Source organism: Lathyrus oleraceus, chromosome 7 (genome assembly GCF_024323335.1).
Source record: "Lathyrus oleraceus cultivar Zhongwan6 chromosome 7, CAAS_Psat_ZW6_1.0, whole genome shotgun sequence".
NCBI lineage: Eukaryota > Viridiplantae > Streptophyta > Magnoliopsida > Fabales > Fabaceae > Lathyrus > Lathyrus oleraceus.
Window position 1 is genome coordinate 460100991 of NC_066585.1, and position 72089 is coordinate 460173079.

The window sequence follows — 72089 nt, forward strand, 5'->3', positions numbered from 1 at the left end:
CTTGCATGAAATGAAGGCTCAAATCACAATAACTTGGTCTCAAAATGTTGGCATTGGCCAAGTCCTCTTTGCATAGGGAATGTTGTCTAGTTCTAAGTCCAAAAGTTCATATTAAGCTCAACAGTCCACCCAACATTTTTAGGGTTTTTGTTATTTATTAAGTATTTTAATGTCCTAAAACCATAAACACAAACAAAATACACAAACAAATATATACAATCACAATATATGGCTAAAATGAGCAAAAATGAAAATGACATAAACATAAACAAGTTAAATGATATGTAAATGACAATAAATGGTAAATGACTTGAAATTAAATTGCATAAAATAAATGACTTGAAAATAAAGCAATATTAATAAGAATTAATCAAATGTTAGTCAAAGTTAATTATATGTTAGTGATATTTTGTTTTTCAATTGATTAAGTCATTCTTTGGAGAACACTCAATCATCTATTCACAAGCATGGATCCTTGAACCAAGACATCTTCCAAAGGAAGGAAAAAAGGTCAAGTTTCCACACAATACCATGAAATATGGGAGACTTACAATCTCACTTACTAGAATGTTATGCCTTTTAGGGTCAAATTTAGCTCTATGTTAAGCAATCGTAATTGGACTTATGTAGAAGTCACAATTATCTGAGGTCAGGCAATAAAAATTTAGGTGCTAATGCATGTTAGAGATTTGGTATGATAAACCAAACTCCTAAAATATACCACACACTAAAAGATAAGATCAAAATGGACGGACCTATCTCATCCATACTTGTATTGGTTCATCTAACACAAGGTTATTGATGAACCAATTAGCCTTATGATCTTGAGATTTCATTGGTCAATGAGAGGGATGGGAAAGAATAGGACGAAGATGAAGAGGGAGGGGAGATGAGAGAAACACAAATTGGTCATGGGAGGAATTTTATCAAATAAAAATCATTCATTCATTTTGGGAGATGAAATGTACATTTCATCAATCCCCTAAATCCAATTATTTTAATCCAACAAAAGTCAAATCAACCTTGACCAAGACCCAAACAAATAGTCAAACATCAAAAGACCATAAAAATGGCTCAACATAATTTTTACACAATTAATCAATTAAAAATGCATTTAAATTCAATTTATTTTGGTCAAAACCTAAAATCTCTTCAAAACACCAAATAAATAGCCAATAGATTTATCCTAGGTCAAACAAGGTCAAAGGACCTTAGAAAAAATATTTCATGATTTTTGAAAAGTCATAAGTATTTTTAAACAATTAAATATATGCATAAAAACAATTAATTCATGAAAAATATCAAAGTTAATCCAAAAAATAATTTTAATTCATAAAATGAAAGAGGAAAATATTTAAAGATTTTTGGTGAAAGTTCCATTTTTTTGGATCAAAATGAATTTAATATAAATTAAACAAAATAAGCTAATAAAAAAATTAAATAAGAAATTAAATAAAATGAGAAAAAACAAGGGCCATCAGATCCCCCTCGTTAATTGAGGTGGAAGATCTGATAGCCACACGCGTGTCATCCATGGTGCACCCTAGTCAACGCGTTGCAACAATGGTAATTAAAACCAATAGCCATGATTAAAACATTTCAAAGAAAAATAACAAAAACCACCAACCACCATGAAAATAAAAAACAAGGACATGGATTCAAAGAAAAAATGCTCAGGAGCTCGAATCTGGCCTCAATTTTCTCCAATTCCAAGTATATAAAAAGATACATGGATTTGAATTTTGAGGATCATGAACTGAGTTGCTTCGATTTGACCTCAAAGTAACTCAATATTGTTGCCTATGTTGGTAGAACTTCAGCCAACCAAAAATCATAAAGAATGGTGAAGAATTGAGAGAGAATCAAAGAGATGAAGTTTCTGAAAAATCACCTTCGAGTTGCTTCAAATTCACTTGATCTTGATCTGAATTTCCTTACTTTCTCTTCCTCTTGCTTGCAGTGACCAATTGAAATGAAAAGGGCAATGAATTCTCGGAGTTTGAATTTCCAAAACAGAAGATGAAACTCAACTAGATTTCTAATGAAAGAATTATGTGAAATTGAGGGTTTGGATTGTTCTGGAAAAGCTTGCGCAAGGTGTTGATGAAGTTCTGAGCTCATTGCACTTGTATTTATAGGGTTATCACATGTTTTTTGCACACTTCCATTTCAAATCCAAATTTATAAACTTCCTTCATGAGCTAGCATGGGCGTGTACAAATCCCAAAGAATCATTTAAAAAGGTCCAAAATCATGCATAGGTCATGCTGAAAGCAATGCATTAAACCATGCAATGTTGAAATGAGTTTGATCATGAAATCCTTCCAAATGGTACCATGCATTGCACCCATATGCAAGTCCTTCAATATTGATCCAAATGAGATGATTTTGGACTTTTTTGAAAGGTGACATCAAGGGGAACAACTACTATGTTGAGCACTTTTCCATTTTAAGCTTGGATCATGATGAATTTTGAGGTAGAAGTTTGGGAAATCAAACACATATGAAAATTTTCTAAGTACCAACTCAAATGTTCACTTCTTCCACCTTGAATAACTTTTGCTATGGACTTCAAATGGAAACTGTTCCATCATAAACATTGTAGATATTCAAAATTATTCAATTTGGTCACCAATTTGACCTCATTTTGATTTGGCATGAAGGAGTTATGCATTTTAGAAGTTGAGGAAAATCACTTGTTCAATGGTAATTGCCCAAAATGACCTATAATGTTTCCTCTTGGAACATGCATTTGAAAGTTGAATTTGAACTTCTTACAAACATAAAAGTTGAAGAGTACATCTTTAATTTGATAATGAAATTTTAATGGATATCATATCATGAAAATTGAGCAAGTTATGGTTCTTGTAAGTTGACCTCCTAACTAGGGTTCAGACAAAATGACCTATAATCCTTCACCACAAAAAAATAACTTTCCAAGCAAAACTAGCTCTAGGATTAAACATGAAAGTTGTTTGGAATGTCATAAGGAGTAACATTTCTCTTGTAATCATTTTCATATGACAAATATTGTAGGAGATAGGGTCTAAGGAACCCTAATTTTGACGAGTATACTTTCTCTAGTCAACCACCATGAACCATTTTGCTAGCTTGATATTCTCTTGACTTTTGGGACTCATGAAGGATCATATATGTGTAAGATGATGTAATATGAAGTATCATCTTGAAATATTTGATCAATTGATGAAGAAACTTGTTGAGGAAGTCACACAAGATACCCATATGAATTAGGGCTTCCAAGGCAAACAAGCTTCAAACTCTTGATGATTTCTTTATCAAACTGATATGTGAAGATCATGGAGACCCATATATGATGTCTAAAGTCAATGTGAACCATCTCTTGATTAGTATCCTTGCATTGAGGGTCTCAAACCCTAGACATGAGCTTGATGGAGCATAGGTGAGCAGACACACTACCTATAAAAAAGTTAAACTATACATTGACATATTTTTGGTATTTTGGTTAGTAAATAATGAAAAACAAAGTATGATATAATCAAATGTGCTTGGTGATCTCTCTTAATGAAAACCCAATGAATGAGGGGTAATAAGGATGCCAAGGTTTGATCCCAATGCTAATGCATATGATGATATATCATGAGGGATCTTAGGGTCAAAATTCGGGTCTTACAAGTTTGAAGCTTGTATATCAAGGAAGCCCTAATTCATCAGGGTATCTTGTGTGCCTTCCTCAACAAGTTTCTTCAAACATTTGGTCAAATATATCAAAGGATACTCCATTATACTTCATAATAAGCATATATGGTCCTCCATGATCCCCTAAGATTAAAGTAACTTAAAGTTTGCAAGTTGGTTCAAGGAGGTTGACTAGAAAAGTTAACAGGTCAAATCTAGGGTTCCTTAGACCTTATCTCCTATAATTTTTATCATGTGAAAATGATTCCAAGAGAAACATTACTCTTTATTACATTCCAAACAACTTTCATGTTGGCATCAAGAGCTAATTTGACTTGGAAATACATTTTTCTGGTGAAAGATTATAGGTCATTTTGTTTGTGCCCTAGATAGAAGGTCAACTTCCAAGAACCATAACTTCCTCAATTTTATGATATGAATATATTCCAAGTTTTATGATTAATTTCAATATGTGTTCTTAAATTTTGATTCTTTGAGAAAGGTCAAATTACACTTGCAAGGGCATGTGCCATTAGGAAACATTATAGGTCCATTTGGGTCCTTATCATTGAACAAGCAATTTTCCTCAACTTCTAAAATCCATAACTCCATCATGCTAGATCCAATTTGTGTTAAATTTGTTACCAAATGAAATATATTTGAAATATCTACAACTTTAGAGAAGGAACCAAAGTCATGTGAAGCTCATAGCAAAAGTTATTCAAAGTGGAAAAATGGGTCATTTGACTTTTAACTTAGAAAATTTTCAAGTATGTTTGATTCCTCCAACTTCAAGGCCAGAATTAATCATGTTCCAAGCTTCAAATGGAAAAATTTCCAACATAAAAGTTGTTCCCCGTGATGGTAGCTTTCCAAAGAGTCTAAGATCATTCCATTTGGATCAAAATTGAAGGGGTTGCATATAGTTTCTTTGCATGGCACAATTTGGAAAATTTTGAACTCAAATGTTAAACTACTTTGCATGGCTCCATGTTATGATCTCGACATATTTTGTGCACAAATTTGGAGTGGATTACATGATCATTTGGGCTTAAATACATGCACACGCACCCATGCACATCAATTACTATTTTTGGATTCAAATTTCAAATAGTGTGGAAATGAATTCATGAGCTTATAAATACATGTGCATTGCCTCAAATTCGAGGAGGACCCTTGCCCAACAATCCCATAGCCACCATTGAAATAATACCATGAGGATTTCATTGAAATCGAGCTTCCAGTTTGTCATACCCCGATTTTGGTCCTGAATTTTTGATGTTTGTTTGACATGCTTGGCCTAGTTTTGCTTTGGTTTCATATGAGGATTGGTTTTGATTCAAAGTCATGGTGTTGTGATTGTGGATACATCTATGTTCTGGATCATCTGAACAACCAAGGTTTCTTGTGTTTCAAGCCACTTTCTAGTCATGTTTTTTTTGGTTCATGGATACTATGCCAAAACCCCAACCTTATGGTCTTATTTCATGGTTTTGTTCATACACATTATCAATCAAGTTATTCAAGTCATGACTAAACCAATTGTGAAAACCACCGTCAAACCATTTTGTTAATCCATTTCAATTTATTTCAATTTTAAACCATTACATTTGATTCCATACAAAATTACACAAAAATTGACACTTTGACCAATTGTTGACTTTGGTCAACAGTTGACTTTTTGGTCAACTTTGACCAAAGTCAACTTGAATTCTTTTCTATCCTAAACCACCAATTGTCCAATCCTAGTCCTAATCCCATTTTACAACTCCATCTTGATCTTGTTTTGGCCATTTGCACAGGATCTTCAATGCCATCATGCCATGAACTAGGAGCCATAAACTACACACGTGAAGCATAAGCTAGTGCAACCAGCTTCATGCAATGTACCTGCTGCCAAACCAATTGAATGTCATAACCAAGTTGCAAAAAAAAAAAACATAAACCTGTGTCAAATTTAAACCAAACAAGGAGACAGTGCCATAAAATCAACCTGCATTGAGCCAGATGCAAACCACTTACAACACACCAACCACGTAGCTAATCTTGCATCATGGCCCTACTCAAACATTGCAGCTAACACCCTACAAAAATCTTGCCAAGTCTGCAGTGCCTGCAGCAGACCATAACCACATGACAAGGCCATACCGTTTCCAAGCCATTTGTGTTCAAAACCTACAAAGCCAATCATTCACATGTTCAAGAAAAAAAACAGTACACAATGTAATAGGTCACTCCTCAATCATACATCATGAACTACACATGGTCAAAATGGCTACACAATGCACTTCAAGGCCAAGGCTCCATGCTTTAACCAAGACAAAGGCTGCAATGAACCTGAAAGGATCAACAATACAAACTCCATCATTGAACGGTGACGAACACTCAACAAACCACCACAAATCCTGCTATACCAACCTGAATTCTTAACCTGCACCATTTTCCAAGGGTTGGAACACCAGCACATGACCTGTAAATCCATTCCTAACACAAAGCCCTGCATAATAATTCAGATCTACAGTTAACCAGCCGTTAATTCACTTAACATAAATTTATGGAAAGTTGTTTTAACATAACTCAACTAACAATTTAGCAAATTCAATCCAGCAAGACAGGGTCAGTTCAAGCTGAGAAGAAACTTCTTCTGAAGTTTATTTCCATGAGGAAGCACGACAATATCAATGCTTGTTGGTCTTCTCGCATCAGTTGGAAACAGTAAGGTTATAATTCTTGACGAGCCTGCAAGTGGAAGGGATCCATATTCAATGCAATTGACTTGGCAGTTAATAAAAAAAATCAAGAAGGACAGAATAATTTTGCTTACAACACATTCCATGGACGAAGCAGATGAACTAGGTGACCGGATAGCTATCATGGCCGATGGTTCTCTGAAATGCTGTGGAAGCTTCCTTTTCTTGAAGCATCATTATGGAGTTGGTTACGCTTTAACTCTCGGCAACCCAAGCTCATATAAATTTCCCAATTCAGAAAAGGCATATGCTGATGCAGTGAAAGCAGCAGGGCCAACTTTGGGACTTGCTCTACTTTCAACGAGTGAATATTTGATGGCTAGCTTTAATGAGTCCTACCAATCTAGGTTTGGGGCAATTGCGATGAATGGCCAAAACACTGATGGAAGCTTAGGCTACACTATATTACACAACTTTTCTTGTCAGCATGCTGCTCCCACCTTTATCAATTTGATGAATTCGGCAATTCTTAGGCTTGCTACTCATGACATGAATGCCACAATTCAGACACGCAACCACCCTCTACCAAAGCCCGAAGCAACACGGAAACCTGCATTTTCACAACAGAAGCAAAAATCAACGGCAGGTCGTGACATCTAAACCAATGCATCATCATAGCTACTAACATACCTGCTGTTAACAGCACCCATTCTGCAGCAAACTATCCTGCACTTCCATTCATCCACACACCAGTCAGTAGCGGCAAGGGTGCAGGGGTATTGGCATCACATCCAAATAACAGCATCAGGTCCCTAACATTTATGGTCTCAATCATGTTACCTACCTCATCGAGCAGAATAAAGCTCAGCTTGTCGTGATTGCCCATGACGTTGATCCAATTGAATTGGTTGTCTGGCTTCCAGCTTTGTGCAGGAAGATGGAATTTCCTTACTGTATTGTTAAGGGCAAGGCTCGCCTTGGAACTGTTGTCCATAAGAAAACTGCAGCTGTTTTGTGCTTGACAACGGTTAAAAATGAAGATAAAACGGAGTTTAGCAGGGTCCTTGAAGCAATCAAGGCTAACTTCAGTGACAAGTATGAAGAGTACAGGAAGAAGTGGGGTGGTGGAATCATAGGTTCCAAATCCCAAGTCAAAACCGGGATATAGCAGAAGCAGTACGCAAAGTCTCCATAGTACAGCACCTGAACCATTGGATTAAGGTTCAAGAGACCTGAGCTATCGCTGCATCACCAAAAAAAAAAACTGTTAGACAACATTTATTATTGCAACAAAGAGACAGTCTAAAACAAACCATTGGAGAGATGAATGTTGAGATGAAGCACTTGGAATATGAGATCAACAAACGGGAACACACTATTGCAGAGCATGAACAGGAGATAAGAAGTCTGATTTGTTAGGATCTCTTCTCTGATTCCAGGAGCAAAACCTTCCTGGTTTCTTGGTCTCTCTTTCTGGAGAGTTAGCGAATGAAGAAAAACCAGTTGATAGTCGCAAGTTGGCAGGTTTGATACTTAAAAATGCATTGGATGCCAAGGATGAAAACAGAAAGCGGGAATTGGTTCAGAGATGGTTGTCATTGGAGACCGCAGCAAAGGCCCAGGTTAAGGCATGCTTGCTGCAGACACTCTCTTCTCTTGTACTGGATGCACGGTCAACGGCAACTCAAGTTGTTGCTAAAATTGCGGGAATTGAGCTTCCTCATAAACAGTGGCCTGAGCTGATAGGATCACTTTTATCAAATATTCATCAAGTTCCAGCTCATGCCAAGCAAGCAACTTTGGAGACTCTCGGGTATTTGTGTGAGGAAGTCTCTCACGAGGTTGTTGAACAAGATCAAGTAAATAAAATTCTTACTGCTGTAGTTCAAGGTGTGAATTCATCTGAAAAGAACAATGATGTCAGACTTGCTGCTACTAGGGCATTATATAATGCTCTTGGAACTAAGCTTGAATTTGAAAGCATGCGTGTTGGCCAAGCTGTTCCATCAAATTTTGTTCTTGCAATTGAGAAAGCTGCCAACTCATGTGCATTAATTGGACATCCAGTTGAAAATCTCCGAGTTGTCTTGACAGATGGTGCTGCTCATGTTGTTGATTCCAGTAAATTTGCCTTTAAAATGGCTTTTGTCTATGCTTTTAGACAGTGTTACACAGCTTCCAGACCGGTTATATTAGAACCTGTTATCAAACCAGGACAGGTGTTATTCCAAAGACTGACCCAATGCTAATTGACTGACCACAACCTAGTAACATACCTGGGGGAATACTGCTGTGTAAAACCAGACCAAAGTTGAACTTAGGCGAGTGGAAATGCATGGATAAGGTTTGCTGCAGAATTGAGCAACATTAAACCTACAACAAAACCATCTGCCACAATTTCATTCATCATTCTTCAACCACTAACTTTAGCCATAACAATTCAAAGAAAACCAAAGCACAAGCACACTTACCATTTCAGCAGATTACTTTTGATCTGATAACCTCATCTCCTAATTCCAATTTATCATGTCACCTACTGCAGCCAGTCTATGCATTAAAACCATCACTCTTCAAAATATCCATTATCCCAAGTCAAACCAAGCTCACCATTTTTTACTGCGGTAAAAAGGCACACATTAATCAGTCAATTTGCAAAACCTACAGTGCAAAACCATTAACCAACAGTCAGAGGGCAAAGTCCAAAAACATCCCAAATTGGTATGAGGTCAAAGCAGAGAGGAAAGTTTGTGAAGGATACCTTTTCTTGAAGCTAACATGGATAGGGCAATTCAATTTCTGTGCATCCAAAGTGCTTTGCAGAGTTGCTTTTGAACACAAGGGCACCAATTTGTAACCCTAATTCACAGAATATAAATAGGGAGAATGAATCAGTAACCAAAAAAAACCTAGAGGCAGAAAAGAGACCAAAGAAAAACCCTAGAGAACAACAAAGAACTGAGAGGCAAAAATCAAAAGAGAAAAAACCCTAATTTCTAAAGGTTGGAGGAGCGGCCACTGTTCACGGAAAAGCTAGAGGCGGAAATCTGAGGAAGGAAAAAGACCTAGAACCGTTTACCTGGAGGCCGGCGTCTATACGTTCTTCACCGCCACCACCACCACGACACTTTGTAAGTATTTCTCTTTCTTTCTTTTTTATCTTTCTCATGTGCTTGCTGTCGAAAATATTGTGAGAGTTGAGAGTGATTGAGAGGGGTTTGTTGAGAGCGAGAGAGGGATTCGTGTGAGAGATGGAAAGATGCCATTGTTGCTGAAGGTTTGAGCTCGTGTGAGAGAGACGAGCTTCTGTTTCCATTTTCCTTTTTTTTCTTTTTATTTATTTCTTTTATTATTTGATCTTATTTCATTTTTAATAAAAAATCAGAAAAGTGTTTATGCTTTTATTTTCTTTTATTATTATTATTTACTTTTTATTTATTTAGTTTATTTTTGTTTTTTTTAACAGAGATAAAAAACCCACAAAAATATTTATTTTTGTTCTTTTTAATAAAAAAATCAGAAAAGTGTTTATGCTTTTATTTTCTTTTATTATTATTATTTATTTTTATTTTATTTAGTTTATTTTTGTTTTTTAACAGAGATAAAAAACCCACAAAAATATTTATTTTGTTCTTTTTAATAAAAAATCAGAAAATGTAAAAATGTTTATTTTGTTTTTTTTTTTTATTTTGTTTTAAATCTGTTAGTCTGGTTCATATAGTTAACATAGTATCTTAGTAATAGATAGTGATGAGTGGCCTAGTGGAGAAGGGCAGTGTTCATATTCTTGAGTGGGGTGGGTTCAATACTCATGTGGGGCTGTTTTTGGCATTTTATTTCTTTTTGTTTTTTTATTTGATTGTATCTTCCTTTAGCATTTTTTATGTTGATTAATATCTTTTTATGTTTATTATAATTTCATTTGTTAATAATGCATAGTTATTGTATTTGAATTTAGTTCAAAAAACCATTTTTTTAAACTATAAAAACCATACTTTCTCGATTTAATATCGAGCCCTTTTTTTTTTTTTTTTTCACACCCTCGTAAGTCGATTGCTTTTTAAGCATCGCCGTCGACCTCACGTAGCTTACTCTTGGGCTTTCTTACAATGAGCCGGTTCCTTTGCACTTACACTCATACATTGTTTAATGCTTTATTATTTCATTATTTGATTCGATTATATATTTGTTTATACCTTACTTGTTTGATTAACTGAGGCCTACTTGTATGGTGTATGAGGCATATATTTATATTGTTTTGATTGCCATGACAACCCCCATTCATAACAAATGTACCCCTCTCCCATGAAATGTATAATATTTATTCTTTCATTCTTTATTCATCTGTTAATACAAGAATTAAAATGAACATCCGATAACCATTTCAAAACAAGACCAAAACCTCGATCCAACGTCGAGTAATCTTTTCTCAAAACCTAACAGAACCAGCACGTATTCCTCCACCCTTTTGTAAGTCGATTGCTTTATGCATCGCCATCAACCTTGTAAGTCGATTGCTTCATGCATCGCCATCTACCCTTATCCCTAACACTTCTCCTTGCTCCATTCGTCGATTCTTGTTCCGATTAGGTAGCACCCATTAGATAGAACCCTTTGCATGATAACATAGGTAGAATTCCCATATTCTTCGCATGCTAACATTAGGTAGATATTCCCATTTGTAAATCCTAACACTTAAGTACACGTTGCATGACAACTTTAGGGCAGAGCTTCCCCACTTCTAGACTTTCCCGAGCGTCTCCGATCCTGTGGCATGTAGTCCGTTCTATTGCAAAGAGGTAACTGCCTAAGACTCGATTCAGCGAGCTGCGACACCTACTGCTAGGACGTGAACACATCGCCCACTCTCCTTTGACACAACTGGTGTCCTCCTTTGTAAGTCCATGTTCAGATGGCAACCCCTATGTAGGGGAACTACATCGCCCTGATCCTTGTTCCAGACGAGGTATGTAGGCAGGTGGTCGTGCGAGACCACTCCGGGCACCTTTCTTTTTCTTTTTGTGTGTGTTTTGGTTCGGATGCTGATGTAAGTCCAGTGATTGGCAGTCGGGCTCCACGTTTGCCCCTTTGTGTGTGTTTGGTTCGGATGCTGATGTAAGTCCAGTGATTGGCATTCAGGCTCCACGTTTGCCTGTGTTTGTTTGTGTGCGTGTGGCCGAACTACGGCAACTCTGATTCTCATGTTCAGATGAGATACGTAGGCACAAGATGCGATGTCTTGCCGAGTTTGACTAACAACTAACAACTAATCCTTGTTTGCTTTCGCCTTTGTTGCGATCCTTTCTCTCGCCCTCGTTGCGATCGAGACATTCCCTTTCTCTTGCCCTAGTTGCAATCGAGACCCTTTTGCTCCCGTAGTTAGCCGAACTACGTTTTGCTCTGATTCTCATTCCCGATGAGATACGTAGGCATAAGACGCGACGTCTTAGCGAGCACACATCTCCTTAACCCTTAGGTAGCCGAGCTACGAAGACTCTGATTCTCATATTCAGATGAGATACGTATGCAGTGGATGCAACATCCGTGCGAGTCATTTCTTTGACCCCTTTCTTTTAGTAAATAGTACATTAGATAAACATACACCCTTTAGACAAGAAACAACAAGAGTGGATCCCGTAGAGTACTACGGATGCGTAGGGGTGCTAATACCTTCCCTTCGCATAATCGACTCCCGAACCCAAGATTTGGTTGCGAGACCTTGTCTTTTCCTTTCCTTTCTCCAGGTTTACTTCGAGCGTTTCCTTTCCCTCCTTTGGGATAAATAACGCACGGTGGCGACTCTTCTGTCATTTCTTTCTCGCCGGTTGTTTTTTCGCACCCACCGTATTTTTCGGGTTGCGACAGCTGGCGACTCTGCTGGGGACAATAGTTTCCCTAAGCGAGTCCCTCCTAGCTTTTGTAGGTTTCTTGTTTGTTGGGTGTTTATTCTTTTGTACAGTTATTTATTTTCCGTATTTACCTGCTTTACCTTATTGCATTCATGTACATATGCTTGCTGTATCTGTGAGTTATTTGTTTGTTGGGTTGGGACTGTTCTATGAGAGATAAGCCCACTACCCAGGCTTGAGTGTACACATAGGTGCTAGAGTGGATAGTCATGAGGCTTGCGTGGTATGTTGCTACGTTAAGTCGTTCATGAGACCCACATTCCAGACGAGGTTTCTTTTGGATATATTCTGTCCTATGGGTGTTCCATAACGACAGATATTCCTTTAGAAATCATCGACTCTGGTGACCATTTCCCGAGAACTCAGTCGAGGCCTCTCCTCCGAGACGTGATTATGTTAGCTCTGGTGGGCGCATTCTCGCTGATCAATCCGAGGACCCCGAGACTGGGAACTTGCTTTAGGATGTCCTGTTGAGGGGAGTCAGTAGAGGTCTTTTATCCCGTAATAATGCCAAACCTTCAGTGGTAAACGTATTATTCTCGACTGAAGGGCTAAAATTGACAAACTTCTGTTCTTAGAACCTACCAGTGAGGGGCGGGCTAAATTCAGGAAACCTTAACCTCCAACCAACCCGGTTTTCTGGAGCAGAGTTTTGATATTATATTCCTCAGTGGGTTTCTCTTCAGACAGTGCAACCCGACAGATGTTCGAGCGGATACAGCAGTTCTGATCACCATGTCACTGCATTGCATCACATCATTTTGCATTCATATCAATTAACACATGTTTATCCATTTCTAGGGGGTTTACATCTTCTTCTTGATTCCGGTCGGGGTTTTCTGGTTCTCCTGAGATGGATATTGGCAGAAAGAGACACGTCGCTTACAAGTTTCCAGTGGTTTGTTTGGAGCCTATTCAACAACTGATGAAGTCAATGGATCACGATTCTCTAGAAGGATTCCGGAAAGATTACGGTTTGATTCTAAGCTTCGTCACGGTTCTCTCCAAAGATCAACACGATGCTCTCTTTACACTGCTGCAGTTCTATGACCCTCCATTGAGGTGTTTCACATTCCCGGATTATATTTTGGTCCCTACTTTGGAGGAGATTTCCAGTTTTCTCAGAGTTCCTATTAAGTCACAGTTGTTATTCTACAGTTCTGAGCTTCTACCCGATCTCAGCATGGTTGCTTCGGCCACATATTTGGGGAAATCAGTCTTGAAGGCTAATATGTGTCAGAAGGGAGGAGTCAGCGGTTTTCATTTGAGTTTCTTACTGGGAGAGGCAAAGAAGAAGCTTGAAGATGGTGACCAGAGGGGTTTCAATGCTGTGTTGGCTCTTTGTGTGTATGGGATTGTCCTGTTCCCTAATGTTGCAAAATTTGTGGACATAGACGCAATACGCCTTTTTGTGTTGGGTAATCCAGTGCCGACCTTGTTGGGAGATTTCTTTCATTCGGTGCACCACAGGAATGAGAATAGAAAAGGAGGATTGTTGAATTGTTGTGCGCCTTTGTTTTATAAGTGGTTCAGTTCTCACCTACCCAAATCAGGAGCGTTCGTTGATGTCGAGGACTCGTTGAGTTGGTCGAAGAGATTGATGGGGTTGAGGGCTGAAGATATTGCTTGGTGGTCTGACAGGAGTTTGCTGCGGGCAGATATTATTCACAGTTGTGGGAATTTCCCAAATGTACCGTTGGTAGGAAGAAGAGGAGGAATCAACTATAATCCTTCTCTAGCAGTCAGACAGTTTGGATATGCTTTAAGAACTCCGCCTTTGGAAAAGGATGTGGAAGAATCACTGTTTTTCCATTCTTCGCCTGATTTGACTGTATCCCGTAAGGCAGCTGAGGCCTGGCTCAAGGTGATCAAGAGAGGAAGAGTTGTGCTTGGAAAAGGAGATTGTAGGACTTATCCTCTGTATGAAGAGTGGCTTCAAGGAAGAGTTGAAGAGTTTGGTCTGCCGTTTCCTATAGAAGAACCTTTGTATCCACCGACTCCTGCGCAGTCAACAATGGTGAGTCGAGAGGAGTATGACAAATTGAAGAAAGCCATGGAGGAGCTTCAAATTGAAAACTCGGAGTTGAGTGGGAAATTGCAAGACTATATGCGTCAATTCCATGAGGCAGAATATCAGAAAGGGGAAGCCGTCAGATTGCAAGGGAAGCAGAAGGGAAATTAGCTGTGGAGGTGGACTTCTTCAGGAAGACAGACAAGGCCTTGGGATCATCCAGTTCTGAGTTGAAGCGAGTCAAGCAACAATTAATGGATGCTCATGGTAAATTAGCTGGGTGGCAAGAGCGATGGGATGCATTTTCAACTTCTCGGAAGGCAAAGGAGGAGGAGATGGTGACCGAACTGACTGGCCAGATGGAGAAATTGAAGACTTTGTTGAAAGAGAAGAACCATGAGCTTCTGTGTGCCCGTTCTACCAATGGTTACATCACCGATCAACTCAATGAGGCTCGAGGACAGATTGAAGAACTTAAGGTGTTGGCAGGTTTGAAGAAGTCCAGACTTGAAGAGGTATTCGGAGAAGATGATGGGAATTACTACAGAGAACACATCAACAAGTTGGATGGGGTTATTCACCAAAGAAATCTGCTTATCCGGCGTTTGATAGAATTCCCAGATCATCCTGACACGATAGCATTACTGGCTGAAGTGAGGAGCAGTCCTTATGGTTTGTACACAGGAGGCTGAGTCCTGATTCTTGTTCCTCCCTTTACTTATTGCTTTGTTGTTGTGTAGTGATGATCCACAGGCTTGTTGTGGAGATCCTCTTTTGATGTACTATTGGCTAAGACCATTCTCTTTGAATTTATCTGTATGAACACCTTCTCCCTATTGCATCTTGATCTCCGAAGTTTATGGCTCGATTTTCTCGTGAGACTGGAATCAAGGGGGTAGAATACCTTTTTGAAGTGATAAACATGTCATTGCATTAACATTTCATTCTTGCATATTCTTGCATAACAGGTGTCGCCGCGGTGTTCTCATATTATTTGGTGTTCCATCAGCAGGATAGCCGATTCAGGAGTTCACCGGTACGGTACCCGCAGAAACCAGCAAAGAGCAATGGAGAATCTACAAGCAGAGCTCGCAGAGATGAGGGTCCGCATGAACCAGTTCATGGACGTGGTCCAGGGAGTAGCGCAGGGACAGCAAGAGATTAGACAAATGATACAAAGGAATCCTGCAACTACCCAACCAGAGGTTGTGACTGATCCTCCAGTTGGAGAGGTTAATGGACCGGGGCTATCCCAATTCCACATAACAATCCTGATCAACAACCCATCCACGATGATCAAGATGATCAGTTCTTGCTGCCGGAAGACTTTGGCATGGGCCATGGCATGGATCCCATGTTCAGGAGATTAGAGGAGAGGCTGAAGGCGGTAGAAGGACAAAACCCTCTGGGGGTAGATGTTTCTGACTTGGGATTGGTCCCAGGCGTGAGGGTCCCACCAAAGTTCAAAGTCCCAATCTTCGACAAGTACAATGGTAGTTCTTGCCCGAAGACCCACGTGCAAGCCTACTTCCGGAAGATGGTTGCGTACTCTGATGACGAGAAGCTACTCATGTATTTCTTCCAGGACAGCCTAGCTGGGGCATCCCTGGAATGGTACATGAGATTGGATAGAGCCCATATCCGTTGCTGGAGGGATTTGGCAGAGGCTTTTGTGAAGCAATACCAGTATAATGCAGACATGGCCCCAGATAGAACTCAACTCCAGAACTTGTCCCTTAAAAGCAATGAGTGCTTCAGGGAATACGCTCAACGCTGGAGGGAGACAGCTTCCCGTGTTCAACCTCCCATGTTGGAAAAGGAGATGGCCAACATGTTCATGAATACGTTGCCTGGACCTTACCTTGAGCGTCTGGTGGGGTGCAATGCCTCTAACTTTGCTGATGTGGTCTCTACGGGAGAGAGGGTAGAGAATTACCTGAAGACCTACAAGAGCTACAATGGAGGTGGATCTTCATCTGGGGTAAAGAAGCCATTTATGGGAGGACAGAAGCAGAAGGAAGGGGGTGTGAATTCTGCGTCTTCATATCAAAACAGGAGGAATAATTTTCAAAACTATCATCAGCAACCGTATGTTGCGGCTGTGACTATTCCGGCTGCAGCACCACTACAACAACAACAACAACCACAGCGTCAACAGAATCAATACCAACAACAGCAACCACAACGTCAGCAAGCTCAGTATCAACAACAACAACAACCAGGTAACAGACCCACCTATCAACAGAGGCAGAGGATGATGGACCGGCGTTTCGACACTCTTCCAATGTCGTGCGCTCAACTGCTTGCCAATCTTCAACAGCTACAACTGGTGCAGCTACGCACTCTGGCCCCTCCTGTTGGTAGACTTCCGGTGGGTTACGATGCCAACGCTAGGTGTAGCTTCCACTCTGGGGCACCTGGCCACAATATTGAGAACTGCAAAGCTTTTAAGCACGTAGTTCAGGACCTGATTGATTCAAAGGCTATCAGCCTTGCACCGGCTCCAAATGTCGTCAATAATCCCATGCCACAGCATGGTGGTGCAAACGTTAATATGCTGGAGGGAGAAGCCGAGTCTGTTAAGGATGTGTTGAGGTTGAAGACCCCGTTGTGGGAAATTAAGGAATGCTTGTTGAAGGCCGATGTTTTCCCCGGTTGTGGGAAAGATTGTTTGGATTGCGCTACGCAGGGGAAGGGTTGCTTGAAACTGCAACAGGGTATCCAGGTTTTGCTTGACAATGGTACCCTCCAAGTTGAAGACTTGTCTGTCAAAGAATTTGCTGAAGGGGTAGTTGAAAAGGTGTTTGAAAACGCTGTTGAAGAATTCACAGATGTTGTTCCTGCTGATTGTGTATTTCCCATTGATGTATTTAATTTTCCAAATGTTGTTGATGATATACCAAACAATGTGCCTGATTTTGATGTAACTGAACTTGATTCCGGTATTCCAGATGTTTTTGTTTCAATGAATGAGGCTCCCGAGTATGACTATGATGTCGCTACTATCACCATCTTTTACCCGACTAATCAGATCAGTGTGCCAGAAGCACAACCAGTGCCACTAGTGCGACCGGCCGCTATGACAATCACAACCCCTGGTCCTTTACCTTTCACAAGTGAAAGGGCCATTCCGTGGCATTATGGGGGGAGTGTATACACACACGATCATGGGGTGGAACGACCTTTGAAGGTAGAAGAGGGTCGAAAGTCTGAACTCGAAGTTGAAGGTCCTGCAGTGGATAATGTTGGTGGAATCGGGCGATTCACCAGGAGTGGCAGACTGTTCTCACCACCCGTTACCCAAGATGATAATGTTGATGCTGCGGCGAAAGCCAAGGGCAAGCAAGTTGTAAATGAGGGTACCTCTGCACCCCAAGCCGGCTCTGAGCCCACTTTTGCGAAGGATGTGGACGAGCTTCTGAGAATCATAAAGAAAAGCGATTACAAGGTAGTCGATCAGTTGATTCAGACTCCGTCTAAGATATCCATTCTCTCACTCCTGTTGTGTTCAGAGGCACACAGGGAGGCACTTCTGAAGGTCCTTAATGCTGCATACGTGCCTCAGGAGATCTCAGTAAACCAGCTAGAAGGGATCATTGCAAATGTTCATGCGAGCAATGGGTTGGGCTTTACTGATTCTGACTTAACACCAGCTGGACGCAACCATAACAAGGCTTTGCATATCTCAATGGAATGCAAGGACACCGTGTTATCTCATGTTCTGGTGGATACAGGTTCCTCTCTCAATGTGCTACCCAAGAGAGCCCTGTCAAGGTTGGAAGTAGAAGGTTTGATCTTGAAACCTTCCGATCTCATGGTGAGAGCCTTCGATGGTTCTAAGAGGTCGGTGTTTGGAGAGGTAGAATTGCCAATTCAGATTGGATCACAAACCTTCAACACCGTATTCTATGTGATGGATATCAGTCCCTCGTACAGTTGCCTTCTGGGTCGTCCTTGGATCCACAATGCTGGGGCAGTCTCTTCAACACTACATCAGAAAATTAATTCCCGGTCAATGGAAGAATTATCACTGTCTGTGGTGAGGAGACATACTGGTAAGTAACCTGTCTACCTTCAAGTATATAGAGGTGGAAGGTGAAATTCAAGAGACTCTCTGTCAGGCCTTTGAGTCAGTTCAGATCAAGGATGCAGCTCCGTTAGAAGAGTTTAAAGCAGGCGCCCTATCTCATCTTTCAAGCAGGCGCGAGCTTTGGTGGATTCAGGTATTGCTCCCGGTTGGGGACGTCTGTTGGAGTTACCGATGAAAGACGACAAGTTCGGGATTGGGTATCAACCAGCGCTGACTTCTACAACTTCAGCACTTCAGACTCGTCAGGGGCCGATTACTTTCTCCAGTGCTGGCGTCATCCAATATGGCCAGATCTCTGCAATCAACGATGAAGATGGGGATAGTGATTGCGACATCGACAACTGGGTGCGTCCGAGGATCCCGGGTGAAGTCATCAACAATTGGTCTTCCGAGGAAATTGTCCAAGTCACTCTTCTAGAGGAGTAATTTTTCTTTGTTTATTCATGCATGTCCAAGTCTTACGTTCCGCCCAGGGCGTAATGACTCATTGTAGGGCTCATCTATGTGACACTTGCATTTTTTATCAAAATAAAGGACGTCTTTTTGCATTCAAATATTTCGTTCCCTGTCTTTCTATTTTTACAGTTTTCAAAATTTCAAAAGATAAAAAATATTTGGCAATGACTTTGTTTAGTTTTCACTCACTGTTCACACTCATAAGCACATACCATCACTCATGCAGATGCACATCACCGGATCCTATTGATAACGGTTCTGCTATGGCTCGCTTCGACTTCGAAAATCCAATCTTCCAAGCTGAAGAAGAGGTTGATGAAGACTGTGAACTCCCTGAAGAACTTGCCAGGCTGCTAAAACAGGAGGAAAGGGTCATTCAACCGCATCAAGAGTCTACTGAAGTGATTAATCTTGGCACCGAGGACGTCAAGAAAGAAATCAAGATAGGGGCTGCTTTGGAAGATGATGTGAAGAAGGGGTTGATTGAACTGTTGCAGGAGTATGTTGACGTCTTCGCTTGGTCTTATCAGGATATGCCAGGGCTTGACACAGACATTGTGGTACACCGCTTGCCTCTCAAAGAAGGTTGTCCTCCGGTCAAGCAGAAGCTCAGAAGAACAAGACCAGAGATGGCTGTCAAGATAAAGGAAGAAGTGCAGAAACAGTTGGATGCAGGGTTCCTAGCGGTTACCAATTATCCGCCATGGGTCGCAAACATCGTTCCAGTACCTAAGAAGGATGGAAAGGTACGGATGTGTGTCGACTACCGGGATCTGAACAGAGCTAGCCCTAAGGATGATTTCCCATTACCTCACATCGACGTTTTGGTGGATAACACAGCTCAGTTCTCGGTATTCTCCTTCATGGATGGCTTTTCTGGCTATAACCAAATCAAGATGGCACCAGAAGACATGGAGAAGACAACTTTCATAACCCCGTGGGGCACCTTCTGCTACAAGGTGATGCCGTTTGGTCTGAAAAACGCTGGGGCAACATATCAACGAGCTATGGTGACTCTATTCCATGATATGATTCATCATGAAATCGAGGTTTATGTGGACGATATGATTGCCAAATCTCAGACAGAAGAAGAACATTTGGTGAATCTGCAGAAATTGTTTGAACGGTTAAGGAAATTCAGGCTGAGGCTTAATCCGAACAAGTGCACTTTCGGGGTGAGATCTGGAAAGCTACTGGGTTTTATTGTTAGTGGAAAAGGGATTGAGGTGGATCCTGACAAAGTGAAAGCAATACAAGAAATGCCTGAGCCAAGAACAGAGAAGCAAGTCCGTGGTTTCTTAGGAGGTTGAACTACATTGCAAGGTTCATCTCTCACCTAACAGCCACGTGTGAGCCAATTTTCAAATTGTTGAGGAAAGATCAGGCTATCAGGTGGAACGACGATTGTCAAAGGGCTTTTGAAAAGATAAAAGAGTATTTGCAGAATCCTCCTATCCTTATGCCTCCAGTCCCAGGGAGACCGCTGATTATGTACTTGACAGTACTTGACAATTCTATGGGTTGTGTTCTCGGTCAACACGACGAGACAGGTAGGAAAGAACATGCCATCTACTACTTGAGTAAGAAGTTCACAGATTGCGAGTCGAGATACTCAATGCTTGAGAAGACATGTTGTGCACTTGCATGGGCTGCTAAGCGATTGAGACAATACATGCTGACTCACACAACCTTACTGATCTCCAAGATGGATCCAGTCAAGTATATATTCGAGAAGCCAGCTCTCACCGGAAGGGTTGCTCGTTGGCAAATGGTACTAACAGAGTATGATATCCAGTATACATCCCAAAAAGCCATCAAGGGGAGTATTCTGTCAGACTATCTTGCTCAACAACCGATTGAAGATTACGAGCCGATGAAGTTTGATTTTCCAGATGAAGATATCATGTTCCTCAAGATGAAAGACTGCGAAGAGCCAGTTGTTGAGGAGGGACCTGATCCAGATGAAAAGTGGACTTTAATGTTCGATGGGGCCGTCAACGCCAGAGGAAGTGGAATTGGTGCTGTCATTACAACTCCGAAAGGTGCCCACATGCCTTTCACCGCTCGTCTGACTTTCGAGTGCACCAATAATGAAGCTGAGTACGAGGCCTGTATCTTGGGTATTGAGCAAGCCATTGATTTGAGAATCAAGACTCTGGACATCTTCGGAGATTCAGCTCTAGTGATCAATCAAGTGAATGGTGATTGGAATACTCTCCAGCCTACTCTGGTCCCCTACAGAGATTACACGAGAAGACTGTTGACTTTCTTCACAACAGTAAAGCTGTATCATATACCTCGTGACGAGAACCAGATGGCAGATGCTCTTGCTACTCTATCCTCCATGATCAAGGTGGTTCGGTGGAACCATGCTCCCAGGATCGATGTAATGCGCCTTGACAGGGCCGCGTATGTGTTTGCTGCTGAACTGGTAGTTGATGATAAGCCCTGGTATCACGACATCAAATGCTTTCTGAAGAATCAAGAGTACCCTGCAGGGGCATCCAACAATGACAAAAAGACTTTGAGAAGATTGGCAGGCAGTTTCTTCTTGAACAAAGACGATGTGATGTATAAGAGGAACTTCGACATGGTTTTGCTCAGATGCGTGGACAGACACGAAGCGGACATGTTAATGCAGGAAGTTCATGAAGGCTCCTTCGGTACTCACGCCGGCGGACATGCAATGGCTAAGAAATTGTTGAGAGCGGGTTATTATTGGATGACCATGGAATCAGATTGTTTCAAATATGCGCGGAAGTGTCATAAATGCCAGATTTATGCTGATAAGGTGCATGTACCGCCGAATCCTCTGAATGTGATGTCTTCGCCGTGGCCGTTTGCTATGTGGGGCATTGACATGATTGGAAAGATTGAGCCGACTGCTTCCAATGGGCATCGCTTCATCCTTGTTGCCATCGACTATTTCACCAAGTGGGTCGAAGCAGCGTCATTCGCGAATGTCACCAGACATGTGGTTGCCCGTTTCATCAAGAAAGAAATCATTTGTCGTTATGGGATTCCTGAAAGAATCATTACTGATAATGGTTCCAATCTCAATAACAAAATGATGAAGGAGTTGTGCCAGAATTTCAACATTCAGCATCACAACTCTTCCCCTTACCGCCCTAAGATGAACGGTGCTGTTGAAGCGGCAAATAAGAACATAAAGAAGATTGTGCAGAAGATGGTCGTTACGTACAGAGATTGGCATGAGATGCTACCCTTCGCCTTGCATGGGTACCGCACTTCAGTACGTACATCGACCGGGGCAACCCCTTACTCCCTTGTGTATGGTATGGAAGCAGTCCTACCTGTTGAAGTGGAGATTCCTTCTCTAAGAGTCCTGTTGGATGTCAAGCTAGACGAAGCTGAATGGATTCGGACAAGGTTCAACGAGTTGAGTCTTATCGAAGAGAAGCGAATGGCAGCCATTTGTCATGGGCAGTTGTATCAGAGTCGGATGAAGAGAGCCTTTGATCAGAAAGTGCGTCCTCGTTGTTTCCAAGTCGGAGATTTAGTGTTGAAAAGGATCCTTCCTCCTCAGACAGATCACAGGGGCAAGTGGACTCCTAACTATGAGGGACCTTATGTTGTCACCAAGGTTTTTGATGGAGGGGCCTTAATGCTTGCAACGATGGATGGTGAAGACTTCACTTCCCCGATAAACTCAGACGCAGTTAAAAAATACTTCGCATAAAATAGACCCGCTGGACAGTAAAAGGAACAGTCCAGGCAAAAATGGGCATCCCGACGAACCAAGAAAATGAAAAAGGTTCGGGCAAAAATTAGGGATTAAAAATAAAAAAAGATAGTACACCCGGTAAGTTGAAAACCTGAAAAGGCAACTTAGGCAAAAATGGGTATCCCGGTGGATTGAAAACCCGAAAGGGCGATCCAGGCAAAAGTTAGGGATTAAGCGAATGACTGCGTTCTGAGTTAGTTCTGAATCTCATCTTGTGTCGATGACTGGAAACTTTCAGAAGGGTAGGAAACAGTCCAATCACCTTTTTCAGAAGGCTGATCATCTGGAGGATCTTGAAGACGAGCAAGTCATAGCAGAATTGGAACCCAATAGAAATCCATTTCACATTGCCATTAGATTAATTTCTGTTTTTTTTATCTTCTAAGCGATTACCTCTTTCCAGGGATTGCTTCCTGATGTAAACGCCTATTCAGAGGCCATTCAATCAATAAAATCATGTTATTCAGTATATCTCTGTGTTCATTTTCATCTTACTGTTTTGTTTGCAAAAATGACGTCCGAATTTTTGATAAACATTGCATCATGACACATAAGGGCTTTACAGGTACATGCTTAATAAACATTTAAAATTGCTGTAAATTTTTAAGTGCTTTGGATCGTCTATTCAGAACCGGTACACTCGGGGCATTTCTTTTAAAGATTCCCAGCAGGTTCTCACTACGGTGCTTCCCAAGCATGTGTTTCAGACTATACACTCCCCAGCGGAGTTAACAGTGCCAGACTGTATATCCCCAACGAAGTTGACAGTACCAGACTGTAGCTTCCCAGCAGAAGCAGCTGTTCCTCAGAGTTCGATGCCAGATCGATGTTTTCAATCCCAGATCGGTGATCTCTTTCCTGGAAGCATAACCTCGGTACCGTATCGGTGTTTGCCTCCCCCTGCTAAGTCATCTCCCGTAGATTATGGTTGCCAGAACCACTATTGATTCCCCAACAACAGGTTTACAGCGCCGTTCTCTCCCCAGTCAGAGCCTCGGTATCTCGCCATTACTAGAACACCGCGCGGCCGGTCATCTCCCCACATAGTTCATTATGCTGTGCATCTCCAACAGTAGTGCCAGGGTCCGGAAGATTATCATCATTTCCCCAACGGGATTCCTTGCTTCAGCTTGGCATTTTCCCCAGCATTTCGCATCCCTGCATGTAGAATCATATTGCATTGCATCCTCCCAAATCGCGTAGCACTTCCGTTTTCACGGAGCATTACGCCATCGTAAAATTCAAACATACGCATGCAAGCATAAAACATTCTCGGCATTCCAAGTGACAAGCCAGAAGTTTGTTTCCAGTGCTCAGACTGAAGTTTGTTCATGACTTATTATCCCCAAGCGGATCGGGTTTGGAGAAAATCATCCCCAGCAAGGTTTGTCCTTCCCCAGCAGGGTGGAAGTTGACAGCAAGGTTTGTCTTTCCCCAGCAGGGTGGAAGTCGACATGGTTATAAGATCCTCAGCACAGTTCCTGGAGTTCCCCGGTGTTGTCTCTGGAGGAGACGTGTGTTTATGCATTCATCATTTAGATAAGCATAGCATATCGCATCATTAGTGCATAGCATTTCCATGATCATGGGGCATTGTGTAAAAAAAAAAAAAAAAAAAAACTCATGCATCAACATTGCAAACATATCCATTAGCCCTAGGCCGTGGTGACCAGCCGAGATTGGGTTGTTGGAAAGAGTTTAGCATCGCACCATTGGATCGGCTTCAGAATTGGGTTCATCAGCATGGTTGAGAAGTTGATGTTTTCCCAGCAAGTGACTCCTTAGTCGAGTGGGTATCCCCAGCAGTGTTACTCCCCAATTGTTAGCAACTTGCCAACTTGGGTCTGTTTCCCTAGCGGATGTGGGTGTGTCTGATCTCTCCATGTAGAGTCTACCCCTTAAGCAGAAAGTGTCTACCATTTCCTTCTGCGCTCCCCACTGAGTTATATCCTCGTGGATGACGGTTGTTTCCGTTCCCTCCCTAACGGGATGGGTTTTCCCTATTGAGTTCTTTCCTCATTAGGATGAGTCCTGTTTCAGTCTGCCTTTTTGGATCGATCCTAAATTGGCTTCCTGTTGGCTGTCTCCCGTGCTTCCCTGGGGCATAAATGAATGGTTGCTCACTAACCGGCACTCATTCATCTCATCCTTAGCGGAATTTTTGGCTTCTACCTACAAACCGGTAGTTGTAAGTCCTATCTTTGTGGTTTTCTACTAGTTGGTAGTTGTAAAATCCCACTTTCATCCCTAGCAGAGTTAACCCTTTGTGCTCATCCTGGTCGATGACTGGTTGCTTTTCTGTGGTTTTCTGCCTACAAACCGGTAGATGTAATCCCCTCTTTGTGGTATTGATAGTCTTATCCCCTTTGGATACTTGCTTTGATCAAGCAGTATTATCCCCATTGGGTCTTCCCCTTTCTTTTGGGTATTTGCTCCAAGTCAGCAACTTTATCCTCTTTTGATTGGTCGTCTTTGGCATGCGTGCCGGCTCACGTATCACTGTTTTGTTATCTTCGCCGATGATGATAGACATGAAGAATTTTCCGGTGTTCAGACCGAGGCGGTATTCAGACCGAAGTGGCATTCAGGCCAATTTTCCGGTATCCAGACCGAAGTGGCATTCAGGCCAATTCCCGGTATCCAGACCGAAGTGGCATTCAGGCCAATTCCCGGTATCCAGACCGAAGTGGCATTCAGGCCAATTTTCCCGGTATCCAGACCGAAGTGGCATTCAGGCCAATTCCCGGTATCCAGACCGAAGTGGTGTTCAGACCAATTCCCGGTATCCAGACCGAAGTGGTGTTCAGACCAGTTCCCGGTATCCAGACCGAAGTGGCATTCAGGCCAATTCCCGGTATCCAGACCGAAGTGGCATTCAGGCCAATTCCCGGTATCCAGACCGAAGTGGCATTCAGGCCAATTTTCCCGGTATCCAGACCGAAGTGGCATTCAGGCCAATTCCCGGTATCCAGACCGAAGTGGTGTTCAGACCAGTTCCCGGTATCCAGACCGAAGTGGCATTCAGGCCAGTTTTCCCGGTATCCAGACCGAAGTGGCATTCAGGCCAATTCCCGGTATCCAGACCGAAGTGGCATTCAGGCCAGTTTTCCCGGTATCCAGACCGAAGTGGCATTCAGGCCAGTTTTCCCGGTATCCAGACCGAAGTGGCATTCAGGCCAGGTCCCGGTATCCAGACCGAAGTGGCATTCAGGCCAGTCTTTTCCGATTTTCAGATCGAAGAAGTTTCCGACGATCAAGTCGAAGTACTTGTGGCATTCAGGCCAGTTTTCCGATTTCCAGATCGAAGTGGTGTTCAGACCAGATTTCCGGTGATCAGACCAACATTGATACTCTCATATTCCTATGCTTAGTGTTCAGACTAATGTGCGGCGTTCAGGCCATGGGTATTCCTGTGTTACCATTCATTTTGGTATTCAGGTCAACTTCCTGTTTCGGTACTCAGACCGATTTTCACCGTGCCAGATGGATTCTTCTTTTGAGATTGCTTCTTTGCCGATTCAGACAGGCATTGTTAATTTTTTCACAGGGATTCAGGATCAAAATCCGGATCTTCTTAGTATTTAACCATCTCCCACTATGATCATATGAAGAATATCCTGCTTCATATTCTCTAGTTGAAGACGTTTAAATAGGGGCAACTGTCATACCCCGATTTTGGTCCTGAATTTTTGATGTTTGTTTGACATGCTTGGCCTAGTTTTGCTTTGGTTTCATATGAGGATTGGTTTTGATTCAAAGTCATGGTGTTGTGATTGTGGATACATCTATGTTCTGGATCATCTGAACAACCAAGGTTTCTTGTGTTTCAAGCCACTTTCTAGTCATGTTTTTTTTGGTTCATGGATACTATGCCAAAACCCCAACCTTATGGTCTTATTTCATGGTTTTGTTCATACACATTATCAATCAAGTTATTCAAGTCATGACTAAACCAATTGTGAAAACCACCGTCAAACCATTTTGTTAATCCATTTCAATTTATTTCAATTTTAAACCATTACATTTGATTCCATACAAAATTACACAAAAATTGACACTTTGACCAATTGTTGACTTTGGTCAACAGTTGACTTTTTGGTCAACTTTGACCAAAGTCAACTTGAATTCTTTTCTATCCTAAACCACCAATTGTCCAATCCTAGTCCTAATCCCATTTTACAACTCCATCTTGATCTTGTTTTGGCCATTTGCACAGGATCTTCAATGCCATCATGCCATGAACTAGGAGCCATAAACTACACACGTGAAGCATAAGCTAGTGCAACCAGCTTCATGCAATGTACCTGCTGCCAAACCAATTGAATGTCATAACCAAGTTGCAAAAAAAAAAAACATAAACCTGTGTCAAATTTAAACCAAACAAGGAGACAGTGCCATAAAATCAACCTGCATTGAGCCAGATGCAAACCACTTACAACACACCAACCACGTAGCTAATCTTGCATCATGGCCCTACTCAAACATTGCAGCTAACACCCTACAAAAATCTTGCCAAGTCTGCAGTGCCTGCAGCAGACCATAACCACATGACAAGGCCATACCGTTTCCAAGCCATTTGTGTTCAAAACCTACAAAGCCAATCATTCACATGTTCAAGAAAAAAAACAGTACACAATGTAATAGGTCACTCCTCAATCATACATCATGAACTACACATGGTCAAAATGGCTACACAATGCACTTCAAGGCCAAGGCTCCATGCTTTAACCAAGACAAAGGCTGCAATGAACCTGAAAGGATCAACAATACAAACTCCATCATTGAACGGTGACGAACACTCAACAAACCACCACAAATCCTGCTATACCAACCTGAATTCTTAACCTGCACCATTTTCCAAGGGTTGGAACACCAGCACATGACCTGTAAATCCATTCCTAACACAAAGCCCTGCATAATAATTCAGATCTACAGTTAACCAGCCGTTAATTCACTTAACATAAATTTATGGAAAGTTGTTTTAACATAACTCAACTAACAATTTAGCAAATTCAATCCAGCAAGACAGGGTCAGTTCAAGCTGAGAAGAAACTTCTTCTGAAGTTTATTTCCATGAGGAAGCACGACAATATCAATGCTTGTTGGTCTTCTCGCATCAGTTGGAAACAGTAAGGTTATAATTCTTGACGAGCCTGCAAGTGGAAGGGATCCATATTCAATGCAATTGACTTGGCAGTTAATAAAAAAAATCAAGAAGGACAGAATAATTTTGCTTACAACACATTCCATGGACGAAGCAGATGAACTAGGTGACCGGATAGCTATCATGGCCGATGGTTCTCTGAAATGCTGTGGAAGCTTCCTTTTCTTGAAGCATCATTATGGAGTTGGTTACGCTTTAACTCTCGGCAACCCAAGCTCATATAAATTTCCCAATTCAGAAAAGGCATATGCTGATGCAGTGAAAGCAGCAGGGCCAACTTTGGGACTTGCTCTACTTTCAACGAGTGAATATTTGATGGCTAGCTTTAATGAGTCCTACCAATCTAGGTTTGGGGCAATTGCGATGAATGGCCAAAACACTGATGGAAGCTTAGGCTACACTATATTACACAACTTTTCTTGTCAGCATGCTGCTCCCACCTTTATCAATTTGATGAATTCGGCAATTCTTAGGCTTGCTACTCATGACATGAATGCCACAATTCAGACACGCAACCACCCTCTACCAAAGCCCGAAGCAACACGGAAACCTGCATTTTCACAACAGAAGCAAAAATCAACGGCAGGTCGTGACATCTAAACCAATGCATCATCATAGCTACTAACATACCTGCTGTTAACAGCACCCATTCTGCAGCAAACTATCCTGCACTTCCATTCATCCACACACCAGTCAGTAGCGGCAAGGGTGCAGGGGTATTGGCATCACATCCAAATAACAGCATCAGGTCCCTAACATTTATGGTCTCAATCATGTTACCTACCTCATCGAGCAGAATAAAGCTCAGCTTGTCGTGATTGCCCATGACGTTGATCCAATTGAATTGGTTGTCTGGCTTCCAGCTTTGTGCAGGAAGATGGAATTTCCTTACTGTATTGTTAAGGGCAAGGCTCGCCTTGGAACTGTTGTCCATAAGAAAACTGCAGCTGTTTTGTGCTTGACAACGGTTAAAAATGAAGATAAAACGGAGTTTAGCAGGGTCCTTGAAGCAATCAAGGCTAACTTCAGTGACAAGTATGAAGAGTACAGGAAGAAGTGGGGTGGTGGAATCATAGGTTCCAAATCCCAAGTCAAAACCGGGATATAGCAGAAGCAGTACGCAAAGTCTCCATAGTACAGCACCTGAACCATTGGATTAAGGTTCAAGAGACCTGAGCTATCGCTGCATCACCAAAAAAAAAAACTGTTAGACAACATTTATTATTGCAACAAAGAGACAGTCTAAAACAAACCATTGGAGAGATGAATGTTGAGATGAAGCACTTGGAATATGAGATCAACAAACGGGAACACACTATTGCAGAGCATGAACAGGAGATAAGAAGTCTGATTTGTTAGGATCTCTTCTCTGATTCCAGGAGCAAAACCTTCCTGGTTTCTTGGTCTCTCTTTCTGGAGAGTTAGCGAATGAAGAAAAACCAGTTGATAGTCGCAAGTTGGCAGGTTTGATACTTAAAAATGCATTGGATGCCAAGGATGAAAACAGAAAGCGGGAATTGGTTCAGAGATGGTTGTCATTGGAGACCGCAGCAAAGGCCCAGGTTAAGGCATGCTTGCTGCAGACACTCTCTTCTCTTGTACTGGATGCACGGTCAACGGCAACTCAAGTTGTTGCTAAAATTGCGGGAATTGAGCTTCCTCATAAACAGTGGCCTGAGCTGATAGGATCACTTTTATCAAATATTCATCAAGTTCCAGCTCATGTCAAGCAAGCAACTTTGGAGACTCTCGGGTATTTGTGTGAGGAAGTCTCTCACGAGGTTGTTGAACAAGATCAAGTAAATAAAATTCTTACTGCTGTAGTTCAAGGTGTGAATTCATCTGAAAAGAACAATGATGTCAGACTTGCTGCTACTAGGGCATTATATAATGCTCTTGGAACTAAGCTTGAATTTGAAAGCATGCGTGTTGGCCAAGCTGTTCCATCAAATTTTGTTCTTGCAATTGAGAAAGCTGCCAACTCATGTGCATTAATTGGACATCCAGTTGAAAATCTCCGAGTTGTCTTGACAGATGGTGCTGCTCATGTTGTTGATTCCAGTAAATTTGCCTTTAAAATGGCTTTTGTCTATGCTTTTAGACAGTGTTACACAGCTTCCAGACCGGTTATATTAGAACCTGTTATCAAACCAGGACATGTGTTATTCCAAAGACTGACCCAATGCTAATTGACTGACCACAACCTAGTAACATACCTGGGGGAATACTGCTGTGTAAAACCAGACCAAAGTTGAACTTAGGCGAGTGGAAATGCATGGATAAGGTTTGCTGCAGAATTGAGCAACATTAAACCTACAACAAAACCATCTGCCACAATTTCATTCATCATTCTTCAACCACTAACTTTAGCCATAACAATTCAAAGAAAACCAAAGCACAAGCACACTTACCATTTCAGCAGATTACTTTTGATCTGATAACCTCATCTCCTAATTCCAATTTATCATGTCACCTACTGCAGCCAGTCTATGCATTAAAACCATCACTCTTCAAAATATCCATTATCCCAAGTCAAACCAAGCTCACCATTTTTTACTGCGGTAAAAAGGCACACATTAATCAGTCAATTTGCAAAACCTACAGTGCAAAACCATTAACCAACAGTCAGAGGGCAAAGTCCAAAAACATCCCAAATTGGTATGAGGTCAAAGCAGAGAGGAAAGTTTGTGAAGGATACCTTTTCTTGAAGCTAACATGGATAGGGCAATTCAATTTCTGTGCATCCAAAGTGCTTTGCAGAGTTGCTTTTGAACACAAGGGCACCAATTTGTAACCCTAATTCACAGAATATAAATAGGGAGAATGAATCAGTAACCAAAAAAAACCTAGAGGCAGAAAAGAGACCAAAGAAAAACCCTAGAGAACAACAAAGAACTGAGAGGCAAAAATCAAAAGAGAAAAAACCTAATTTCTAAAGGTTGGAGGAGCGGCCACTGTTCACGGAAAAGCTAGAGGCGGAAATCTGAGGAAGGAAAAAGACCTAGAACCGTTTACCTGGAGGCCGGCGTCTATACGTTCTTCACCGCCACCACCACCACGACACTTTGTAAGTATTTCTCTTTCTTTCTTTTTTATCTTTCTCATGTGCTTGCTGTCGAAAATATTGTGAGAGTTGAGAGTGATTGAGAGGGGTTTGTTGAGAGCGAGAGAGGGATTCGTGTGAGAGATGGAAAGATGCCATTGTTGCTGAAGGTTTGAGCTCGTGTGAGAGAGACGAGCTTCTGTTTCCATTTTCCTTTTTTTTCTTTTTATTTATTTCTTTTATTATTTGATCTTATTTCATTTTTAATAAAAAATCAGAAAAGTGTTTATGCTTTTATTTTCTTTTATTATTATTATTTATTTTTATTTTATTTAGTTTATTTTTGTTTTTTAACAGAGATAAAAAACCCACAAAAATATTTATTTTGTTCTTTTTAATAAAAAATCAGAAAATGTAAAAATGTTTATTTTGTTTTTTTTTTTATTTTGTTTTAAAATCTGTTAGTCCGGTTCATATAGTTAACATAGTATCTTAGTAATAGATAGTGATGAGTGGCCTAGTGGAGAAGGGCAGTGTTCATATTCTTGAGTGGGGTGGGTTCAATACTCATGTGGGGCTGTTTTTGGCATTTTATTTCTTTTTGTTTTTTTATTTGATTGTATCTTCCTTTAGCATTTTTTATGTTGATTAATATCTTTTTATGTTTATTATAATTTCATTTGTTAATAATGCATAGTTATTGTATTTGAATTTAGTTCAAAAAACCATTTTTTTAAACTATAAAAACCATACTTTCTCGATTTAATATCGAGCCCTTTTTTTTTTTTTTTTCACACCCTCGTAAGTCGATTGCTTTTTAAGCATCGCCGTCGACCTCACGTAGCTTACTCTTGGGCTTTCTTACAATGAGCCGGTTCCTTTGCACTTACACTCATACATTGTTTAATGCTTTATTATTTCATTATTTGATTCGATTATATATTTGTTTATACCTTACTTGTTTGATTAACTGAGGCCTACTTGTATGGTGTATGAGGCATATATTTATATTGTTTTGATTGCCATGACAACCCCCATTCATAACAAATGTACCCCTCTTCCATGAAATGTATAATATTTATTCTTTCATTCTTTATTCATCTGTTAATACAAGAATTAAAATGAACATCCGATAACCATTTCAAAACAAGACCAAAACCTCGATCCAACGTCGAGTAATCTTTTCTCAAAACCTAACAGAACCAGCACGTATTCCTCCACCCTTTTGTAAGTCGATTGCTTTATGCATCGCCATCAACCTTGTAAGTCGATTGCTTCATGCATCGCCATCTACCCTTATCCCTAACACTTCTCCTTGCTCCATTCGTCGATTCTTGTTCCGATTAGGTAGCACCCATTAGATAGAACCCTTTGCATGATAACATAGGTAGAATTCCCATATTCTTCGCATGCTAACATTAGGTAGATATTCCCATTTGTAAATCCTAACACTTAAGTACACGTTGCATGACAACTTTAGGGCAGAGCTTCCCCACTTCTAGACTTTCCCGAGCGTCTCCGATCCTGTGGCATGTAGTCCGTTCTATTGCAAAGAGGTAACTGCCTAAGACTCGATTCAGCGAGCTGCGACACCTACTGCTAGGACGTGAACACATCGCCCACTCTCCTTTGACACAACTGGTGTCCTCCTTTGTAAGTCCATGTTCAGATGGCAACCCCTATGTAGGGGAACTACATCGCCCTGATCCTTGTTCCAGACGAGGTATGTAGGCAGGTGGTCGTGCGAGACCACTCCGGGCACCTTTCTTTTTCTTTTTGTGTGTGTTTTGGTTCGGATGCTGATGTAAGTCCAGTGATTGGCAGTCGGGCTCCACGTTTGCCCCTTTGTGTGTGTTTGGTTCGGATGCTGATGTAAGTCCAGTGATTGGCATTCAGGCTCCACGTTTGCCTGTGTTTGTTTGTGTGCGTGTGGCCGAACTACGGCAACTCTGATTCTCATGTTCAGATGAGATACGTAGGCACAAGATGCGATGTCTTGCCGAGTTTGACTAACAACTAACAACTAATCCTTGTTTGCTTTCGCCTTTGTTGCGATCCTTTCTCTCGCCCTCGTTGCGATCGAGACATTCCCTTTCTCTTGCCCTAGTTGCAATCGAGACCCTTTTGCTCCCGTAGTTAGCCGAACTACGTTTTGCTCTGATTCTCATTCCCGATGAGATACGTAGGCATAAGACGCGACGTCTTAGCGAGCACACATCTCCTTAACCCTTAGGTAGCCGAGCTACGAAGACTCTGATTCTCATATTCAGATGAGATACGTATGCAGTGGATGCAACATCCGTGCGAGTCATTTCTTTGACCCCTTTCTTTTAGTAAATAGTACATTAGATAAACATACACCCTTTAGACAAGAAACAACAAGAGTGGATCCCGTAGAGTACTACGGATGCGTAGGGGTGCTAATACCTTCCCTTCGCATAATCGAATCCCGAACCCAAGATTTGGTTGCGAGACCTTGTCTTTTCCTTTCCTTTCTCCAGGTTTACTTCGAGCGTTTCCTTTCCCTCCTTTGGGATAAATAACGCACGGTGGCGACTCTTCTGTCATTTCTTTCTCGCCGGTTGTTTTTTCGCACCCACCGTATTTTTCGGGTTGCGACACAGTTCAACTTCTGTTTGTGAACTAGAACTCCAAGGATTCACATCCCTTTTGATCCTATTCATCTCCTGCAAGTAAGAGGAAGCAAGGCCAAGTGAAATTGCATCGAGATCTAGCTTCAAATTCACCACCCGAAGGTGAATTTTCACAAGCTTCCCTTCTTAGATTCTCACTTATTTCTTAACATTTTTCCTTGATTTTTTGTTGGCTGAAGTCCTACCAATGTAGGCATTGATATTAAGTTTCTTTGAGATTGAATCAAAGCAATTCGGTTTGAACACCTCAATTTTCAACTCCATGTTTCGCATTATAGAGTGAGAGTTAGAAAATTTGGAGGTGATATTTGGAATCCTCATGATTTTCTCTTCAATTTGATATATGATCCATAAATTTTGGTGACGTTTTGATCTTGACCAGTCTGGTGACATGGGCGAAGAAGATGACCGGAGCTAGGAATCCGGTGGTGCACTGACGCAGTCCAGACCATCTTATATGTTTTCCATGTGTTAATTTCATCCCTTGTTTCTAATTACCAAGTGTACAGGCGCGTTGACTGAGGTGCACCATGGATGATACGCGCTTGGCCATCAGATCTACCACCTTAATTAATAAGGGAGATCTGATGGGCCTCGTTTTTTTGATTTAGTTTATTTTCTAATTTTATTTTTTAAATAGCATTTTCTCATTTAATTCACTATAATTTCAATTTTAATCCAAAAATTATGGGACTTTCACCAAAATTTTACAAATAATTTCCTCTTCCCTTTTCTGAATTAAAATTAATTTTTGGATTGAGTTTGATATTTTTAGTGAATTTTGTGATTTTTGACTTGTTTTTAATTGATTTTAAATACTTCTGACTTTCAAAAAAATGCCAAAAAAATCAGTCAATGATCCTTTAACCTTATTTAACCTATGATAAATCCTTTGGCCATTTCTTTGGTAATTTGAAGGGATTTGAGGTTTTTGCCATTTTAATATGTATTTTTCTTCATTTAAAAATTGATTTTAATTGATTTAATTGCTTTAATATTTTGTTGAGCTTTTGTGTTGACTCAACTTCTGTTTGGTCTTGATCTTGGTTGAATTGGATATTAATTTGATCAATACCATTAGATTTAGGGGGTTGATGAAGTTTGAACTTCATCCCTCAAAATAAATGGATGGTATTGATCAAGTGAGGTTCATCCCTTGATAAATTTGGGTTTCCCTTTCACTTCATCTTCTCATCTTCATCTCATTTATTTCCCAATCCATTCATGGCCAATGATTTCTTATAAGATCAAAATGCTAGTTGATTCATCAATGACCTTGTGTCAAATGAATCAACATGAGCTTGATTGAGATAGGTTCATCCCCTCTTACTTTTATGTGTGGTATGCTTTAGAAGCTTGGTCTTGATACCTTGTCTCTAGCATGCATTAACACCAATATTATTATTGTCTGGTCTCAGATAGTTGTGAGTTCTACATAAGTCCAATTACGATTGCTTAACATACCACTAAATTTGTCCAAAAGGCATAGCATTTTTATAAGTGAGATTGTAAGTGTCTCATTCCTCATGGTATTATGTGAATATTTTGCCTCTTTTCCATTTGTGAGAGCTAGTGGCATACTTGTTGATTTATCCAAGTTGGAGCCCTTCTCATGAATGATGCCTAGGTTCATATCTTCATGCTTGTGAGTGGATGGTTGAGTGTTCTCCAAAGAATGGCTTAAACAATTTTCTTCTTCCACTAACATTAACTAACATTTTATCTATGTTGACATTATTTTTAATGTCTTTTACTTTAATACAATTTAATTTCTAGCACTTTATCATTCATTGTCATCTACATTCATCCATATTGTTTATGTTTCAGTCATTTTCATTTTGCTCACTTGAGCCATATTTTGTTCTTGTATTATATTTGTGCTTGTGATCCTTTTTTTGTTTGTGGTCTTAGGACCTTAAAATACCTAATAAAAACAAAAAACCCTAAAAAATATTGGTGGACTATTGGACCTCTGTTTGTGACTTGATCTGAATCCTATGGACTTAGAGTAGGCAACATCCCTGCTATGGAGAACTTGGCCAATGCCATTATTTGAGACTATTTATTGACCAACGCCATTATTTAAGACTATTTCTTGGCTTATGCCATTCATCTGATAGAAGCCTTGAGAGACTCCTTTGATTTATCTGTGATACTCATTCTTATCTTTGTCTGAATTGTTATTTTGATATTATTAATATCATTTGATGCTTTCTCTTTGAGTATGTTTCAAGGGATATTTCATTTGATACATCTAAAGAACATTGAAGACTGCTTACTTTGGAGTGCTTGCTTGGATGTTTGGTTATCTTTATTTGATACCATTGGTCTTTTTATTAATTGCTTGGATGATTATGCTTTGTTGCTTGTTTGACAATCCAAAGGAAATGGGTTTCTATCTGACATTATTGTCTTGTGGATGCTTCCCATTGGTAATATCTTTTCAACTCTAAACTTTTAAATCTTGTCTAGGATAGTCCCTTCATCTTCTCCTCCTGTTGATTCCTTAGGATTGGCAGTAATTTTAGAAAACAAATAATGGAATCATCTCTGTTGTTTTAATATGTTGGGTTGAAGAAATTCAACATCTGGACCAACATGTCATGTACGATGTCACGACATCAGGTCTGTGACATCGCACATGTGTAGGAAACTGAATTAATTAATTCAGTATATGTCATGGGATCAGCAAGGATATCTGGTGAATATCCTAACTCCCTTGTGGAGGTCTTGAAGACTAAATCAGAATATATATAGGCTCTAAATATGGAGATATATATGGAGAGAGTTTAGGAACTTGAAGACCTTGTTTGTAGCAGAATTTTTCTGCTGAAGTTGCAACAGCAAAGAACAAGTCTGCTGCAATTTTCTGAAGGCCCAAATCCAGTTGGGTGATTAGGTTATAAATAGCTGATTGTAATCTAGTTTTTGTAAGCCTCTTAGAATGAATTTTTAGGGGTGTGTGTAAGGTAAACCTCCCAATCTGTGGGAAGGTTACCATGTGTTTCTCAGTGGTAAAACCTGAGAGTGTTTGTAACTCGAAGCCTGTAGGCAAGAGTGATTTTGTTCTTGAATGAAGCTGTGAAGCAAGTTCAAGGTGTGGTAACATTACATTGTATTTGTAGTGATAGGAATGGAAACTGGAGGTTTCTATCTAGGAGTTCCTAGGTATAGATTGCATTGGGTAGGGATTAAGTGATGAGTTGTAAACGGGTGAGTTTAACTCTGAATTAATACTGCTAATAGTGGATCTTCTTCCTGGCTTGGTAGCCCCCAGATGTAGGTCATGTTGGACTGAACTGGGTTAACAATTTCCTGTGTTTGTTTTCCTTCTGGATGATATAATCATGTCTGCCATAACTAAGCATGTATTCCAGTCTGTTCATCAAGATAATAGCAGACCTGATACATAGCCTTCTGTTGGAATGTCAATCAGAATGTTTTGACATTAATCAACAACAGCACATACTGTTTAATAAGCTGATGATTTCAGTTCAGTATGTAGTGAAGTCTGGAGTTCAAAAGCATATCAGACCTGGCCAAAAGATCATTGTGAAACTGTCAAACTGGATGTCTTGACAGTTCTTCCAGTAAGCTGATACTGAAGTAGAGACTGGTTGGTCTTTTACAGTACAGCAAAGTTAGCACAGTCTGTTTTCAGGAACCAAACAGACTTAGCATATGGTTCTGGACTTGGATGTCAAACGGAATGCTGTGACATTCACTCCTGACTGCATATGCTAAATTGTTGGATGGTTAGTTTTTCAGTTTCAGGATTTTTCTCAGGCTATTCTTCAGGAATCCACCAGCTGATCTAAAATCTAGGAAACTAACAACTAAGCTACAATTAATGAACCTGGCAAATAATCTATTTGTTAGCTCCTTAATAAGTGGAGATTAGTTTAACTTGTTACAACCTTTAATTTAGGTAATACAAGTACATGACCAACAAACTGGAACAATGTAACAGATAATGTCCAAAATAGGATTGAGACATCTTGCTGATATCTGTGTAGGAAAACAACAGAAGTGAATGATAAGGTGCACATAACTAGGTGTCTCTCCATTCTAGGATGACATAGAAGGAGAGGTCGTGACACTGTGAAAAGGTGCACATTAGTACAGAGTGTAATAACTGTCTTGCTGTAATAGGTACAATGTTAGATCAGATGTCATGATATGGAGTAGAACATCTGAACTCTGACTACACCAGAATTTCAATTGGTATCAGAGCAGGCATCCTGTTCTATCTCTGGATGAGATCCATGGGTGATACTTTCTGGTAGCTGGCAAGGAGTTATGTTAGTACTGAAGCTGGAACCTGTGTAAGGTTCTGTAATTCCCTGAATGGTCCCTTGAAGTAGGTGGATGGACTGTTCATGACAGGAATGGTGTGTACCTGTCTCTGGAGGTTGGCAATTGGCCTGTGTGTGAGACAGCTGTGCCAGTACTAAATCACATTCAAACCTGGTATGGTCTTGGAGGCCAATCTGGTGAAGTGTGTGTTCATAGGTTGAGTTGTATTATGATTTCCGCTGCATAATACCTGGAAAAACTCAAACTCTGATGTAGTTTCCCCTCATGTGGATGAAAGGCTGCGGTGATCAAGATCTCATCATAATCTACTGAAGATGTCAAAGATACTTGAGTCTCCTCAAGTCCACTTATCATGACGTTGTCACTGCAGGATGGTAAGAGTCACTTAATCACTGATTCTCTTACTCTCTTGAGTAGTGTATATGAAGACCTTGAAGACCTTCAAGGAAGGTTTGTTCCAAGGAGGTGGAACCAATGTTCTATGTGATGTTAGAACATGTTGTTCAACAAGTATGCAGCTACTGGTTGAAGAGCAGATGTTTTTAGGGTTCAAACGAAGGGATAATTCTGTTTGGAACCTACTCCTGACCTGGAAGAGGAGACATATGTGTGTGCTAAGTTGACAAGAGCAGGGTCAACTGGGTGTGTGCTCAAGAAGGTCATCCCTAGTAGTTGAGCTGGTTGAGATGTGACATTGTGCAATCTCCTGCTGTTAGGCATCTTCCTGCAGTTTGATCAGGATTGGATAGTTGTTCCCTGAAGTACTATGGTGTGTTGGAAGACAAGTCTCCTGGATGTTAGCAGTCAATAATGGGGTAACCTGATTGTGATATCATTTAAGGGGGTTGGAACCATGAATCTTGATATTCAAACACCACGTTCAGAAGTGGCAGTTCTTACTAGGAGTGAGAATATGAAGATTCAGGGGTTGGTTGAGGTAATATGCTCTGGCAATGCATATCTACTATTGACTGGTGTTGTGTGTCTCACTAGTACTTATGGTCAGCTGAAGTCTGATTGGTGTGATTGGAGGAGTCAGTTGCCACTAGTAAGGGATGGTGGATGTCATGTTGAGACATTTGTGTACAATGCATGGATATTGGTGTGGAGTTTCCATGATTGTTAATTTGAGGGGGAGTTTTGGTTAACCTCCTCACGTTTGGTCAGCCTAGGGTCTGGTTGGCTGTTGACCTGTGTCACATGGGTTCTGGTTGTTGTGTGACACATTTGCAAGGAAGGATTCATCTCTCTCACTCCTAAGGGTGAATCTAATCTGGAAAGAGTCTCAAGACTATTGAGGTGCTTGCAAGCAGAAGATGTTGACACTAGAAGAGTATTTTCAAAGTATTCTTCTGGTGGAAGTATCTGAAAGGATAATTGGGAAAGGATTTAAGATCAATGTCTACTTGTGTCAAGTACAAGTATTTAATTGATTATCCTTGGAGCTCAAGATAACTGATGTTCTTAAAGATGTTGGAACATCTCTTCTTCAAGACCCTGTGCAAAATCACAGGAAGGATAGTAGATTGGGGTATGATCTATCTCTTTGGTGGCAGCAAAAGCGGATGATCTCTGAAAAGGTTTCCTGGCAAGAAGCATGTTCAGCCTTGGTGTGTACAAGAAGAAGAAGACATCATAGTCTTGATGGTGGTTACTTGGATCAGTTTATTTCTGATCTAGGTAAGGAAGTGCATTAGCTTATGCACACTGTGGAGTCAAGAACAAGTGGCAGCAGTCTTGACATCATGGAAACAGCCTTGCTTTAGGATGTGGAATCCTAGGTATAGCTGAAGGGTTAGTTTCTAACTGGTCCTTCTGAAGACTCATGCATCAGAGTGTCTGATGTCTTTGGAGAAGAAGCAGGGATTCATCAAGGTGTGAGCTTGAATGACTTAACTGCAAACCTGCAGGATGGAGGTTGGTTACTCAAACTTGGTTCCACAATCAAGTCTATGAGAACAGTGAACTCTAGTTCTGTGAAGGGAGGAAGTTCTTTCAAGTGGCAGAAGAAGGAGCTGAATTCAACAGCTAGATGTCAAAACACAATGTTGTGACATTTGGCTCAACTTCAGACTCTAAGTTGGTGAAGTGGCACATCAACTTGAGATAGAAGGGTCTACAGGGTTGTAGATTGGATACTTCAAAAAGGTCGTCCTCGTAGCAGTACTTTGGAGTGGCTGGATGGTACATGTTCATGTCTTAGAAAAGCTAAGTTTTGTTCAACATGTAGCTTGAAGTTCAAGTCTCACTTGGAAGGTCAGAATATCTTTGGGAGAAGTCTGATAAACTTGGGGAGGTCAAAAAGCAGCATTTGACCTTTTCATATGAGAATTCATGAAGGAGGTAATCAACCAGTGGCAGTTGGTCTATCTCAGAAGTGAGTTCGAAGAATCAAGATAATCAACATAAGGCAGCTGGTTATTCTTGAGGAAAGTCTGAGACAAATTACTTTTGAGCAGAAAAGTAGCAAGTTGAAGACTAAAGGAGGTGTTTTCTATTTATCCCTTGGAGCTTGTGGTAGGATTTCTGAGTCATCTATGGAAGATTATCTCAGGTAATGGGATGAAAAGGTATATGTCCCAATTTATGTCTGGGTTCTTCTTGATCAAGCTGGTGACTCAGTGATATCTGAAGACTATCAGATGGTGTTCCCTGTTATGTGTGATGGATGTCCTAACGAATGTTAGAACATCTTGTGAAGTGGCTTTCTGTTCTGGTTAGAAGAGAGATTGACTCAGGGTGTGGATGTGTTCAACCAAGAGGGTTGAACAGAGGGTGCGCTCTTGAAGACATGAAGATGAGTCTTATGTTTTCCATTCATCAAGTGGGTTGAGTTCTTTTTGAACCAGGAAGAAGGTGAAGGTCCAACCATGTTGGAGATGTGTGACCTCCAAGAGAGTAGGTTGTCCATAACAGGGGGAGTTGTGCCTTTGTGCTGCAAGCAATCACCAAGCTTGTGGTCTATGTGTTCTCAGATGACTAGGTAGTTATCAGAATGCTGTGATGTATGTCAAGGCTGAGTGAGCAGAAGAATGTCTGACCGGATGTCATGACATTGCCCTGGACATTGTTGTTAATTCCTTCTGAATTTTAAAGTCATTAGGAATTATGAGGGTGATGTGGCTAAGTCTGATAAACCAGAATAAGCCTGATGGCTACAGCTGTGTGGTACAGGGGGAGTAACCATCAACTGAAGTGTGAAAAGTTGGCTGTAGCAGTGCTAGGTGGCAAGTCTCTACTGGAGGTATGACAGAGGTCTAGAGAAACTGGCTGAATACAGGAATGTTAAGACATCGCGTGCAACGTGTCTGACTGCATATATGGAATGGTCTCCATGCACTGGAACGGCTGTTTTGGAAAAGAAACAGTCAAGAGCTATAAAAGGTATTCAAAGATAGTCTGAGATTTTGTTGGTGATTCTCTGACTGTTTCTCAGCAAAAATAAATGCATCTTGACCAAGCATTTATTTCTACCGGAAATTCCTAGGCACGGGCTGGACTATTTAAAGGATGCACTAGCCCTCTTCCTCTCACAAGAAAAACACTCCAGTCTCAGAATCATGGGGTATGTTAAGGTTTGGGCAAGCTGCGCCTGGATCTGGTTTTGTGAAGGGTGCCTTTATAAATGTTTAGCTAAAAAGGGGGAGAGAAATATAGTCCTAGGGTTGAGAATGTACCAGAAGAAAGCCAACTGTGGATGTGGCAGCAAACAGAAGTTGGCATCAGGCACAAAATACACCAACTGGGTTTACCACTTGTGTCTTGTGATCTGAGTTAAGAAGACAGTTATGCCTTGTGATCTGAGTTACATTGTCTATGTACTCAGCATTACATATTCTTCAGGAAGCTCTCCGGTTGAGGGGAAGGGTTCTGGTACAAATAAGTCTTGTCCCTCTTCTTCCCCATGTACACCAACTTTGGTGTTTGTGGTGGTGGAGCCAATGACGGAGATGAAGAGCATTCCCAAATTGGGATGTTTTGTCCAGTGTATTGTTTATTTGTTTTAGCTAAAATTTGCCAAAGGGGGAGATTGTTGATTCCTTAGGATTGGCAGTAATTTTAGAAAACAAATAATGGAATCATCTCTGTTGTTTTAATATGTTGGGTTGAAGAAATTCAACATCTGGACCAACATGTCATGTACGATGTCACGACATCAGGTCTGTGACATCGCACATGTGTAGGAAACTGAATTAATTAATTCAGTATATGTCATGGGATCAGCAAGGATATCTGGTGAATATCCTAACTCCCTTGTGGAGGTCTTGAAGACTAAATCAGAATATATATAGGCTCTAAATATGGAGATATATATGGAGAGAGTTTAGGAACTTGAAGACCTTGTTTGTAGCAGAATTTTTCTGCTGAAGTTGCAACAGCAAAGAACAAGTCTGCTGCAATTTTCTGAAGGCCCAAATCCAGTTGGGTGATTAGGTTATAAATAGCTGATTGTAATCTAGTTTTTATAAGCCTCTTAGAATGAATTTTTAGGGGTGTGTGTAAGGTAAACCTCCCAATCTGTGGGAAGGTTACCATGTGTTTCTCAGTGGTAAAACCTGAGAGTGTTTGTAACTCGAAGCCTGTAGGCAAGAGTGATTTTGTTCTTGAATGAAGCTGTGAAGCAAGTTCAAGGTGTGGTAACATTACATTGTATTTGTAGTGATAGGAATGGAAACTGGAGGTTTCTATCTAGGAGTTCCTAGGTATAGATTGCATTGGGTAGGGATTAAGTGATGAGTTGTAAACGGGTGAGTTTAACTCTGAATTAATACTGCTAATAGTGGATCTTCTTCCTGGCTTGGTAGCCCCCAGATGTAGGTCATGTTGGACTGAACTGGGTTAACAATTTCCTGTGTTTGTTTTCCTTCTGGATGATATAATCATGTCTGCCATAACTAAGCATGTATTCCAGTCTGTTCATCAAGATAATAGCAGACCTGATACATAGCCTTCTGTTGGAATGTCAATCAGAATGTTTTGACATTAATCAACAATAGCACATACTGTTTAATAAGCTGATGATTTCAGTTCAGTATGTAGTGAAGTCTGGAGTTCAAAAGCATATCAGACCTGGCCAAAAGATCATTGTGAAACTGTCAAACTGGATGTCTTGACAGTTCTTCCAGTAAGCTGATACTGAAGTAGAGACTGGTTGGTCTTTTACAGTACAGCAAAGTTAGCACAGTCTGTTTTCAGGAACCAAACAGACTTAGCATATGGTTCTGGACTTGGATGTCAAACGGAATGCTGTGACATTCACTCCTGACTGCATATGCTAAATTGTTGGATGGTTAGTTTTTCAGTTTCAGGATTTTTCTCAGGCTATTCTTCAGGAATCCACCAACTGATCTAAAATCTAGGAAACTAACAACTAAGCTACAATTAATGAACCTGGCAAATAATCTATTTGTTAGCTCCTTAATAAGTCGAGATTAGTTTAACTTGTTACAGCCTTTAATTTAGGTAATACAAGTACATGACCAACAAACTGGAACAATGTAACAGATAATGTCCAAAATAGGATTGAGACATCTTGTTGATATCTGTGTAGGAAAACAACAGAAGTGAATGATAAGGTGCACATAACTAGGTGTCTCTCCATTCTAGGATGACATAGAAGGAGAGGTCGTGACACTGTGAAAAGGTGCACATTAGTACAGAGTGTAATAACTGTCTTGTTGTAATAGGTACAATGTTAGATCAGATGTCATGATATGGAGTAGAACATCTGAACTCTGACTACACCAGAATTTCACCTCCTTCTTTAATTTCAAAACATCTCTCTCTTTTTTAAAACTTCTTTGCTTGTGCTTTTTCAACTTATACTTGTTTTAATGAGTATAAACTTTGGCCTTATGCCATTGATTTTCAAAATAATTTTCTTAATCAAACTTGTAAATGAACTTAATAATATTGAATTTATTTTCAAAAAGACAAAAAAACTAATAACCTCATATAATCCTTTTGGCCACTTTGTGCCTTTTTTTAAACTTTTTTTTCAAAAGAGAGCATTTAGATTTGAGTTATCTTTGGTTGAGATATAATTCTCCCATTCCATGATAGATTGATTGTAAGTATTTCCATTTATTAGGGGTTAGTGGCATACTTGTTGATTGAATCCAAGTTAGGGAACTCCTTCTTAAATGTTGTAAAGCCCTCATTATCGGTGGATGTTTGGTTGAGTATTCTCCCATTGATAACAAAAAATCTTTAAACTTTTATTAAAATCAATCCACCCACTTTGAAATTTTTACCACGAACTACGAGGTTTTGATCCCTCATTTTTATGTTGGTATGTAGGCATAAGACCGAAGGTCTTATAAAACACAAAATTGTAAATAAATGAATTCTTTTCTCATCCCCTCATTGTTTTTAACAAACATCTTTTTAACTAAAACACTTGCACACAAAAAAGGGCTCCCTAGGAGTACCTAGGACACTTTGGGTGCTAATACCTTCTCTTTGTGTAACCAACCCCCTTACCTGTAATCTCTGACATTTTATTAGTTTTTATTTGAAAACTTCTTACCTTTTGGTTTTGTTCGTAATTTTACTTTTTCCTTTGGAAACAATAAAAGCGCGGTGGCGAATCTTGTTTTATTGACGTTGAGCTAACCAATAGCTCAGTGGTCACGAAGTTACCGCTACATAAAGAAAGCGGCGAATTTGTTGGGGAGTAGTCCTCAGTGGGTTTAGCCTACTTTTTGTGTGTATTATTTGATAATTATTGATGTTTGTGTATATTGTATGTGTGATACCCTATGTCTGTTGTGCTTGGTGATCTTTGAGTGGTGAGATAAGTTTTAACCCAAACTTGAGTGAAATTAAGATAGGAGGATGGTATAGTCATTTTTAACTCGTGTGGAGTAGTCCATAACGAGTTGGCTTGAGATCCATCTACTCAGTGGAGACCCCTTTGGAATTACTGATGTTACACGAGTAAGTCGTGCATAGGCATTACTTTTTTCGACCTGGGAGTCCGAGAAGCTGAGGACCGTAGAATATTTAACCCAACTTGGCCTATTTCGGATGTAATGTGGAGATTGTTCAAGTGTAGACTTGATAACAGTTTTTACGTGATACTACACTCAGACGAGTTTCTCTTGAGAATACTATGGGTTGATGAGTCAATCATCCAAACCTAAAGTATCCGATAGACGGGATCACGACTCTGGGAACTTTTAAGAACATGATCTACATGTTTTTATCCTAAGTACACTCCTTTGGGATGGTTCTTAACTTGACTCCATGCTCGTGACTCACAACAAACCCTTTGATTCTCGATCGATCCGACAGTTATCGTCAATATCAATGGAACTTGCGTGTTGATAAGTTGAAAAACATAATCCACCAAAATTGATGATTGATCTTGATGATAACTTGATCCATCCCTTGACCTTTGTTTGTGTTTTCCTTGTGTGTGATCCCTTGTGTGTGATTTTTCCATTGATGCTTACATGTGCATCATAACATTCATCGCAGAAAATAAAATTTCAAGGAACTAAGGTCATATTTGCAAATATTTTTAGACCATGGATTATGGACGAAGGGACACTAAGAAGTACAGTTTTAGATGTCCGGATTTGAAAGAGTTAAGGAAACTATCATCCTTTGTAGTTGATCCCTGGGATTTCAAACAATGTCATGGGAAGCTTTTATTTGTGTTGTCTACTAAAATGGTTGAAGGACTCTTGAGTGTCTTGGTCCAGTTCTATGATCCTCTTTATTGGGGCTTCACTTTTCCTGATTATCAGCTCATGCCTATGTTGGAAGAGTATAAATATCTCTTGGGTATAAGTGTATCTAACAGGGTGTCTTTCAGTGGACTAGAAGAGATTCCAAGATCCCGAGTCATAGCTGATGCTCTTCATTTGAAGAAGTCTGAGATAGATGCTAATATGATGAAGAAAGGAGGAATATGAGGGATAAATTTTGAGTTTCTCATTGGGAGAGCTACTGCTTTTGCTCAAGTTGGTAGTATGGACACTTTTGAAGCCATCTTTGTCTTGCTCATCCATGGTTTAGCATTGTTCCCTAACATTGATAGTTTTGTTGATATTAACGCCATTAGAATCTTCTTGATTGGGAATCCTATTCCGAATTTGTTGGGTGACACGTATTTCTCTCTACATTTAAGGAACTCTAAGGGTGCAGGAATTGTTGTGTGTTGCATCCCTCTTCTGTACAAGTGGTTTATTTCACACTTGCCGCAGACGCCAGTCTTCTTAGAGAACAAGCAATGTCTACGATGGTCTCAGAGACTTATGTCTCTTACTAATGATGATATTACTTGGTATGATTCTGCATTTGATGGCTTGGAGATTATTGAAAGTTGTGGTGAGTTTCCTGATGTTCCTCTTATTGCTACACAAGGAGGAATCAACTACAACCCTGCTTTGGCTTGTCGTCAGCTTGGGATCCCCTTGAAGGATAAACCTAATAATGTTCAGTTAAAAGGTTTGTTCTATCAAGAGGGTAAAGATCCCCAACATTTGAAGAGTAGAATGGTGCATGATTGGCATAGCAATTGTGTAGCTTTGGAAGCTTAATTGTGTAGCTTTGGAAGCTTACACTAGTTGGGTGAAGAAGAGAGCTTTGGAGCTTAAGATGTCATACGCTTGTGAAAGACCTACGTGTATGGTTGTGGTTGAGCCATCAACTCTCCCTAACCAAGATGTAGAGGAGTTGGAAGACACACTCGCCAAGATAAAGCAAGAGAGAGGCCTTTGGGAAGAACGGTTTCATGCTTTGAATCGAAAGCAAGTAGAGTTGTAGCTTGAGTTAAAAGACAAAGATGCACTCATACAGATTCTTGAAGAGCATGTAGTGAAGAGAGAGAGAGAGAGATACAGTGAGAGACAGAGGATTTAGTTTCCTCTAGTATTCCTCAGCCTTCTAGTGCTTGGAAGAAGATCATCGATCAGCTCGTCATTGAGAAGTCTCAGATGAAGATCGTTTATGAGTCAAAGATCAGACGTATCCGAAGGAAGTACACTCCCTTGGCCAGTTCAGCTGATTCAGTTGCTAGGGATCCTTAGGATGATACTTTCCTTTTCTCTTGTATTTGTATTTTTGGTTTCTGAAATTGTACTCACTGTAATCCTTCCAAAAAATTTATGAATAAAAAGATATTTTATGGTTAATTTCAAAATGTTATTATTGATTATTATTATTATTATTATTGAAATATTTGCAAGTAAGGATTTGTATGTTCCTTGAAAAATTAAAATTAAAATAATGCCTTTTCATGCATAATTTGCATAGTAGGTTTCTTGCCTTCTATCCCTTCGGCCAGATGTCTCATTGTTCTTTGTCTCTGTATCAGACAAGCTGACTCATCAATACGATGCTTACGCTAATCGTAAATGAAGAATGGATCATTAGAGAACCGAGAGCTCAAGGAAGAAGTTTCCAGACTCACCACTCTTATGGAATCATTTATTTATGCTCAGAGTCAACCGGCTCCAACTCCTGCAACTCCTCAGCAAAGGACAATCATCTCAGAGATCGTCTCAATGCCAGTATCTGTGATTCCTACCAGCCAGCCTGCACCAGCTATGCCTTCCAGATTCCCGTGGGGAATGCCTCCGAGTTTTGTCCCTGAAGGTTATGCTCCATATTTTGCTCCTATGTCGGCATCTAGCCCGGTCATCTCTGCTCCTCCTCCAGTTGTGTATGTTTTTCCGTGTGTGGAAGAGACCATTTATCATTCTGAGCCGTCTGAGGACCCTGATATGTATGAGAAAATGGATGAGATGAAAGACCAATTTTAAGAGCTGAAAAAGGAATTGAAGACCCTGAGGGGTAAAGATCTATTTGGGAAAATTGTTGTTGAACTGTGCTTAGTGCCCAATGTAAAAATCCCTGTCAAATTCAAGGTCCTCAACTTTGAGAAGTATAAGGGAAATACTTGTACTTTGAGCCATCTTGGGATGTACGCCCGCAAGATGTCGACCTAGACAGATAATGATCAATTGCTCAACCACTATTTTCAAGACAGTCTGACTGGTGTCGCGCTCCATTGGTATATGGGCTTAGACAGTGGCAATATTCATACTTTCAATGACTTAGGTGAGGCCTTCGTCAAGCAATACAAGTACAATATAGATATGGCTCCCGATCGTGATCAGTTACGATACATGTCTTAGAAGGATAAAGAGACGTTCAAAGAGTACGCGTAGAGGTGTAGAGAGCTTGCTGCTCAAATTAGTCCCTCATTGGAGGAAAAGCAGATGACGAAGATCTTTCTTGACTCTGAGTTCATTCTATTATGAGTGTATGATTGCCAGTACTCCCAATGACTGCACTGAAATGGTGAACATGGGGATACGTTTAGAAGAGGGTGTTCGAGAGGGTCGTTTGTCTAAAGAAGAAGCATCTACGAGCAAGAAGTATGGAGGGAGTTTCTCTAACAAGAAAGAAGGGGAAACCAATTAAGTATCTGTGGGGAGGAAAAGGAGGCCTCATGTGAGAAAAAAATTCCAGATCTCAGCAGCATCATCAAGTATCATTTGTTATTCTAGTATTCACCAACAATTCTATTATTCAATCAGCACCAGTTCAACAACAACATCAACAACAGCGTACCCACAACAATCACAACTTCAACAACAATCAGCATAATAATTTTGAAAGGAAGAAGGTCACTTTTGATCCTATTCCGTTGACGTATGCCGAATTATATCTTTCTTTTGTCGTCAAGTATTTGATTCAACCGAGAAATCCTCCACATACACCTGAGCCTTTGCCATGGTGGTACAAGCCCGATCTGCACTGTGATTTTCATCAAGGGGCGACTGGCCATGACATCGAGAATTATTATCCTTTGAAGTATGAAGTTCAGAAATTGATCAAAAGTGGGATAGTGTCCTTTGAGGACCGCGCACCAAATGTCAAAGTTAATTTGTTGTCCGCTCATGGAAATTATTTTGTGAATATGGTAGATGGTTGTCCTGGTAATTTCAGAGTGTTTGATGTTCGTCTTATCTAAAGGTATTTGGTAGAGATACATAGAACTTTGTGTCTGATTAGTAATTATAAACATGATCACGATGGTTGTGTTATTTGCAGTGTTAATCCACGAGGATGTATGATTGTCAAAATGGACATTCAGAAGTTGATGGATGAAGGTGTTAAAAACTCCCGAGTGAGTAGTAATCCAGTTTGACAACAACAAAAAAGATAATATATCGGCATCATCGTTGGTAATACGGTTAGCGGGCCCAGTCCCATATGCATCTGATAAAGATGTACCTTACAAATATAATGCTACTATGATTGAAAATGGCCAAGAGGTTCCTTTTCCTGTAGCAAATTCAGTAGTGAGCATTGAAGATGTTGTTAAGGTGACCCGTAACGGTCGTGTATTTGGCCCAGTATCTCTGAAGGTTGTATAGGATGTTGTGGTTGGGAAGAATGTGGATGTTCCTGTGGTTAATCCTGTTAACGCTCCAATTTGTCAGTCTGGTGAATCCAATGGGTTGAAGGTTAAGGATAATGATGATGAGGTTCTCCGATTGATTAAGAAGAGTGAGTTTAATGTTGTGGAGCAGTTGGTCCAAACACCATCCAAGATCTATGTCTTATCATTGTTGATGAATTATGAGGCACAACGAGAGGCATTGCAGAAGGTGCTTGAGCAATCATATGTAGAGCATGATGTTACAGTGGATCAGTTTGATCATATTGTTTCCAATAACACTTAATGCAACAATTTGAGTTTCTGCGATAAAGAGCTCCTGAGGAAGGCAGAAATCATAACTTGGCCCTCCATATATCAATGAATTATAAAGAAGATGCTATGTCCAATGTTCTGGTAGACACAAGCTCGTCTTTCAATGTGCTGCCTAAATCTATTATGGCAAGGTTATCTTATCAGGGCGAACCCATGAGGTACAGTGGTGTAATTGTGAAAGCGTTCATCGGTTCTCGTAAAACTGTCATTAGAGAAGTGGACCTCCCAATTAAGATTGGTCTGAGTGATTTTCATATTACTTTTCAAGTAATGGATATTCACCCGGCCTATAGTTGTTTACTAGGAAGGCCGTGGATTCATGAGGCTGGTGTTGTCACGTCGACGCTACATCAGAAACTCAAATTTGTTAAGAATGGTAAGCTCGTTGTTGTGGGAGGAGAGAAAGCATTGTTGGTAAGCCATTTGTCGTCTTTCACTTATGTTGAAGTTGAAGAAGAGGTTAGAACTTTGTTCCAAGCTTTGTCCATAGCTAATGAGGTTTAGAAGACTGGGGCATCCATGTCCTCTCTGAAAGATGCACAAGAATTTTTTCAGGCTGGTGGGACGGAAGAGTGGGGTCGTGTCATAGAATTCATCGAGAACAAGAATAGGACTGGTCTAGGATTTCAGCAAGGGTCGTTCAAATGCGATGTCAAGACTATGCAACAAGTTTTCCGCAGTGGAGGGTTCATTCATAAAGAATAAGAACACTCAGTTGCTATCATTGAAGATGAAGATGAGGAAGATAGTGCCAACTTTATGACACACAGACAAACTTGAAACAATTCGGTTGTTATTGATATTCCCGTGATTGTGCATCGTTCAAAGTAATTTTTTTATTGCTTATAGAAAAATCCTTCTCCTATGCCTAAGGGAGAAGTGAAACATTGTCAGACATTTTCGAATTATCATCAATAAAATACAACTTTATTCATCCACATTTATGTTGTTTTTACTTTTTACTTTTTCTGAAAATGGTAATCATAAAAAACATAAATAAGCAATAATTTTTCCCATATCTGCATAATATTTGTTTACACTTCATATTTCTAAAATCAAAATATCAAATCATTATGCAGGTTGCTTCTCAAACCCGTTGAATATAATGATCCTACTCCCTTTCCAAACATTGATTTCCCTGTATTTGAAATAGAGGAAGAGAATGATGATGAAGACATTCCTAATGAGTTATCATGATTTCTTGAGCACGAGGAAAGAACCATTCAGCCGTTTGAAAAGCATATTGAATTTGTCAACTTGGGTTCCGAGGATGATATCAAGGAATTCAAGATTGGCTCGCAGCTTCATCCAGAGGTTAAGAAGGGGTTGGTTGAGCTTATCCGAGAATACTCTGATGTGTTTGCTTGGTCTTATCAAGATATGTCAGGTCTTGATACTAATATTGTGGAGCATATATTTCCGCTGAAGCCAGAATGTCCACCATTCAAGCAAAAGTTGAGAAGAACTCATCCCGATATGGTAGTGAAGATCAAGGAAGAAGTGAAAAAGCAGATCGATATCTGTTTCCTTGTTACCTCCGAGTATCCGCAATGGGTGGCCAATATTGTTCCTGTTCCAAAGAAGGAGGAAAAAGTTTGTATGTGTGTTGATTATAGAGATTTGAATAAATATAGTTTGAAAGATGATTTTCCTCTACCACACATTGATATGTTGGTAGACAATACAGCTAAGTTCAATATCTTCTCTTTTACGTGCAAATTTTCTGGTTATAATCAGATTAAGATGGCGCCCGAAGATATTGAGAAGACCACATTCATTACACCTTGGGGAAAATTCCGTTATTAAGCGATGCCTTTAGGTTTGAAGAATGTTGGTGCAACGTACCAGAGAGCCATGACCACTCTTTTCCATGATATGATGCATAAAGAGATTGAGGTCTATGTTGACAATATGATTGCCAAATCAAGGACTGAAGATGAGCATGTTGAGCACTTGTTGAAGTTATTCCAGTGCTTGAGGAGGTATAAACTCCGCCTGAATCCCGATAAGTGTACATTTGGTATTCGCTCTGGTAAGTTGTTGGCATTTTTGTCAGCGAGAAGGGTATTGAAGTTGATCCTGCCAAGGTCAAAGCAATACAAGAGATGCCTGCGACCAAGATTGGGAAGCAAGTCAGAGGTTTTCTTGGCCGCTTGAACTATATCTCAAGATTTATATCACATATGACTGCCACATGTGCGCTTATATTCAAGCTCCTTCGGAAAGATCAGTCTTGTGATTGGACCGAGTATTTCCAGAAAGCTTTTGACGGTATCAAAGAATATCTACTTGAGCCTCTGATTCTTTCTCTGCCCATTGAAGTAAGGCCTTTGATCATGTATTTGATTGTGCTTGAAGAGAGTATGGGTTGTTTTCTTGGTCAGCAAGAAGAATCTGGTAAGAAAGAATATGCAATTTACTACCTCAGTAAGAAGTCCACCAATTGTGAGTCTCAGAATTCTATGCTTGAGAAGACATGTTGTGCTTTGGCTTGGGTTGCTAAGCGTCTGCGCCAGTATATGTTGAATCATAATACTTGGTTGATATCCAAAATGGATCCAATCAAGTATATATATGAAAAGCCTGCTTTAACTGGGAGAATTGCTTGTTGGCAAATGTTGTTATCTGAGCATGATATTGAGTACCGAGCTCAGAAAGCGATTAAAGGTAGTGTCTTGGCCGACCATTTGGCTCACCAACCTATTGATGATTATCAGTCAGTGTAGTTTGATTTCCATGACGAAGAGATACTATATTTGAAGATGAAAGATTATGATGAACCATTGCTTGAAGAAGGGCCAGAACGTGGTTCCTGTTGGGGCATGATATTTGATGGAGTTGTTAATTCGTATGGTAATGGCATTGGGGCAGTGATTATTTCTCCTCAAGGCACTCATTTCCCGTTTACAGTTAGATTGACCTTTAAATGTACGAACAATATGGCTGAGTATAAAGCTTGCATTATGGGGCTCGAAGAAGCCATTGATCTTAGAATCAAATATCTTGACATCTATGGAGATTCAGCTTTGGTGGTTAACCAGATCAGAGGTGAATGGGAGACGAATCAACCCGATTTGATACCATATAGAGATTATGTGAGGAGGATATCAACTTTATTTACAAAGGTTGAGTTTCATCATATTCCTCGAGATGAAAACCGGATGGCAGATGCTCTTACAACGTTGGCTTCCATGATTATGGTGAAGTATTGGAATGAAGTTCCCAATTTGACTGTGATGCGTTTTGATATGCCAGCTCATGTATTTTTTGTTGAAGAAATCAAGGATGACCATCCATGGTATTATGATATCAAATGTTTCCTCTAAAGTCAGATTTATCCATTGGGGCATCTTTGAAATATAAGAAGACTTTGAGAAGATTAGCTGGCAACTTCTACTTGAATGGTGATGTGATTTACAAGAGAAATTTTGATATGGTTTTGCTAAGATGCATGGATAGACACGAAGCAGACCTATTGATAGCAGAAGTCCATGAAGGTTCCTTTGGTACCCATTCCAACGGACATGCTATGGCAAAAAAGATGTTGAGAGCAGGTTATTATTGGTTGACAATGGAATTTGACTATTGCAAGTTTATAAAGAAATGCCATAAGTGTCAAATTTATGTAGATAAAATTCATGTTCCTCCGACATTGTTGAATGCCATTTCCTCTCCATGGCCCTTATCCATGTGGGGGATTGATATGATTGGTATAATTGATCCCAAAGCGTCAAACGGACATCAATTCATTCTAGTGGCTATTGACTACTTCACAAAGTGGGTTGAAGCGGCATCATATGCAAATATAACCAAACAAGTTGATGTGAGGTTTATCAAGAATCAGATTATATGCTGTTATGGTATGCCAAGTAAGATCATTACTGACAATGGATCGAACTTGAACAATAACATGGTGGAAGCTCGCTGTAGACACTTCAATGTAACACATCATAATTCTTCTCCCTACAGACCCAAGATGAATGGGGTTGTTGAAGCTGCGAACAAGAATATCAAGAAGATTATCTAGAAGATGGTTGTGGCGTACAAAAGATTGGCATGAGATGCTCCCATTTGCTTTGCATGGGTATCGTACATCCGTCCGCACTTCAACAGGGGTGACCCCTTTCTCTCTTGTTTATGGCATGGAAGTTGTGCTCCCCATGGAGGTTGAGATCCCATCATTGTGTGTGCTAATGAAAGCCAAGTTGACCGAAGCTGAATGGTGTCAGACCAAATATGATCGGTTGAATTTGATTGAAGAGAAGAGTGTAAGACCCCAATTTTGACCCTAAGACCCCATATGCAATTCCATCATAAGCATTAGCATTGGGATCATACCTTGGCATCTTCCTTACCCCTCTTTCATTGGGTTTGTTTTGGGAGAGATCACCAAGCACTTTGTGATTATATCATACTTGTATTTTATTATTTCACTAACCAAAATACCAAAAATATGTCTTTGCATTTGCCTAACTCTTTTGTAGGAAGGGCATGATCCCATTGATTAATCAAGTTCACATCTAGGGTTTGAGACCCTCATGAACAAAGAGCACAACCAAGAATTGATTCAAGAATGGTTATGAGCATCATATATGAGTCCCAATCTTCTCTACATGTTATATTGATCAAGTTTTCTTCAAGAGTTTGAGGGTGATTTGCCTTGGAAACCCTAGTTTGACTGGGTATCTTGAGTAACTTCTCCAACAAGCTATCTCACCAATTGATCAAATTTCTCAAGTGAAACTTAAAAATTCATCATCTTATGCATATATGATCTACCATGAGCCTAAAAAGTCAAGAGAATTGGAAGTTAGCAAGTTGGTTGATGGTGGTTGGCCAGATGAATTCATCTGATCAAAACTGGGTCTCCCTAGACCCTATCTCCTACAATTTTCACTATATGAAAATGATTCCAAGAGAAAACTTACTCTAAATCACATTCCAAACAAATTTCATGTTGATACCTAGAGCTAGTTTTTCTTGGAAAATCATTTTCTATGTTGAAACATTATAGGTCATTTTGTTTAAACCCTAATTTGAAAGTCAACTTCCCGAGGCCATAGCTTGCTCAATTTTTATGAGATGAAAGATTTCCAAGTTTAAAAATAAAATTCAATGTGTCTAATTCAACTTTAATGTTTGGAGTGGGAGATAATTCAACTTTTTTGAGCATGTGATATGAGGTTACATTATAGGTCACTTTTGACCTATACCATTGATCAAGTGATTTTTCCAAACTTCAAAAATGCATAACTCTATAATTTCAAATCCAAATGACATGAAATTTGTGACAATTTTAAAGTTCTTTGAGAGAGCTACAACTTTGATGAAGATACTTTTCTCATTTGAAGCTCATATAAAAAGTTAAGCAAGGTGGAATATTGAGACATATGGCTTGACACTTAGAAAAAATTTGATATGTCAAAATTTTCCAAATTTCCAAACTTCCACCTCAAATTTCTTCAAGTTACAAACTCCAAATGGAAAAGTGTTGAACATGAAAGTTATTCCTCTTGATCTCACCTTTCCAAAGAGCTTAAATTCATTCGTTTTGGACAAGGAATGCATAGGCTGCGCATGGCATGAACATGGTGTCATCACTTGGCAAGGATCACACTTCAAATCAAAATGTATACTTGCCTTGCAATCCAAACTGAACTCAGACTATCTCACACTCATTTGTGGACTTGTGGCAATGATTTTATGGGCCTATGCGTGCCCGTGCACCCATGCATCATCAATGAAAAAATTTGGAAAGTGAATTCAAGTGTGCAAAAAGCAATGGATTCAGCTATAAATAGAGCCTCATATGCTCAGCATTTCACACACATTCGCGCCAGCTTTGATTCCCTAACTCTAACCCTCACATTGCAAAGTATAAACCTGAGAAATTCACTTGAATTTGAGTTTGAATTTCCACTGTTTTGAAATTCAAATCTCCAGGAATCCACAACCTTTTGAGCATTCAATCCTTCTTCTACAAGCATTTGGAGTGAAATCAAGCACGAGCAAGAGCAAGATCAGTTGAATCCACACCTCCATTGAAGGTATTTTCCAAAAAAATTGATCTCTTCGATTCTCTCTAATTCTTGCTCAATTCTATTGATTCTTTGGTTGTCTGAAGTCCTACCAATGTAGGCAAGAAGATTGAGTTGCTTTGAGGCCAAATCGAAGCAACTCAGTTCATGTACCTCAAATTTCAACTCCATGTATCTCTCAATATACTTGGAGTTAGAGTGAATTGGGGCTAGATTCGAACTCATTGCCATTTTTATTTTGAAATCATGTCCTTGTTTTTAATTTTGGTGATGGTTATGACGGAACCAGTCCAGCGAGGTTCGCCGGAGAAGACAACCGGTCCATGGCCGCCGCCGGTCCTGAGCCACATGATCCTCTTGATTTGTTTTAATCTGGAGCGTGCATTTGAATTACCAATGTTATGGCGCGCTAACTAATGTCCATCGTGGATAGCGCGTTTTCCACCACTTGATCTGCCACCTCAATTAATGAGGGAGATCAAGTGGTCCACGTTTTTTCTGATATTTTAATTTTCATTTTAATTGCATTATTTTCAATAATTCATATTAAATTTAATATTGATCCAAAAAATATGGGACTTTCACCTAAAGTTTTCAAATATTGTCCTCTTTCATATTCTGAATTAAAATTACTCTTTGGATCATTATTAATATTTTTCATGAATTAATTGATTTTGTATTTGTCTTTAATTATTTAAAAATATTTTTAAATGTCCAAAAATTATGAAATTTTTTCTCCAAGGTCCTTTGACCTTGTTTGACCTATGATAAATCTCATGGCCATTTCTTTAGTGTTTTGATGAGATTTTAAGAATTGAACAAACCATATTTAATTTAAATGCACTATTTTGGTATTTTTAATTTGAATAAATGCCAAATAAATTTGTTGACCAATTGTGATGACTTGTTTATGTTTGACTCTTGTTGTTGGGCCTTGGTCAAGGTTGATTTGACTTTGTCAAATTAATATCATTGTATTTAGGAGATTGATGGAATGTACATTCCATCTCCCAAAATGAATGGATGATATTAATTTAGTAAAAGTCCTCCTTTGACCAATTTGTGTTTTGATTCATTCCCCTCCCACTTCATCTTATTCCCTTTCTTCATTCATTCATTCCATTTTTGGCCTATGATATCTCATAATCCTAAGGCTAGTTGATTGAAAAATTGACATGAGTATGGATGAGATTAGGCCACACCTTTTGCATATTCTTTTTGTGTGTGGTATGTTTCATGAGCATAGTTCATTATATCATGTCTCTAACATGCATTAACACCAAAATTGTATTGCCCGACCTCAAATAGTTGTGACTTCTACATAAGTCCAATTACGATTGCTTAACATAGCGCTAAATTTGTGACATAAAAGGCATAAGCATTCTAGTTAGTGAGATTGTAAGGCTCCCCTCTTTCATGGTATTGTGTGGAAACTTGGCCTTTTTTCCTTCCTTTGGAAGATGTCTTGGTTCAAGGATCCATGCTTGTGATAAGTGGGTTGAATGTTCTCCAAAGAATAACTTCAATTAAAAAGCAAAAGCAAAACAATACTAACTTTTAACCTATTAACTACTAACTTTTAATTTCAAGCCCTTTACTTTAATGCCATTTAATTCTAGCTTTTATACATTTGCCATTGTTCATATCATTCTAATTGTTTATGTTAATGCAATTTTCACTTTGTCCATTTGGACCATATTGTGTGATATATTTTGTTTGTGTATACTTTGCTTGTTTGTGTGGTCTTTGACCATTAATGTACATAATAACAAAAAAAACCTAAAAGACTTTTGTGTGGACTGTTGGCTTGAACTTGGACAAATGGACTTAGAATTTAGGTAATATTTCTATGCTAAAGGACTTGGCCAATGCCAACTTGTTGAAGAACCAAGTGCTTGCAATCTGAAACTTCATTTGATACATCATTCAAGATCCTTTTAAGTTCATCTGCAACATGATCATTGTGAAGCTGTTATTTTAAACCGGTGACTTGTGGAATTCATCTGTTACATGGGCTACTTTGAAGAAGATCATGGAATGGATAAGCTTGGATGTGGCCATCTTTATTTGATGCCTTGCTCTTCAAGATAATATAATTGTGCATTTGTGTGTTGCTTGATTCTAAAAGTCCAAGGGAATTCTGGGTTTCTATTGACATTCTTGTCTATTGGATTGCTACTCATTTGGTCAGATCTTTTCAACTCTAAACTTTTAATTTTGTACATAGGATAGTCTCTTCATCTTCTCCCCATTTCTTTAATTTCAAAATCTCTCCCTCCATTTTTCAAAATCTTCTTTGTGTGAACAACTTTTGTTCTAAACTTTGACCACTTTTGCAAAAAGATAGAAACTTTGGCCTTATGCCATTGCATTTTCAAACTTCTTTTTTTAAATCAAACTTGTAAATAGACTTAACTATACTTGACTTAAACTTTTAAAAAGCCAAAAAGAACTAACTCATTCAAACCATTTTTAGGCCTTTGTGCCTTTCAAACTTTATTTTTGTTAAAAACAATGCATCCACTTTGAAATTTGTATCACGAACTACGAGGTTTTGATCACTCATTTTTATGTTGGTACGTAGGCACAAGACTGAAGGTCTTGTCAAACATAAAAAATATAATTAATGAATTCTTTTCTCATCCCCCCATTCTATTTGTTTGTAAACATCACTTTGTACCAAATACATATGCACACAAAAAGGGATCCCAACGAGTACCTAGGACACTTTGGGTGCTAACACCTTCCCTCTGTTTAACCAACCCCATTACCTGTAATCTCTGACATTTTATTAGTTTTGATTTGAAAACTTCTTACTTTTTGGGTTTTGTTCGTACTTTTTCCCTTTTCCTTTGGAAACAATAAAAGCGCGGTGGCGCCTCTTCTTATTTGATCTCTAGCTTATCCATAGCTTGATGATAATGAATTTCCCGCTACAGAAATTAGGTGGCGACTCTGCTGGGGAGTAGTCTCCAGTGGGTTTAGCCTACTTTTTGTGTGTATATATTTGTATATATGTGATGTTTGTATATATGTATGTGTGATATAATCTGCTTGTTGTGCTTGGTGATCTATGAGTGGTGAGATAAGTTCTAACCCAAACTTGAGTGCAATTAAGATAGGAGGATGGCATAGTCATGTTCGACTTGTGTGGAGTAGTCCTTAACAAGTTGGCTTGAGATCCATCTGCTCAGTGGAGACTCTTTTGGATTTGGAAATGTCACACAAGTATTTATGGTTAGGCATTACTATTTCCAATTGGGTCCGAGAAGCTGAGGACCTTAGAACATTTAACCCATCTTGGCCTATTTAGGATGTAGTGCGGAGACTATTCAAGTGTAGACTTGATAATAGTTGTTATGTGATACTACACTCAGACGACTTTCTCTTGAGAATATTATGGGTCGATGAGTCAGTCATCTAAACCTGTAATATCCGATAGATGGAATTAAGACTCTGGGAACTTTTTAGAACATGATCTACAGTTTTTTATCCTTAGTTCACTCCTTTGGGATGGTTCTTACCCAGACTCCATGCTCGTGACTTGCATCAAACCCTTAATTCTTGGTTGATCCAATCAAGTCTTGTCAATATCAATGGAACTTGGGTGTTGATGAGGTGAAAACCATAATCCACCAAAATGGATGATTGATCTTGACAAAGACTTGATTCATCCCTTGACCTTTGTTTGATTGCCTTGTGTGTGATCCCTTATTTGTGATTGTTGCATTCATGCATTCATGCGCATCATAACATTCATCACACGGAAATTTCAAGGAACTAAGGTATCATTTGCAAATATTTTCAGACCATGGATTATGGACGAAGGAACACTAAGAAGTACAGTTTCAGATGTCCCGACTTGAAAGAGTTAAGGAAGATAGCATCTTTTATATTAGATCCCTTGGACTTTAAACAACGCCATGGGAAGCTTCTGTCCATCTTGTCTGCTGATGTGGTTGAAGGACTCTTGAGTGTGCTAGTGCAGTTCTATGATCCTCTCTACCGTTGTTTCACTTTCCCAGACTTTCAGCTTGTGCCTACCTTGGAGGAGTATTCTCATCTTTTGGGTATACCTGTTTCTAGTAGAGTGCCTTTTAGTGGATTAGAGGAGATTCCCCGATCTAATATTATTGCTGAAGCTCTTCACTTGAAGAAGTCTGAGATAGAGGCTCATTGGGTGAAGAAAGGAGGGTTATTTGGGTTTCCATCTGTTTTCCTCATCAAGGAAGCTACTACCTTTGCTCAAGCTGGTAGTGTGGATTCTTTTGAAGCTATCTTTGTGTTGCTCATCTATGGATTAGCTTTGTTCCCTAACATTGACGGTTTTGTTGATGTTAACGCCATTAGACTCTTCTTGATTGGGAATCCTGTGCCTACTTTGTTGGGTGATATGTATTTCTCTTTGCATCTAAGGAATTCTAAGGGTGGTGGAACGATTTTGAGTTGTATCCCTCTTCTGTACAAGTGGTTTATTTCGCACTTGCCTCAATTTCCTACTTTTGTGGAGAACAAACAATGTCTAAGGTGGTCACAGAGACTTATGTCTCTCACTAATGATGATATAGTTTGGTATGATCCTTCTTTGGGCAGTTTGGAGATTATTGATAGTTGTGGTGAATTCTCTAATGTGCCTCTCATTGGTACACAAGGAGGAATTAACTACAACCCTGCTTTGGCTCGTCGTCAACTTGGGTTCCCCTTGAGAGACAAACCTAATAACATGATGTTAGAAGGTCTTTTCTATCAAGAGGGTAAATATCCTCAACATTTGAAGCAGAAGATTGTGCATGCTTGGCATAATGTGCATAGGAAAGGAAGATCCGAGCTTGGTCCACGCAATTATGTAGCTTTGGAAGTTTACACTCTTTGGGTGAAGAAGAGAGCTATGGAGTTGAAGATGCCTTATCCTTGAGAAAGACCTATGTCTATGGTTGTGGTTGAGCCATTAACTCTCCCTAACCAAGATGTAAAGGAGTTGGAAGACGCGCTCGCCAAGATGAAGCAAGAGAAGGATATGTGGAAAGAGTGTTTTCGTGCTTTGAGAAAGAATCATGAAGAGTTGCAGTTGGAGTCTAAGGACAAAGATGCACTTATTGAGCTACTTGAAGACCGAGTGACGAAGAGACAGAGAGAGCCAGAGGTTTCATCTTATAGCATGCCTCAACCTTCCGTTGCTTGGAAGAAGATTGTTGATCAGCTTGTCCTCGAGAAGACTCGGATGAAGGCTTCTTTTGAGACCGAGATCCGTCGCATTCGAAGAAAGTGCGCGCCTTCAGCCAGATCTTATGACATTGTTGTTAGGGATCCTTAGGATGACTAGTCTCCTTTTCTCTTGTATCTTTTTATTTTGGTTTCTGAAATTGTACTCAGTGTAATCCTTCCAATTTATATAAATAAAAATGGATTTTTGGTCATATCAAATTGTTGCAATTACCATTTAAATATTATATATTTGCAAATGATATAGTAAGTTCCTTGAAAAATAAAAATAATCAAGCATTGCATTTCATGCATCATTTGCATAAGCAGGTTTTCGCCAGATGTCTGATTGGTGTTTCTTATGTGCTTTAGCTAAGCTGACTCACCGGTATAATACCCGAGCCAATCATCTGAGAATCATGGAACATTTGGAGCAAGAGAACAGAGAGCTGAAGGACGAGATCACCCGCCTGACTGCCATGATGGAGTCAGTTCTTGCTGCTCAGAATCAAGCTTCTCCAACACCTGCAACTCCTCTCGCGAGGACTGTTACTTCATAGGTGACTACCTCTACCATGCCTTCTGCTACCGCCCATTTCGCGGCGAATATGTCTGCCGGATTCCCGTGGGGAATGCCGCCCAACTTTGTGCCCGAAGGTTTTGCGCCTATATTTGCTTCCATGCCGGCATCTAGCCCGGTCATGTCCGTGCCACCTCCCGTTGTGCACACTTTGCCTCGCATAGAGGATACCATCTATCATTCCGAGCCGTCTGAGGTTTCGGATGTGTATGAGAAGATGGACAAGATGAAAGATCAGTTTCTTGAGTTGCACAAGGAATTGAAGACGCTGAGAGGAAAAGATATGTTTGGAAAGAGTGTTGCTGAGTTGTGCTTAGTGCCCAACGTCAAGATCCCAGTGAAGTTCAAAGTGCCTGACTTTGAAAAGTATAAGGGGTGTAAGAACAAAATTAGTTCTACAATAGTATTCCAGGATTTTGATGATAACAAAGGATGAAACCAAAAATGGCACCCTAACGAAAATTCTCTAAGTGTGCAGGACTCTGAACAGCAACAAAGGAATCTGGTCTTTTTATCAAATACAAACTTGATCAGATACAAAGCACTAGAAGATCATAAGCATCTAAGGAAGGAGTGCGCTCTAGAAGTTTTGACTCTGAGCAAAGCAAGATAGTAGGAAGAATCAGAAGCTCTAAACTTCCATGGGTCTTAGTTATGATGATCTGAAAGACCAGTACTCTGAGAAGCTCTGATGTAACCTCAACGTAATCTCCTTCTGACGTAGAACTCCGAGATAACAAAGACTCTGATGAAGTTTCTCCAAATCCAGAAAAAGTAACGGAAAGAATTTCTTCAAATGGAAAGGAAGTATTTTTAGAAAGAAATAATTCAGGGAGACAAATTGGTTATGGCAAGAAACACAGAAGTAATGACATTGAATGCTCATCAAAGGCCAATATTTTGTCATCACTCCAACGGTCCTTCTCGCCACTATATAAAGGAAAGCCTACTTCATTGAGAGACACACAACAATGCACAGAAAATTCTTTACATTCTCTCTTAGTTTTTCACGAGCTGTTGCTCATACGTGAAAACACTTGTTTGATTATTCTGCTGTAATATTTGCTTACTCTTAGAAGCACTCTCTATTACAAATTTATTTTCCTAAATTGTTTTTGTTCCTCAAGTGACTCTGCGTAGTCTGTATACTTGGGAGGACTAAGAGATCACTCTCTTAGACGTTTGGTAGTATTAATCTTTCAAGATTAGTGGATTAAGTCCTTTTTGAAGGCGAAATCACCTTGGCCGGGTGGACTGGAGTAGCTTTGTGTTATAAGCGAACCAGTATAAAATTTGGTGTTCTTACTTTTGAAAAAGCTTTTAATTTCTAAAACAATTCAAACCCCTTTCTTGTTTTTCTCACCTTCAGTTAGTATCAGAGCTTCAGATCTGTTATTAATTTTCTAATCAAACACTTAACAGTGTAGAGAGATCCAGAACGAGAAAAACTATGGCCAACACCAATGAAAGAGATAGTTACAACACTAATCCTCCAGTATTTGATGGAGAGAAATTCGATTACTGGAAAGATAGAATTGAAAGTTTCTTTCTGAGCTATGACGCTGATCTCTGGGACATTGTCACAGTTGGATACAAACCTCCTGTAACAGATGTTGGAGTTGCCGTTCCCAGAAGCAAAATGACAGATGATCAGAAGCGCGAATTCAAGAATCATCACATGGCCAGAACGATACTTCTCAATGCCATATCCTACAATGAGTATGAAAAAATCACCAACAGGGAAACAGCTAAAGATATACTCGACTCCCTGAGAATGACTCATGAAGGAAACTCTTAGGTGAAAGAAACAAAGGCTCTGGCTCTAATCCAGAAATATGAAGCCTTCAAAATGGAGGATGATGAAGTTGTAGAGGTAATGTTTTCTAGATTTCAAACTCTAATTGCAGGTCTCAAAGTGCTAGACAAAGGATACACAACTGCAGACCATGTCAAAAAGATAGTCAGAAGCTTGCCAAAGAAGTGGAGACCCATGGTCACAGCCTTAAAGCTATCAAAGGATCTGAACAACATCAGCCTTGAAGAGCTTATCAATTCACTCAGAAGTCATGAGATAGAACTGGAGGAAGATGAGCCTCAGAAGAAGATCAAGTTTGTAGCATTAAAGTCCAGATCTGAAAGGCGCAAGTCTGACAGAAACAAAGCCTTCCAGGCCGAAACAGAAGACGCTGATGACTCTGAGGAGGAAGATTCTGACGATGAGGAAGAATTATCCTTTCTGACCAGAAGAGTAAAACAACTCTGGAGAAAAAGGAATAATAACTTCAGAAAACCAAGACCCAGAGGGGACCGATCAGAGTCAACCTCAAAAGGTAAATCTAACAAAGATGTTACGTGTTATGAATGTAAAGAAGCAGGTCACTACAGAAACGAATGTCCCAAGTTAAAGAAAGATAGTTCCAGAAAAGAGAACTTCAAGAAAAATTCCCTTAGAACCAAAAAGGGATTGATGGCTACCTGGGACGACAGTGAATCTGACTCATCAGAATCAGACTCTGATGAACATGCTAATGTGGCACTCATGGCTACCACATCCAAGAATACTTCAGATGAAGAATCTGAATCAGAAGAGGTATTTTCTGAACTTTCTCGATCTGACCTAGAATCATGTCTGTCTGAAACTCTAAACTCATATCAGAAACTCAAACAAAAATTTAAAGGTATAAAAGGTGTTCTTGAAGAAACAACATCAACGAGCAACACCAATTCAACAACAACAACAACATCAACGTCAACAACAACAACCGTAACAAAAAATGAACACCTACAACAACAATACCAACAACAATCATTATCAACAGAACTTTGAGAGGAAGAAGGTCTCTTTTGACCCGACTCCTATGTCGTATACAGAGCTGTATCCCTCGTTAGTTCTCAAGAACTTAATTCAACCGAGGAACCCACCGCAGATCCTAGAACCACTCCTTGGTGGTATAAACCTGAGCTCCGTTGTGATTTTAATCAAGGAGCACCCGAACACGACATTGAAAATTGCTATCCATTGAAGTATGAGGTTCAGAAGCTTATGAAGAGTGGTATGGTGTCCTTTGAGGACCGCGCGCCAAATGTGAAAGCGAACCCTTTGCCCGCTCATGGGAACTCTTCGGTGAATATGGTAGACGGTTGTCCTGGAGAATTCAAGGTTTATGACGTCCAGTTTATCCGAAGATCCTTGGTGCAGATGCATGGGGATATCTGTTTGGTGAGTGACTGTGAACATGACCATGATGGTTATATTGTTTGTAGTGCGAATCCAAGAGGGTGTGTTGTAGTGAAAAGGGACATCCAACATCTGATGGATGAAGGCATGATCCAAATTGTTCAATCCCGTCGTGTAGATGACGGCGTCAATGTCATAGTGCCTGTTTTCAAACAACAAGAGCGGTTGGTAATTCAATATGACAGCAACAACAATATTAATGTCAGTCAAAGATCAGTATCGCCATTGGTAATATAGTTAGCAGGCCCGGTACCATATTCATTTGATAAGGTTGTACCATACCAGTATAATGCTACAATGATAAATAATGGTCAAGAGGTCCCGTTACCTACGACTAGTTCAGTAGTGAGCATTGCTGATGTAACGAAGGTGACACGCAGTGGTCGAGTGTTTGGGTCGGTGTTCCCAGAAAACAAAGAAGATACGATTATTGGTAAGAAGGTGGAGGTGCCTAATGTAGATCTGGTTGGTTGTTCAAAAGATAAGTCTGGTGGATCCAGCAAATTGAAATCCAATGATGATGATGAGGTACTCCGATTGATAAAGAGGAGCGAGTTTAATGTGGTTGAGCAGCTGCTCCAAACCCCCTCAAAAATCTCAGTGTTGTCTCTGCTAATGAATTCCAAAGCGCACAGAGAAGCACTACAGAGAGTTCTTGAACAAACATACGTAGAGCATGATGTTACTGTGGATCAGCTTGATCACATTGTGGCTAACATCACTTCTTGCATTAATCTGAGCTTCTGCGATGAAGAACTCCCTAAGGAGGGAAGAAATCATAACCTGGCTTTGCATATTTCAATAAATTGCAAAGAAGATGTTATGTCAAACGTGCTTGTTGACACCGGGTCGTCGCTGAATGTGCTTCCGAAGTCAACTTTGTCAAAGCTATCTTACCAAGGAGCGCCTATGAGGTATAGCAGTATAATCGTCAAAGCCCTTGATGGTTCGCGCAAGACAGTAATTAGTGAAGTGGACCTTCTAGTCAAGATAGGTTCGAGTGATTTTCATATTACTTTTCAAGTAATGGATATCCACCCGGCCTACAGCTGTTTATTGGGAAGGCCATGGATACATAAGGCAGGAGTTGTTACCTCCACTCTGCACCAAAAATTGAAATTTGTCAAGAATGGCAAGCTTGTGATTGTTGGAGGAGAGAAGGCGTTGTTGGTTAGCCACCTGTCATCTTTCTCTTATGTTGAAGCTGAGGATGAGGTTGGAACTCCATTCCAAGCCTTATCTATTGCTGCTGAAGAGAGAGTTGGGGCACCTATGTCCTTGTTGAAAGATGCTCAGAAGATTGTTGAAGAAGGTACTGTTGATCAGTGGGGGCGCATGGTAGAGGTCTTCGACAACAAGGGCAGAACCGGTTTGGGGTTCCAAAAAGACTCATCAATTGCAAGATCTGAAGATATGCAACTCAGCTTCCGTAGCGGAGGGTTCATTCATGGCAATGAACAACACTTAGCTGTTGTGCTAGAAGATGACGAAGAGGAAGACTGCACCAATTTTGTGACGCATGGAAAGGCTTGTAACAATTGGACTGCTGTTGATATTCCTGTTATTTTGCATCGATCTAATTAATTTATTTTATATGTTTTTAAAATCCTTCTCATATGCCTAAGGGAGAAGTGAACATTGTTGGGCATTTCAATTTGATCATTAATAAAATTAATTCTATTCATCCACATCTTTGATGTTTGTTTTTACTTTTTGCTTTATTCTAAAAATGGTAATCACAAAAAACATAAATAAACAATATAATTGTCCATCTGCATAATATTTGGTCACAAATTTACTTCTCTAAAATCAAAATATCAAATCATTATGCAAGTTAGTTTCTAACCCCATTGAATACAATGATCCTTCTCCTTCTCCAAATTTTGAATTCCTTGTGTTTGAGGCCGAAGAGGAAAGTGATGTAGAAGTGAGTGATGAATTGACTCGTCTTCTTGAGCAAGATGAAAAGATTATTCATCCGTTTGAAGAGCATATTGAGCTAGTCAACTTGGGTTCCGAAGATGATGTGAAGGAAGTCAAGATTGGGTCTCGACTGTGTCCAGATGCTAAGAAGGGGTTGATTGATCTTTTTCGAGAGTATTCAGATGTGTTTGCGCGATCTTATCAAGACATGCCTGGTTTGGATTCTGAGATTGTGGAGCATAGATTGTCGTTGAAGCCAGAATGCCCGCCAGTCAAGCAGAAGTTGAGAAGAACGCATCCTGATATGGTTGTGAAGATCAAAGAGGAAGTGCAGAAGCAGATTGATGCCAGTTTCCTTGTGATAGCTGAGTATCCGCAATGGGTGGCCAATATTGTGTCTGTGCCGAAGAAAGATGGAAAAGTCTGTATGTGTGTTGGCTATCGAGATTTGAATAAAGCCAGTCCGAAAGATGATTTCCATCTGCCACACATTGATATGTTGGTAGACAATACGGCTAAATTCAAAGTCTTTTCGTTTATGGATGGATTTTCCGGATATAATCAGATCAAGATGGCACCCGAAGATATGGAGAAGACCACATTCATTACACCCTGGGGAACATTCTGTTATAGAGTGATGCCTTTCGGTCTAAAGAATGCTGGTGCGAATTACCAGAGAGCAATGACTGCTCTTTTTCATTATATGATGCATAAAGAGATTGAAGTTTATGTTGATGACATGATTTCTAACTCAATTGATGAAGAGGAACATGTTGAGCATTTGTTGAAGCTATTCCAGCGTTTGAGGAAGTATAAACTCCGCTTGAATCCCAATAAGTGTACTTTTGGTGTTCGTTCTGGTAAGTTGTTGGGCTTTATTGTCAGCGAGAAGGGTATTGAAGTTGATCCCGCCAAGGTCAAAGCAATACAAGAGATGTTTGCGCCCAAAACTGAGAAGCAAGTCAGAGACTTTCTCGGCCGCTTGAATTATATTTCCTGATTCATTTCCCACATGACTGCCACATGTGCACCTATATTCAAGCTTCTTCGGAAAGATTAGTCTTATGATTAGACCGAAGACTGCCAGAAAGCTTTTGACAGTATTAAAGAATATTTTCTTGAACCTCTGATTTTGTCTCCCCCTTTTGAAGGAAGACCGTTGATCATGTATTTGACTGTATTCGAAGATAGTATGGGTTGTGTTCTTGGTCAACAAGATGAGACTGGAAAGAAAGAATTTGCAATTTACTACCTCAGTAAGAAGTTCACCGACTGTGAGACTCGGTATTCTATGCTTGAGAAGACTTGTTGCGCATTGGCTTGGGCTGCTCAGCGTCTGCGTCAGTATATGTTGAATCATACCACTTGGTTGATATCCAAAATGGACCCAATCAAGTATATATTTGAGAAGCCTGCTTTAACTGGGAGAATTTCCCGTTGGCAGATGTTGTTATCAGAGTATGATATTGAATACCGATCTCAGAAAGCGATCAAAGGTAGTATCTTGGTTGACCATTTGGCTCACCAACCAATTGAAGATTACTAGTCAGTGCATTATGATTTTCCTAATGAAGAGATTTTGTACTTGAAAATGAAAGATTGTGATGAACCATTGCTTGAAGAAGGGCCAAAATCTGGTTCCAGTTGGGGCATGGTATTTGATGGAGCTGTTAATCAATATGGAAATGGCATTGGGGCAGTGATTATTACTCCTCAAGGCACGCATCTACCATTTACAGCTAGATTGACTTTCAAGTGTACAAACAACATGGCAGAATATGAAGCTTGCATTATGGGGCTTGAAGAGGCCATGAATCTCAGAATCAAGTATTTGGATGTCTTCGGTGATTCGGCTTTGGTTGTGAATCAAATCAAAGGAGAATGGGAGACGAATCAACCCGGTTTGATACCGTATAGAGATTATGAGAGGAGGATTTCAACTTTCTTTATAAAGGTTGAGTTTCATCATATCCCTCGAGATGAAAACCGGATGGCAGATGCTCTTGCAACATTGGCGTCGATGATTGGAGTGAAGTATTGGAATGAAGTTCCCAATTTGTCTGTGATGCATCTTGATAGGCCAGCTCATGTATTTATTGTTGAAGAGATCAAAGAAGAGAGGTTGTGGTATTGTGACATCAAATGTTTTCTTCAAAGTCAGATTTACCCGCCTGGGGCATCTTTGAAAGATAAGAAGACTTTGAGAAGATTGGACGGTAATTTCTACTTGAATGGTGATATACTATACAAGAGAAACTTTGACATGGTTTTGCTCAGATGCGTGGATAGACACGAAGCAGACTTGTTGATGACTGAAGTGAATGAAGGTTCCTTTGGTACTCATTCCAATGGACATGCAATGGCGAAGAAGATGTTGCGAGCAGGTTACTATTGGCTGACAATGGAATCTGACTGTTGCAAATTTGTGAAGAAATACCACAAGTGTCAAATTTATGCTGATAAGATTCATGTTCCTCTGACACTATTGAATGTTATCTCTTCCCCATGGCCCTTCTCCATGTGGGGAATCGATATGATTGGGATGATTGAGCCCAAAGATTCGAATGGACATCGTTTCATTTTAGTGGCAATTGATTACTTCACAAAATGGGTAGAAGCGGCATCATATGCAAATGTGACCAAGCAAGTTGTTGTAAGGTTTATCAAGAATCAGATTATATGCCGTTATGGTGTGCCAAGTAAGATCATTACTGACAATGGATCGAACTTGAATAACAATATGGTGGAAGCTCTTTGCAAGGACTTCAAGATTGTACATCATAATTCTTCTCCCTACAGACCCAAGATGAATGGGGTCGTTGAAGCTGCGAACAAGAACATTAAGAAGATTATTCAAAAGATGGTTGTCACGTATAAGGATTGGCATGAGATGCTCCCTTTTTCTTTGCATGGGTATCGTACATCCATCCGCACTTCAATAGGGGCAACCCCCTTCTCTCTTGTTTATGGTATGGACGCGGTACTCCCCGTAGAGGTTGAGATTCCTTCATTGTGTGTGCTCATGGAAGCCAAGTTGACTAAAGCTGAATGGTGTCCGACCAAGTTTGATCAGCTGAATTTAATTGAAGAGAAGAGATTGATTGCCATGTGTCATGGTCAGTTGTATCAGCAAAGGATGAAGAAAGCTTTTGATAAGAAGGTCAGACCTCGAGTGTTCAGAGAAGGTGACCTTGTGCTCAAGAAGATTTTGACGTTCAATCCAGATTCCAAAGGAAAATGGACTCCTAATTATGAAGGCCCATATGTTGTTAAGAAAGCCTTTTCAGGCGGTGCATTAATTCTTACAACTATAGATAGTGAAGAGTTCACTCGTCCTGTGAACGCAGATGCAGTCAACAAATACTTCGCCTAAAAAATAAAAGAATAGCTCGCTAAGTTGAAAACCCGAAAGGGCGGCTTAGGCAAAAAATGAGTGTCTCGGTGGATTGAAAACCCGAAAGGGTGATCCCGACAAAAATTAGAGACATAAAACAGAAAGAATTTCCCGATAAGTTGAGTACCCCACCTTGGGGTAACTTATGCAAAAATTAGGGATTATGGCAAGTAACTGCATTCTGCTGATCTTCAGATTTTGAAGACTTGTTTGAGCACAAGGGTTGACATCAGTTCACCCCTAGCAACGGTCAAGAGCATAATATTGATAGAAGGATTAAGGATCATTTGTATTCAATGTAACCCTTTTCCATGTAAATTACCATTTTCAACTTTGTAAAAATCCATGGAGTCTTGTCATTTACAGACTACCATCATATCAAATAAAGTTGAGCTTTTATCCAATTATTTCTACTCTTATTTATTTCAGCCAATAGTTTTAAATTTTTATTATGATCATTTTGAAATAATTTTTTTTTAATCAAAATCAGTTTTTTTAAAAATATATAAAAGCAAGACTTTTTCAAAGCAATTAAAATGAATATCAACAGCATTTTGATGGATATTAAGTCCTTAAGTGCGAAACATCAGAGGTTCCCCAAGTAGTTAACCCTTTCGGTATCCCTAGACGTTTGTGTTGATTCAGTTCCTCGGCGGAGTGTTTGATCCCAGTGGAATTTGTTTCCTTGTCCCCAGCTGAGTTGGTTGATTCAGATACCCTGCGGCGTGTTGTTTTCCCCGACAGAGTTTCTGCCTTCCCCAGCGAAGTTCGTATTTCCTCAGCAGGGTTGATCTTCAGAGATGGTTGATCTTCCCCCAGTAGATCGCTTTGGTTTCCCCACCAATCGCCATTCAACTTGCTCCCAGTCAGAGTTTCCTCCTGATTTCTGAGCAGCTTTTTGTGATTATTCTCTGTAGGGTTGTCTCCCATTTTTATGGTGTTGACCTAAAATTCCCCACAGATTGGATGTTTTGTCCTCAGCAGATCTCCTCCTTCCCCAGTTAGGTTTGAACCTTTAGGATGTCGATCTCTTTGTTCTCCAGCAGTTGTCTCCATATTTTGTGGATTGACTAAGGATTGTACCGGTGGTTCAAATTCTTTGAGACACCTTTGTATCCTTTGTGATCATTTTCTCAGCATAATCATCATATATACATATACATATACATTCATATAATTTCATAATTTGCATATCCTGCATCCTCGTATTTGATTTGTTTGAGATTCTTATTCTCTGTTATGGCGGTATTTTATCCCCATACCAAATTTGGTGTCTGTCCTCCTTCAATTGTAGAGTGTCAGCCCGTTAAGCAAAAAGACTTTAACCTTTCTCCGTTTCCCCACTGAGTTTGTTTCCTCGTGGATGGTTGTTATTTCAGTTTCCTCTCCAGTGGATTTTCTGGATGGAATTACTCCCCTTGAGTTATGTCCTCATTGGGTTGAGTCTTGATTGACCGTTTTCTTTCTAGCTCTTACCTAGATAGATACTTTGGTCCCCTAAGAGTCTATTACCCAGTAACTGATAATATTCTTCTTAGTTTGCAGTTTGTTACTTCTTGCCCAATACCCGACAAAAGTAACCTTATTTTTCTCCTCAATAAAGTCCCCAGTGGACCTATTCCCCAGGAAGTGTATCCTTGATATGTTCATCCTAACCAGTGACGGATATCTTTCTTTCCCATGCCTGAGTCTATCCTAGATATGTTCACTTTAATCGGTGATGGATATTCTCATTCTTTTGGTATTCTACCCAGTAAAAAGGTAGTTGTAATCCCTATTTTGTTCCCCAGAGAGTTAATCCTTGATATGTTCATCTTAACTGATGACGGGTTTTCTCCTCCTTGTGGTTTTCTACCCAGTAATCGGTAGTTATAAATCCTACTTTGTCCCCTCACATAGTCTATCCTTGATATGTTCATCCTAACCGGTGACGGATTTTCTCTCCGACGGTTTTCTATCCAGCTTTCGATAGATGTAATTCCTACCCTTTTTGTTCAGTTGGTATATCCTTGATATGTTTATCCTAATCGATGACGGGTATCCTCCTTGGCATTTCCAGGCAAGTCTATCCTTTATATGTTCATCTTAACCGGTGACGGATTTTCTTCCCTGTTGAGTTTATCCTTGATATGTTCATCCTAATCGATGACGGATACTCTCACCCTTGGTCTTCTGCCCAGTAATTGGTAGTTGTAAATCCTATCTTTTCTACATTTTTTCCAGCAAGGTTATTCTTACCCAATAACC

General features: G+C 39.9%; 4 long non-coding RNA genes across 4 annotated transcripts; all 4 read right to left on the minus strand.

Moving 5' to 3' along the window:
• Nucleotides 1-5385: 5385 nt before the first annotated feature.
• Nucleotides 5386-6154, minus strand: LOC127108409 (uncharacterized). The gene is made up of 3 exons (XR_007796038.1): nucleotides 6076-6154; nucleotides 5651-5994; nucleotides 5386-5550 (listed from the first exon to the last, which is right to left on the minus strand). It is a non-coding gene; the product is annotated as an uncharacterized LOC127108409 (long non-coding RNA).
• Nucleotides 6155-6251: 97 nt separating this feature from the next.
• LOC127101949 (uncharacterized) lies at nucleotides 6252-7536 on the minus strand. The gene is made up of 3 exons (XR_007794699.1): nucleotides 7038-7536; nucleotides 6482-6957; nucleotides 6252-6396 (listed from the first exon to the last, which is right to left on the minus strand). It is a non-coding gene; the product is annotated as an uncharacterized LOC127101949 (long non-coding RNA).
• A 19161-nt stretch (nucleotides 7537-26697) lies between these two features.
• LOC127108425 (uncharacterized) lies at nucleotides 26698-27466 on the minus strand. The gene is made up of 3 exons (XR_007796040.1): nucleotides 27388-27466; nucleotides 26963-27306; nucleotides 26698-26862 (listed from the first exon to the last, which is right to left on the minus strand). It is a non-coding gene; the product is annotated as an uncharacterized LOC127108425 (long non-coding RNA).
• Nucleotides 27467-27563: 97 nt separating this feature from the next.
• Nucleotides 27564-28848, minus strand: LOC127101908 (uncharacterized). Its single transcript, XR_007794697.1, has 3 exons — nucleotides 28350-28848; nucleotides 27794-28269; nucleotides 27564-27708 (listed from the first exon to the last, which is right to left on the minus strand). It is a non-coding gene; the product is annotated as an uncharacterized LOC127101908 (long non-coding RNA).
• Nucleotides 28849-72089: the final 43241 nt, after the last annotated feature.